Raw genomic sequence first — 72,089 nt, 5'->3', positions numbered from 1 at the left:
AGACAAAATCCTACAGTGGACAACCATATCCTTGTCAAGCCCCAGAGACTTTGTTCGAGGTGTACAGTTAGAGGGCATACCAGTGATTTGAGTTGTGGACATACCACTTTGCTGTGACCGGATAACTAATGAAAAAGCAGTTGAAGAAAAGAGGGGTCTGTTTTGGCTTACGTTTTAAGAAGGAATATAGGCTATCATAGCACAATAGTCTTAGCAGTGTAGAGCTGGTTGTATTCATGCATTAGGCCCATGGTCAAGAAACAGAGAGATGAATGCTGATACTCAGCTTACTTTTTCCTTTTTATTTCTCTAGGACTTCATCTCATGGGATGGTGCCACATTTAGGGTAAGTCTTCCTTGCTGAGTTAAGTCTTTCTGTAAATAACCTCATAAACAAACCCACAGGTATTGTTTTGTGGTGATGCCAGATCCTCTGAAGTTGGCAGTAAAGACTAACCATCACAGATAATTTTATCTAGACAAAGAAACTCAAAGCCACAAGTAGAAATAAGGCATGCAGGGTCAGCTTTTGCTCAAGATGAAATCACTTCCAGTAGACATTGATGTCCTAGCAAGAAATCTAGACTTCTCACTGGAGGATCTCAGTGAACCATGGATTTATTCCACTGACTGCCAAGCATATGCTATGCCTAACAAAGAAGACACATTCCCTGTCACCAGGTGTGTCTCTTGAATACGAGAAACAAATAAACTCTTGGAGAAAAACTGGAACTGTTAAATGTTGAAATAGCCAGCACAACTCAAATCTCAGTTGCTTGTTTCATGTAAATGTCAAATGCAGGAGGCCAAGCACCAACCACTGTGGCTTCTGGGACCTTCATCTCATTCTTAGGATTGAGCTGAAGGAACTAAGGACACAAGAAGAGCAAGGGAGCTGGGAGGAGTTTATGCCTTTGGATTTTCCTCAGGGATCTTGTCAGATCACTCTGTTGGCTGAAAGAGGTCACATAGCCAATGGCAGCATGAAGGATAGAGAAGCATACTCTCACCATAGGTGGAAAGGAGAATACTGCAGATCACACAGCAGTGGGCCAGTAAGTCCAACTCTCTATAGAGAAGGGTTCCTGGGAGGTAAAAAAAAAAAAAATCCTTTTTCTCACAAGTCAGATGTTTTCTATGGAAGCAATAGCTCTTTCGAAGAAATGTCCAAGAATATCATTCTTCCCAGTCTTGGCCTAATTATCCAGTTTGGGAAACCTCTGTTCACATATACAGAGTAATAGCATGCTTCACTGTGAACATCTATAAACTGGTTAGCTCTGGTCTATGGGGAACACTTTCCCTGCCTGGAAGAGAGATGGAGGACGTAAACTACTTGGGACGAGAAATATGGAGAAATTCAAATCTTATAAATGAAACCCAACAGCTGAGAAAGCATCACTAGGAAGAGCTAAATTAATCTGGGGATGGGGGAAGGGAATGGATGAAAAGAAAAATGGGAGAAGCTGAATTTAATTAAGGGGCCTTAAAAGAAAGTATTAGTAGCTAGTCTCCATAAGGAATAATAAATGAAAAGAGTCGAGTTAGGCAGCACAGACATAAATTGTGGAAACTCTTATGTTTCCTTCCCCCAAATTGAATTTATCTATCTGTGAAAATTTCATAGATGGTGGGAGAAAAAGCAGGCTGATTAAAGCTTATTTATCTGTTTTTTAAAAAGTCTTATTGTCTGGCCACCAGGAGTAAATCAATCCCAGTGGTGTAGAGAAGAAAAACTGCTCCTTGTTTCTTTCTTCAGTGTGCCCACAGTGCCAGGGGAAGCTGGGTGAGACAGAAGGGACATTTATTCTGAAATACTCCACTGTTCTCCTGAGCATCCTCTAATTTTAAAAAGATTTTATTTTGGTATTCAGAGGGCCATTTATTTGTTTGTTTGTTTTCTTTTTTCTGTTACCACTTTATTTAATCTCTCATAATGAAGGCTAGGGATGCAGCTTAGTTGGTAGAGTGTTGGCCTAACGTGCATAAAGCTCTAGGTTGAATACTTAGAATCATATAAACAGAGTACTGTAGTCCATGCTTCTAATTCCAACATGCAGGAGGCAGGCAGGGGGCAGAAGTTCAAGACCATTCTCAGCTACACTTTGATTTCAAAAGCATCATGGGCTGGGCTACGTGAGACCTTGTTTCGAAGAAGTGAAATAAAGCAAGTCCAAAACTACCCACATTACACATAGCTTATGAGAATACAAGCCACATTACACATAGCTTATGAGAATGCAAATTACCAGGAAGCTGTGTTTCAAAATCAACTTTCTAGCCTATAGGGAAAATATGTTTCAAAAATTGTAGTGTGGTAGTCAACTCAACATCGTTCACCTCTAAAGCTGGCATTGTGGCTCAGGGTAACATGGAGGTGGTGAAGGGGCAGAATTTCTAAATGTCTAGTCTTGATCTGGCCAATGGAAATTAGAAGGCTTAGATGGAGTCCTCTATCCCCATGGGAGCTCTCCAATCTTGGCTAATGCTATAAGCACTAAGCACTTACTTCATACTACATATGGCTTTCAGATTTTGCCTGTAGTGTCTCCTAAAGATATCTTATGATATAGGCATTATTTCTGTGCCCAGTTCACATATATGAAAACAGAGACAGAGTGGTAGACTTGCATACATTGAATTTATAGAAATTAATTATTTAAAAAATCAGTATGCCAGTTGTGGTGGCACGGATGTTTAACCCCAGCACTCAAGAGACAGAGGCAGGGGGGAACCTCTGCAAATTCAAGGCCAGCTTGGTCTAGAGAGCAAGTTCCAGACCAATTATGCCCTCAGTCAAGAGGGTGTCCAAAATTGAATGGATTGCTGTTACCAAGTCCTGGAAAAAGAACAGGGCAACATAATTGATGTAGCATGAGTAGATTCTGCTTCTTAGGAAGAAAGATCAGTCTTAACCACCAGGATGGGGTTTGTCCTGGTAGATAGCAGCCTCACTTGGCAGTTTCACCAATATACATGTTTGTCACTGTGCACCAAAGATTATGTAAGAGTGCTCTGAGAGGCAGAATTTATCAAAGTGCTAACTACCCAGAAACCACAGAAATGCCATCCACAGAAGGGCAGCTAAGAATACCCCTCACATTCAGCCCACGGCATTCAGCATTAAAAAAGGAACTATAGCCATGTGCAAAAACAGGTGAATTTTGTAAACAGTGGTGAACAGGACTGAGAGAAAGAAATAAAATATATGGTGGCATTTAAAACCATTTGCAAAACCCAGGCTAACTGAAGACTTTAGGGTTTTAATGAGGAAATGTTGATGAGGAAGAGACCTCCAGGGCCTCCTGGAATGACATCAGTGTTCCACACTTTGCCTGAGAGAAGAAAAGCTGTCTGTACCTTTGAAACATGTTTCTTGAATCCTGCTTCATGAATTGGGAGTGAGTGCTGGGGATTTGGCTCAGCGGTAGAGCAGCTGCCAAGCCTCCATGAGGGTCTGGGTTCAATTCCCAACGCCCAAATAAGGAACAATGATATATAGGAATGATAATGACTGGAGGTTGATCTACTGTTTGTCCTTCTTTAGATCTCCAAGTACTAGCATGCAGGTTGTTTAATTTATTGCCTTATGCAGTAAGTGTTGAAGCAATTGCGTTTGAAATGAAAATTTCTGCTCTAATTGTACCTGTGTCGAAGAAATCAGGAAACTACATAAGCAATCAATGTTATGTTTAATAAAGCTAGCCGTGAACTGCTTTAAATGTTAAAGACTTAACAATGACGAAGTACAACAGACCAAAGGCTGAATTTCCTTCTCAGCCAAGCCCTGCTTCCTCTCCAGTTTTCATCTGTGGGTTGCCTTTGGGTAGTCGAATTACTGCTGTTTTCTTCTTTATTATTTCTAATTTTCCCAATCACCTTTAATGTTTAAAAGAGAGTACTTTATAATGAACCAAATACAGAAACAAACCAACCATTGTGTTTAATTAAGTTTTGAAAGCAAAGATCTGGCGGTTAAAAACAATGCATAGTGCTCTGGGTGTTCTTCCCTCCCATGGCACCTGCTTCTGTCCCCATGTCAGCTCACAATATACTCACCAGAGAATGGTGTCATTTGAACATCCTCCCAAGATAGTAAGGCCATGCTTCATCTCCTTTGTGAGGACTACATTCTCTGACCAGCCAGAGGGAAACAGTACTCTGTAAACCTTACTGGTAAACTCAGAAGGATCAGGAGTTCATGCTTATCTTTAATTATATGGAGAGTTCTTGGACAGCCTAGACTACCTGCAACCCTGTCTCAAAAAAATCTTCTATTTTTTTAAGCTCTGACCTGCATTTTCAGCACTGGTACACTTTCTTATGATAGAGTTATGTTCATATCTTTACTGGTTAAATGATTTACTAATGCCTCAATTTTTTTATACAAGGCTACTTATTATTTTACACATAATATAATATTATTATCTATTATACAATGTGGAAGTCACAAGAAAAACATCTAAAATATGACTTCAAAGATTTTAAGAAATAATATATTGTAATTTACTGACCTTAAGCATTTTTTAATATTTTAATACTTGAGAAATTAAAATGTCTTATGACTGATAGCAGCTTACTCCTGCCACTGGCCAAGTGATCACATGGTGCCTGTGCCAAGGCTACTGCTGGTCCATACCTGCTCCCCTGTGGAAGGATGCTCCCCTATGGAAGGATGCACCACTCTGGAAGGATGCAATCCTGTGGGAGGATGCACTCCTGCAGAAGGGTGCACCCCTGCAAAATGATGCTCCTCTGTGGAAGGATATTCCCCTGTGAAAGGCTGCACCCCTGTGGAAGGATGCACCCCTGCAGAAGGATGCACTCCTGCAGAAGGCAGCCTCTCTATTGCTTTCCAGTGATTCCCAACTCCCAGTATTTGTGCTGCTAAGTAACTCGATCAGCGTGGGAATGGGCTGGATCTGGTGATTTGTCTCTAACCAACTGAAAATGGCAAATGCAAGAAAACACCTCAGAGACTCGGTTACAAACACACTATAGCACTTACCTTGGGTGCCTCTTTATTGTCACCTGCTCAGTCACGAAGCTGACTACGTTCTATGAACTGTCCTATAAAGACACCACATTATCAAGGAACTGAAGGAGGCCTCTGTAACAGCCATCAAAGAACTCAGCCCTCACACTAACATTCTGTCAAGACTCTTCTCAGTAGTCAACTTGGACATAGGTCCTCACCCACAGAGCCTCTGCAGCCATGGTCATATCTTGTGACTAGGATACTGGATACTGGAATTAAAAGAGCCAACCGAGATTCTGGACCTCACAAAAACCATGAGATATGGTTTTAGGACAAGACATTAAAACATTTGGTTTTAGGACAAGAACATTGGGGTTAATTCATCATGTAGTAATGTCTGCTATGTCTAACCAGTACGTGTATAGTAACATCAGTTCAATTTAGATACTGGCATGTTTTGAGATATAAATGTGAAATATAATCACTTGAATATCTTTAAAAAACACACAAAGATTTGACTTAACATAGAAAAGGCAGCCTATACGCAGAAATTAAAAGAAAATCAGAGGTAGAAATGAAGTACTTTAGGGCTCATGTCCTTAGATATAAGAGTGACCAGGGATTCTGTATTATTTTGTTAAGCCAAAACCAAATGCTTTGTGTGATTAGACTGAATAGTTTGCCTGCCCTAACAAGGGCCATAGACAAGATGACATAAACACAAGACATTTATTATCTTACAATTTTAGAAGCAAGGGCTTCTGAGGTCATGGTCTGAGCAGGTTGGCTCCTTCTGAGGACTGTGAGGGAGAAGGCCCTATGCTTCTGTCTTTGTCTTGTTGATAGCTCAGTTCTCCTTGTGTCTTTAAAGTTTATTCTGCTTCTAACTCTGTGCCCATATTTACTCTTTCCAAGGCTGCCATTTATATAGCATTTGGCCTGTTAACTGCAAGGTTCAGAAATGGAATCTATTCTCTCTGGGGGGGCTCATGACATCACCTTAAAATATATTTGCGGGGAGCCAGGCAGTGGTGGTGCACGCCTTTAATTATAGCATTCAAGAGGCAGAGGCAGGCAAATCTCTGGGTATGAGGCCAGCCTTATCTACAGAGAAAGTTCCAGGACAGCCAGGGCTACACAGAGAAACTCTCTCTCAAAAAAAAAAAAAAATAAAACCAATATATACACGTATATATATGTGGGGGGGGGGTGGAGTTCACTTCCTATTCCTAATTTTTTTTTTTTTTTTTTTTTTTAGACAGGGTTTTCTGTATAGCTTTGGTGCCTTTCCTGGAACTCACTCTGTAGCCCAGGCTGGCCTCGAACTCACAGAGATCTGCCTTGGCTCTGCCTCCCAAGTGCTGGCATTAAAGGCGTGCGCCACCACCGCCCTGCTCCTAATCTTTTCTAAATAGAAGCAGGTACTAAAGGACATGCACTATGAACAGAGTGGAACTATAGTACCTTGAGTACAGTCACAGGCCATGAACACAACTAGAGAGCTGGGTAGTGTTTAAGGGATGCAAATTGTGGGAGGTTAAAGATGGCACTGGGATCCGGAAATGAATTGAATCAAGGAAGTGCATCCGGGTTTTAGGAGGGCAAGGTGAGGGTATAAAGAGCCTCAGCAATAGCAGCACTTTCCTGTGCTGATGCTCCAAAGACTAAAACAGTTGAGAGCTAAGCTCACTCTTCTTCCTCGATGCAGCTTAAGCTGGTGAATGTTAGCACAGGATAGGCAAGCAGTCTGCTAGCTGACCCCACACCAGCCATACTTATGCTGGAAGAAAGCCCCCTGCCCCAGATCAGGCAGACCTCTCTCCTGCAGGAAAATATTCCTGAGTAACAGTCAGGAACCCTCGCCAGCTGGCCACTCCCTGAAGACACTTTGATCCCTAAAGAAGAAAGGATTGAACTGATGGAAGTATCTGCAGTGATCCTTTTCACATCTGTCAATAAATGCATTCCTCCATCCTCTTTGGCAGGCAGCACCCCTGCCAACTCAAAGTGGCTTCCAGGAAAAGGTGAAACCGTAGAGGCATGCCCTCACCAGAGAATGAACAGGAAGGAGCTGGAGAAGGGCCTTAAATCCTACGTACAATGGGCCAACACCTCTCTGATAAGTACCTCCCTGGGGACAAGGGTGTCACTGCTACTTCACCTGGGTACCACCATGGTCTACTATCCTCTATGCTGGGCTGAGTAGGCACAGCCTTTGACACAAATGCTGACAGAGCATCACATGAAATCAAGGACCTCAAAGAGAGCTAGGGTATGCCTGGGAACTTGGAGACCATAATAGCTTTTCTAGTTAAAGGCTGATTATATGTGGGAAGAGGAGCCCAATTACACAGAGAACTGAGCTCTTAAGCCTAGCATTTTCTTTTGTCAATTAGTTTATGCAATGCAATTACAACAATATCATGAATATTGCATTTAAATACTTTATGGAGAGTTACATTCCTGGAATGTAAGTACATTTTGAAGGCATGAGGAACTCAACTCTCTTTATTTGAGGAAATAATGTAGAATATACTACATTCGTCTCTCTGGATCTATGATACACACATGCAAGGGAAACAGAATGTCAGGTTTGCATTTGGTCTGCCTCTCCAGCCAGCATACTGTTCATACTGTTCGCAGCTGGAACATTCAACCTTCAATTCTGACTCTCCATGTTTATGTGTGAAATTGAGACATGTACAAAATATATTGAAATCTCCTAACATGGAGTTAAATAAATCATTTGTATTTTACCCACATGCTTTTCTTATTTTGTTTCATGTAGTCTAATTGACATTTCTAATTTCATATGGAATATCTATTTTTAATTTATTAAAAAAACTTACTTAATGATATTATGGCAAATATTGAAAGACATTTATTTTAAGTGTAAATTAACACTTTTTTCATTTAGGAACTAATTATATAAATTTCAAAAGCATGATATAATGTATGTATTACTATCACAAAAGTATAGACAATAGACAGATGATAGATAGATAAATGATAGGCAAGTAAATAGATTGATAATTGGCAGAGGGATAGAAAAAAGGATATACAGATGATAGGTAGGTAGATGATAGAAAGATGATATGTAGAAGATAGATACATGATAGGTAGATGGATAGATCAATGATAGATCAATGATAAACAGATAAATAGAATGATAATAGGTAGAGATGTAGACAGAGGGATATATAAATGATGGGCAGTTAGGTGGATGAAAGACCGATGATAGATTGGTATATAGATAAATGAATACTAGATAGATATATAGACAGATGATAGGTAGATGATAGACAGACAATATATTGGTATACAGATGGATGGATTTTAGAGAGATAATATACTGTGGTATTTTTAAGTGTAACTACAATTTATTTCATAAGAAATTTGTTCCCAAAGATGGCAAATAGAAACCTTATCAGTTTTAGGTACCTGAAGGGCCACATGGAGAGAGAGACCTTTATAGTGATCCCCAGAGAAGAGAGCACTGCTAAGCTTTCCATATGCTGCTTAATGCTGGCATTTGAAGGTGAGTTGGAAGGGCAGAGGACTCAGAGCTCCTTTTGGCTTCTTGGTACCCAAAGGGTCAGGAGCTTGGGAAACTCATAGTATACAACTATAGGTTTATGTTCATCCCATTCACATCTATGAGTTCCTTTAGTAATGGAATTGAATTTCATCTTCTCCATAAATCTCTGCCCACATGCCCAGCACAGAGCTGCTGCGGAGGAGCGAGTCTGGAAAAGTTGGTTTGACGAATGGACGGGGTTGTAAGGAGAGGGAAACCTTTTTAATTTTTATCTTTTTTAAATACAAGGTAATCCCCAGTAGTTTTGAGTAAGATCCAAAGGAGAAACATCATCAAGACCCTCAGAGGGCCAGCTAGCTTTGGTCCCAGGATACCTAAAATCAAAAGAAGTGCCATGTTTTTTTATTGCCTGAAGGTATTGCAGTTGAAGTAGAATCAAATAATGTGAACAAGGAGACCACTTAGCTCCTTCAATGTGGCAGTTTCTGTGTCACTAGTGTGTATAATTTGGGGCAAAGTTTGGCAGAAGATGACAAATGAAAGCAGTATGCTGTTTATAGCTGTTAGTCCAACCCAACAATGGGATTCTCAGCCATATGTGCAAAATACCCTTTAACAGCCACCCTTCATCCTCACCAGCTAAGCACCCCGGCTCCATGGTATCCTCTTCTGCACAGAGCCAACCTGGTCCTCAGCTGTCATTGGCTCAGTGCCTAGAGTTCAGAATGCATTGAGAGTCTAACTGTTTTACAACTGATGTTCAAGTCTGAAGAAAAGCAGATAGGAAGCTAAAGAAGACTTTTAAATAAACAAGAATAATGAAGTTATCTTTATACTAACAGCATCATAGAGTACAATTTTAATTCATGTGTCTTAGTCCATTTTTGTTGCCCTAACAAAAGAGTAGAGACAGTGCTACTTACAAAGTGAAGAAGCTGCAGTCACAACACAGTTCTGGAGACTAAAGCCCAAGCCTGTGGTACAGATTTCTTGTAAGGACTTCCCCTAGACTGTATCACCTGATGTGGGTTGCAGTGGCCAGAGCAAGGGCTAGGGCAATCCAGCTTAGCTCAAACTATGAAGTGACTGGATAGCCTTATGCTTTTTCTTTTTTCTTTTATTATTTTATTTGTGCGTGTGGGGTGTGTGTGTGTGTGTGTGTGTGTGTGTGTGCACGTGTGCCTGTGGATGGATGTGGTATATGCATGTGTGTGTGTGAAGATGTGCTTGCCTATGCCTAGGTGTGCTCATTTGGAACCAGAGAAAGATATCAGGTATCCTCCCCCATTGCTCTCCACCTTTCCCCCCCACCCCTTGGGACATGGACTCTCATTCAACCTTGAGCTTGCCATTTCTGCCAGACTGGCTGATCAGTGAGTGAGTCTATCTCTGCCACTCTCACTGCCCCATTCTGGCACTGGGGCTGCAGCCATGCCCAGCATTTATCTGAGTGACACAGCAAACTCAGACTTGTCCTCAAACTTTTGTGGGCTTACTGCCATTTTAACCACTCTCAGGAGAATGACTAAGCATTCACAGAGAAGTATCTTAACCCCTTTCATGGGCCCAACCTCAGTGGCCCAAAGACCTTCCTCTGGGCATCACCTATTAAAAACAACTTCCTGGCAGTGGCGCAGGCCTTTAATCCCAGCACTAAGGAGGCAGAGCCAGGAGGATCTCTATGAGTTCGAGGCCAGCCTGGTCTACAGAGTGGTATCCAGGACAGGCACCAAAACTACATGGAGAAACCCTGTCTCAAAAAACCACCACCAACAAAAACAAAACAAAACAAAAAACATCCCTTTTCTCCACATGAAGCCACCTTTGGGATTAAGCCTTTAAAAACGGGCAATTTGTGCTTGTGGTGGTGGGAAATCCAACCATTTTTAAATCCTAGCAGATGAAAATGAAGGGGCTTATAGAGTCAAAAGTCCAAATTTAGCCCTGTGATCACACAAGACAAGAAGAAATCAGGTCATATTTTCAGAGAAAAGAAAATCATCACATAACCTCTTAAATCGTAGAAGGGTGGATTGTTTGTACATGAGTGTAGACAGATTGGGATTTGGGATGGGCTGCAGGGTAGGCAAGTGATGGTCAGCTGAGTTGGAAGGACATCCCAGCCTTCATGTTTGTGGACATGACCCTGGCTTCCTCTTTCCTAAGCAGACAACTCTGGCTAATTAGCAAATCAAAAGAAACAGAAACAGTCTTAGACCCCAGCACAATCGAATTAGTGGAGTGATTTGAGGATGCCATTTCACACAGTGTAATCATGCTCTCTTTGTTGTGGTCCAAAGGAGTGAAAATTATCCTGCAACCCCAAAGCGTTCCCTGTAACCAACCGGCTCAAAGTACGGCTTCATTTCCTATCAGCTCGCTTCAATTTTAGATGATGGCTTTTGATGAAGACAGGAATACACAATGCACAATTAAGCAATATCCATCAAGCCTCTCCTACAAGGAGGACCTTTTAAAAATACATTTGACTTTTAGGGTGATTCAGCACAGAGAGCCATTAGCACACCATCTAAATCAGGACCTGGAAAGTTTATTAAAATTGGATTTTTAACCTGATCCCAATTTCTACTGCTTGTAAAGAATCCCACTGGACTCCTTAAAATTCAGGCTATTAACCTGAAAGACTCAAACATCCATTATGAGAAGAGAGGATATAGGGCAGCCCTTTAGGCAGGGATCGTAGGTAAGATTCCTCTGAGTTTGGTCAAATAGTGAGTGTGAATCCTCAGTCCTCAGAAGAAGCAGGTTCACTCTGTTCCATTCCTCCTCTCCCTGCTTCCTCTCCCCCTGATCTCCTCATCCATCACATAACTGAAAGACAGGAAAAGTATACCAACAATAAGAAACATAACTAAATCATTCAGTTATTGATAACACTGGACTATAAGTCTAGTTTTAACTGGAAGAGGAGCTGTCCAGATTAACTGCTTTACCTGGTGCACTAACTCACAATTGAAAAACAGAGAAGGTCTAATGATCCCTGGGAATGGCTAAGAGAAAAGTATTAGTGTGTCACCTTAAACAGGTTAACAGGTTCCTTTCTGTGTGGAATAAGTTATCCTACTTGTAAAGTAGGATTTTTTTGTTTCTAATAAGGTTGCTGTAAGAACAGCAGCAGATGCATGTTGGGAAGAGGGCTCAAAAAGTGAATTGCTTGCCCTGCAAGTGTAAGGATCCCCCAGTGCATCTGTGACTCCAATGCTGAGGATAGAAGGAGGAAGGCAGAACCTTGATGTGGTGGGGGAAGGTAGACACTGGCCAGTCCGTCTAGGGAAGTGGTAATTTTCAGGTTTAGTGAGAGAACATGTCTCAAAATATAAGGGGTCAAGATATAGAAAAGGTACCCAATCCAATCAACTTTTGGCCTTCATATATACTATAACAAGTAAACTTGCATATCACACACACACACACACACACACACACACACACACACACACACACACACACACAATGGCCACGCGTAGTGTACATAATTCATTCCGCACAGCACCTGGCTCAAGTCTTGGCTCTATCTTAAATGCTATTATTGCAGATTGTTGACCAAAGTCATAGGTCGCCAGCCTTTGTTTCCTTCTCGCGGCTTTAGCTTTGATCTGTGGACAGAGTTTAAAGTTTAGCCAGGATGAATGAGTCTCTGCAAAGGTGCCTTGTACACATAAGCCTTACTGCTCCTGGAGACAGTGACATCTTAATGTTCCATCTCTCTCTCATATCAAGTTTCCAGAAACTTTTATAACAGCTTGAATACTAGTGGTGTAGAAATCATCTGCAATACACTCTTGTTTTCTAGTTGGTGGGACTGGCTTGGGTCAAAGAACCATGAGTGACAGCTGGTTTTCTGAAGTTGGTTCCTAGCATGTCTCTTATGGGCCTCAATTCTCACACCCACCATACTGATATGGAAACCTGTCAGAACCAAATCAAACCATCTTTAAAGTATCAAATATGTAAATTTAAAAAAATTCATGTTTAATTTTAGGGGTGTGTGTGTGTGTGTGTGTGTGTGTGTGTGTGTGTTTGTATGTGCATACTTGTATGTAAGGAGAGCAGTGCCTGTTAGGTTAGAAAAGGGTGTTGGATGCACTAAAGTTACAGGTGATGTGAGCCCTCTGTCCTAAGAATAGAACACTGGTCCACTGCTGGAACAATGCTAGCTCTTAACTAGAAAGCCATATCTCCAGCCCTTACTGACTATTTTTATGTTTTTGTTTGTGTATTTGCTGTGGTTTTTGTGGATGTTGTTATTTGGGGTTTTGTTGGTTAGTTTGTTTTTGTTTCTTGTTTTATCCCTTAGGTTATATGTCAGACAACCTACAAAGGGTTGGTAAGAGATAATTATGCCATGGTTGCTCATGCCCAAGTCTCTTCTAATCAACTGGAGAAGCCAGATGCAAAAGCAGCTCTCTTCAATGCAGTATGAGAGATGATACAGCAGAGCTGAGATCTACACTGAGTGAGCAGAAGCCAGGCCCAGAAAACATCAAGGAGAGGGCTCAAAGTCTAAGCTCATACAGCCAAAGAACAGCCAAAACGTCTATTGGTATTTTTATTTACCTAAATCTAAGAATATTGATATTGATCAGTAAGTGTTTGAGGAAATTGTGGTGGGAGGGCAATTGTGATGCCTGTGCTTCAACTCTTATCACTTGAGGAAAATGCCTAGAGTCACTTCTGCAGAGGGAGGTAACTAAGGAAGACTCGGAGCCTAGGCCTGGGATTTTAGCTTCTTTTGAGGTTTTGTGGTAGGTAATCAAGAAAGCTGGTTAATTGGCCTCTGACTTCCAGGGTGTGGATAGAAGAATCCTTTCTAATCTCCCTTTGTGTCTCAGGGATGACTTGTGGAATTCATACCGTGTGTCAGGCACTGAAACACTTTGAACTCATAGGAAAAATGACCTTTACCAACTTAGGGCATCAATACCCCTCCCTATGTTTAAGGACTCCAGATCTTCACTGTGCTTGGCATCTGGTAGAAGCTTATGGAGAACATAATTGATAATGGGCTACCCTTTAATCTTAGCTCTCCGTTTGGCCACGACAGCCATTCATAGGATTTTACACAACTTGGTAAAATGTCTCTAAATCTAATGGAAATTTTACATGCTGAGACTTTTCAAGATGCATATTTAAAGCGACTTTTGTAAATGCACTTTTTTTTTTTTTTAACCTGAAATAGGCATGTCAGCTTTACATTTCCTCGGATTAATTGGCCATGGTCTCCAAGATGCTTCTGGCTTTATCCACAATATACTGTACTGGGCATTCCTTTGTTTTCTAAAAGGATCGAGGCTAACCTTTGCACCAGTTAAGTGGTCAATTTCCTAAAGAAAATTCCCCCCTCAGATGAGAGATATTGATTCTAGAAATGCAAATGATAAATGTTTATATTCTAAATTTTAAGATATGGAAGATATTAAAAGCTAAGGAAGTTGTTTTGATTTGTATCTTGTATTTGGCTCCCTCTTGAAGACTTCCTCCTTTTCACCCCCACCCTCTGCCCGCCCTTCTTTTTTCTTTTGGTAACATGCTTTGGAAGGCGACTTGCTTTGGCTGAAGCAGTTCAGTGTCTCCAAGGAGATTCCAGCTCCGCTGCCCTCCACTTCTTAAACTGAGTCACAATATGCAGGTTGGCTTTCACACAAAACCTCTCAGCTTTGGAACGCAGGAAGACCTTGATTAGTTTCAGAGGTGAAATTTGCCAACCTAGTTACTTTTGCTAAAGGAGAGCTGAATCCTCCGCGCTCGCCTTGTTAAGTTCCAATCATCTTTTTTTTTTTTTTTTTTTTTTTTGAGGCGAAACCGAAGGAGAGAGTGTGTTTTATCGCGGCACTGCACACTCTGAAGCCCGCTCTTCTAACGGCTTCTGTCCCCGCTGCAGCGCAAGATGGAGCGAAGGGCTCAGGAGACGTCCAGGTCTGTGCACCAAGCACAAGAAGCCTAAGGCGAGTCACCTGCTGGTAGGGAACGCTGATGTGAACACACGTGGGTACTGCGAGGGTCTTGGGGACCACGCCAAGTTTGCCAAAGGGGTAATGAACAGATGGCCCCCGGTTCAGAGCCAGCGGGGGTCAGAGAGCGCACTGGGATTCCAGGGTTTGCAAGGTTGATGAAGTCACTCAAGCCACACGTCCCACCTTCCAGGCTGCGCTAGTCTCTCCCCTTAAACTGAAATCCAAGGAGCCGCCGCACTGGGTGAGCAGCAGAGACGGCTCCTTCGGGACCGAAAAGCGGCAAAAGCCAGGTGCTAGGCTGGGTCGCTGGAAGTTGGCTGGCAGGGACACACAGGAGAGGCGGGACTCGGGGCAGCACCGGAGCCAAAGCGGCAGCAGTGGGCGCTAGCGATCCTCTTCTGCCCTCCGCGCTCTCCCCGAGCGTCGGCCTCCTCTGTCCCCTCCTCCGGCTTCTGCTCCTCCTCCTGCTCCTCCCATCTTCGGATCCCGGCACTAAAACGTCTGTCTGCAAGGTCCTCTGAGCGCTGCAGCCACGAGCTGCGGCCACCGCCGGGTCTCTCTCGGTGAGTGCTTGTGTTCCTTCCCGGCTCGTCCGCCCGGAGGTGACATTTGCTCCAAAGGGATCAGATGCTTGGAGGTGGTGCTGCCCATGGCCCGGCCGGAGAGAAGATTGAGGGCGCCTGACCGGCTGGACGGGTAAACGACTCAGGTGAGCGCTGCGCGCAAGGGGTAAAGGTGTCAGGCTGGGGAGTGGCCGGTGAGGGTTGCCTAGGCGCCTTCTTCTTCTGGCGTCCCGACTTAGGGCAAGTGTAAAGCCTAAGATGAGTGCAGGGTGAAGCAGTTAGAGTGGAGAGTACACGGAAGGAAGACTCGGGGTTTTCGAATCCTCCTGTCTCCTGCCCTGGAACTGCATCTCTAGAATTCACGAGATGGACTCTAAGGGACCGGAGTTTCTGACTCTTAAAAGACGGGGACTTGCGTCCCTACCTGACTCAGGAGGGTCGTCGTTGTCCGTTCCTCGGCGCCGCTGATTCTCTCTAGGACCCTGTGCAAGTGCAGCTGGGGCGCAGCGCTTGCCGAACCGGGGTACCACTAGGGGCGGAGAACTGGGCAGCGGGGACAGCTGACTGGAGTCACTCCGGGATGGGGCATCTGGGATGTGCAAGCCTTGGTCTGGTGTGCCTTTGCGTTCAGTAGCTGTAATGGGGAGACCGATCATCTCCCGGGGTAATCGAAGAGGAAGGCGGCAGGCAGGACTGTAAGTATTAAGAAAACCAGTTACAAACCGCAGTTAAATTTTCATGTTACTTTTTACTTTTTTTTTCCCCACCTGGGTATCTATTTCGGGAATCGCCGACGGAGGAGGTGGATGGGGGGATGTTAAAGGATGTCGGGACACGAACCAGGGGAGCCTGTATTTAGAACGAGCAGGGCTTACTCATAGCCCGACATCTTCAGGTGAACCCCCCCCCCCCCCCACACCCGCCTTTGCAGCAGTGAACTCCAAGGCTTCCCCCTCTGGAACCTGCCTTTCCTGGAACTGGAGGGCGAGCTCTCCGAACCTGGGGCTCGAGCCAGTGGTAGGATGAAGAAAGCAACGCTGAAGCCAGATGTGGGCCAAGGATTGGTGGGTTGTGCCAGACTCAGCAATTATTTGTGGATTCTTCAGATCATGTATTGGCACAACCTAAGCTAAGGGGGCACCTGATCTTATTTGCACAGGCAGGGCTCTCCTCCGGACCCGGAGGAGCACCCTTTCTCTCTAACTCCCACTATGCAGAAGCTGTGGTATCCTTGCTTTGCCTTGCTTTGCCTTGCCTTGCCTTGCCTTGCCTTGCCTTGCGCGAGACTTACTCCTCCTCTTCCCTCTGCGTTATGTTATCCTGGGCTATTTTTATCCATAACTATGCTAAGATGCTCTGGGGGGATCCCAAGGAGGCAACTATGGATCCACCGTCTTGAAACTGCTCTCCCAGAAGCAGTCTCTAGTAAGCCAGGAATTGGGCTGAGGAGACAAGAAAGTGGACAGGAGAAAAGGAGAGAGCGCATCCCTGTTTCAGTCTGAGCTCACCATTCTCAGGGAGAGCTCCACCAGCACCCAAGGCTGACCCAGCCCCTAGCCCCTGCCACCCCTGGGGAGCAGGCCCCAGCACAGTCCCCATGTGCCCCAGCCCTGGCTGGGTGTTTGACCAGCTGCTGGAGAGAGAACAAAGTCCTGTGGTCTCAGCTTTGCTCTCAAATAACAATGTATTTGTTGAAATTCAGTTACCAGCTTCCACCTAGGAGTTAATTCCAGGAAATCTATATTTAACTGTAGTTTTTAATAAAAGGAAATAGAGAGAGCTCCACTTCTGCACCCCTAACCCCTGAATTTCTAAAGTACTGATTCCTTTTGACCCTAGGAATTATTATTCTTGCTTTCTACTTTCCCAGCCACAGTTAGAATTAGCTGGACCTTCCAAAATTCCAGATGAACTCTTAAGCTTCAAATCGTTGTGCTGTTCCTTTTTCCAGCATGCTTAGATTTTTCCATTCACAGAACTGGAAAAATAATGTGGAAATGGACCATTGTGTTATGTAAGGTTACCCCCACCCCGAACACCACCCCTCTCTACAGCCAGGTATAAGAAGGTCAACTTTTCAAAGAGCCTCCATGGCGTCAGTTACCCATCTAACTCTTGTTCGACAGGGATGGACAACTTCCTGACTAAGCACTCTTAAGTCTCTGCAGTTAATTAGCCAGCAGCCAGAGAAGATGTCTTAGTGAGCAGGGCTGAGCTATGCTTCTGGGCTTCACATCCTATGCCAAGTTGCTGTGCATTGCACACCTTTAAGATGGGAAGTTTTGAACAGGGAAACTGGTGAGGAAGTGATACCTTGGTCTTGCAAAGGGAATTTTGGACACATTGAGGGCCCTTGCTTCTGGTGTAGGAGCAGAGGCGCTCTCTCCAGCGGATTATCCTCTTCCTACAGCTTGTTAAGCAGAGTAAGCTTTGCCTTACTCAAACTCCTTTATATAGCTGAGACTTGTGTTTTCATCCTCAAAAGAAATTCTCTGCCTTGAAAAATCCCAGGGATTCTCTGAAGGGAAAAGCTTCATGGGAGCTTTTCTTGTCTTAAGTAAAAATTCAGTGGCAATTTGAAAGCAGCTGGGAATGGGTTGGCTGGTAGGTGCTGCTTGACTTTGTGCTCTGCCTTTCTGAGACCAAGAACATACACTGGGTGGCACACAGCTACCAGCAGGACTGAGACATGTTCTCTCCTAGGTGATTAGATTTGGAGGCAGGGGTGGTCAAACATGTGGATGCTTTCATGAGTTTTAACCTGTGCCTGTCACGAGCGTCTAGACACCAGTTCTAGGGCCCGAGTTCCAAAGTGTAGAACTTTCCTGGCTGCTCTGTGACAAGTGTACTAGCTTCCTAGATGTTACCAAAGGTAGGGACTTTCCAGCTGAGGTTAGAAAAGACCAACACTGCTGTTCCCTAGTCACCAGCCTGGGCACGGGCCTTCTGCTTTCTGCCAGGCTGTCCTTCTGGAAAGAGAAAGCAAGAGACTGCAGATGGGGGTGAAGCCAACTTCTGGCCCTATGACCTTAACCTGACTGTTTTCTCTTTCTAAACCTCACAGTCTTTCCTGAAGATTAGTGACTGGAGGGTGATTAAGAGGAAGTGATAAAATACACATGAAAGATACTTCGCCGACAATAACCTACTACAATAACATTTGTGAAATTTTTTTATCTAAAATGCCTTTCTGGCATTTTTATTTTATATCTACTCAATGTTCATGTTATTTGTAATTGGGGTGTGCCCGAGTCCATCACAGGAACTAAACATTAAATGAGGGCAGATTTAAATAAGCTTCATCTTATGGGCTCTCTACATGAATTACATCAACACTGAGCCCTACTGTTTCTAAGAATTATAATTTTAATTTTCAGGATCAATATTCAGTTTTAGAGTTGCTTTTTCTTCTTTGTCTTTGTGAGACAGTCATATATCCTGGCCTTATCTCAAATTTGCTATGTAGCTAAAGATGACCTTGGACATCATCTGGCCCTCCTCTTCCCAGTACCAAGTGCTGGGGTTCTAGACATGAACTATAGCACCTGGTTATTGTGTAGGGCTAGAGTTCGAACTAGCATGCTAGGCAAGCACTCTACCAACTGACCTACATCCCTTGCCCTTTAAAGGTTTTTGCTGTAGTTTTGCTTTTAAGTTCAGTATGTACACGTGTCTTAAGGAAATGTATTTAAAGGGAGGGACATAATATCGCTTAATCAAAAACAGAGAAAAGTTAACAAGCAATGACTCAACTCGGGGAGAGTGAAGCATGACCAGTTTTGTGGGTATCCCTTTTCTAACTTGGTCATCTGCACAGAGTGCTTGCTTTTCTTCCTTTTTCTTCTTTCTTTTTTTCCAGAATTTGTCCCCAGAGCCTAGTTCAGTATCAAGCACTTAATAGGCAGTCCATAATGTGTTTGGAAAAGTGAATGAATGATTGAACAAAATCTTCACCGCCATTCAGGAGAGCAGATGGCATCATTTCTATTTTAACAATTGAGAATCTGCAGATTAGGAAACGTTGTCAGTTTTCTAAAGGTACAGCGGATTCCAGATTGGAATTCAGATCTATGTGTTCTCATTACAGCCTTCAATACTGCTTTGGGTGCCTCTCCCTGCATCACCACTTGACGCCCTAGTACATGGCTGGAAAGCATTCAGCAACCAAATCTCATCTTCTATAGAGAACCTCACTGTCTTGCTTCAGATAGATGCTCCTCATTGGAGGTGGAGTTTCTTTTCCTAGTTTGTACCTTGCAGCCCTGAACTCAGGTTCAGTTAAATGATCCCACCAGAGGATTGGAATCTGGAGGGAGCAGGTTAAGGACACAGGAACTGCTGAGTGTTTATCACCCACTTGGGTCATGGATCGAGTGGCTGGCGTCAGCAGCAGCAGCATCCAAGTCTCAAGATGTGCTCCCAGTGGAACTATTCCTCGGGCACCATCTTGACATCATCTCTGGAGTCTAGTTCCCTTCATTCCTTCTCATTTTCCAATCCTGGATTTTCAGCATCTCACTAGCTCCTAGAGGCAACACATAGTCTTCAAACAAATTCCTTTTTTTGTGTCTGAGTCAAGCAGCATTGTAAGAAGCTGATGCATACAGCCTCCACGATCCATCTTCAGGACTGCCTCTGGCACGAAGCCTTCTCAGCTCCCTCCACCCACAGGGAATTAAGTCCATAGCTTTTGCAGGCCGTTAGAATAATATTTACTGGGCCATAGTTTGTCAATAGTTATGTGCTACCAGGAGAGGACTAGAAAAATGAATACATTATTCTTCCAAGGAATGGCTTAAACATAACAGAAATAGATCCCAAAGGACATTTTTTTTCTTATTTTTTTCTCCTTCATGCTGCCTGCTTTTTGGTAGCTTTCCAGCAGGGGTCGCAAATGGCAATGCCTTCAGCTGCCAGGCAAGAAGCAGCCTGGGTAGAACACCAATGTGAGCTCAGATCCAACTTTGTTGCCAGTGAAACCTGTGTCCTAACCTCGCCAGGTTTTGTTTACTGCTTAAGATAAATTGCAGGTTCATAGTTTTACGTAAAATTTCCTGACATCAGGTTCTAGCAGCTAATTCAACATGTCTAAATAGTACATGTGGGCCCAACAGGGCATTTTTCTATGAAGGGACCCCAGAGTTCTCCCACAGGCCTGCAGTCTGTGGCTTCTGGTGCCTGGGATAGAATGGAATTTGGGTTGTAATGCGACACTGAAGATCTTACCTGTACAATCGCAATAGGAGTGTAGGGAAAGGGATAGAGACTGCTGTAATCACTTCCTTCCACGTGGATGAGGCATCTGCTTCAGTCACTTGGGGATGCCTCTGGTCCTTGTCTCAGTAAGCAGTTTCCGAATCCCATTTACACCTTTAAGTCATTTGCTGAGTTCCAGCCCGGCAACACTCCCTGTTCTTCCTACCAGTAACACAGCAGGGAATAAAACAGATGGAACCCCTCATCCCTGTGCACATCTTCTAGGGGAGGAGACAAAGGGAGAGAACTAATGAAAATCTCTCCTACTTAGATTGTCCTACACTGAGGATTTAAAAAGAAATCAGGGAAGTGCGATACAAAATGTAAGGGTATCTGGCAAGTCGGGAGGCCTTTGGCACGTAGTCTAGGTGCTAGTTCAATGTAATCAATATCAAGTTTCACTATCTGACACAAAACCATTTTCAGTATGGGAATATAGAGTCTTGATTGTATTTTGCAGTTTCAAATTAATCTCTGATATTTCTCTGAATATCTAACTTTTTTTTCAAAGTGATGTTGGTTGGTTTTTGGCTCTTTACTCTTTGAGGGGGCCTGACACCCAGTTCCTAAATAAATCACACATATGGAGGCTTATTATTATTTATAAATGACCAGCCTTAGCTTGGTTTATTTCTAGCCAGTTTTCCTTAAATTATCCTTTAATTTAGGATTTGGCCTCAAGGCTTTTATCTTTCTCTCTTCCTGTATACCTTTTCTTTCCTTCTTTCTCTGTGTTTGGCTATGTAGCTGGGTGGCTGGGTGGTTGGCCCCTGAAATCCTCCTCCTTCCTATCTCACTCCTTGATCTTTCTTTCCTCCCAGATTTCTCCTTCTATTTCTTCTCTCTGCCTGCCAGCCTCACCTATCCTTTCTCCTGCCTCACCATTGGCCGTTTAGCTCCTTATTAGACCATCAGGTGTTTTATACAGGTAAGGTAACACGGCTTCACAGAGTTAAACACATGCAGCATAAACAAAAGTAATATACCCTAAAACAATATTCCCCAACAAAGTGATGAGTGGGCATGTTTGTTGAGCATCTTCCTTTGACTGGACATTGCGTTAAATGTGATGATGGACTGCCAAACCAAGCAATGATGCTATAGACTAACATGGAAGACATCAATACAGGATCACAGCGATTGGGTCTCTGGAGCTATGGAGGGGAGTGGGGAAGATGTTCTTGTAGAGAGTCCATGCTGGGAACACTGGTGTTCAGTGCCTTTTTAATTGAGCAGTGAATATGTATATGTGCCAGAAATAGTTTACATGTGTGCTTTCCAATTTACTTTCCATTCCTAGATTCTATCCTTAGCGACGAGTTCTTTGGAGCTTTAATTTCTTTGTCTGGCACTGATTTGAAACAAATATTATTACAGAAATTAACTTTGTCTTTCAGGAACCAAGTATTTAATTTTTTTTTCTGAGTACAAAGTGCGCTTTTGACCTTGGATACTCTGACTTTCCATCTTCCAAATCTGCCCAAACTTTGTTGATAGGCAGTTGTCCAGGAGATGATGAAATGCTTTAGATTCCTGGTGAACTTACAGTTCAGGGAAGTCACATAAATTAGCAAGGTTGCGCACAAAAGGTGAGGAATGTACAGTTGTCTTTAGTGGCCTCATCTCAGAGATAGGTCTCTTTCGTCACCATTCCCTTTGCTCACATCAGTACTTTCTTAAGACAATTGTGTAGCTCTTGAATGGGCTTAGCTGTCATTATCCTGCTCCTTGCCTGACTCACTTGCTTACTATGTCACACTCCCCCACAAGGAGATACGCTCCATGAGAGCGAAGACCTGGAGGTGTCTGTTTGTTTCAGTTTCTGGAACTCCAGGTCTGCTCCCAAGTACTGGCTCAAAGAGCAACCCTGAAAGTCTTCATCTGGGGAAATTACAGAGGACTTCATGGGGGAAGAAATATTTAAGAAAAAAAAAAAGAGAAAGGTATTAGAGAGAAAAGAAAAAAAATGATCAAATATAGTCAAAATTGGTATAGATCCAGTTCTTGAGAACCCAACAAATTGTTTTAAGGTCTCCAAAGTATAAATTCAGCCAAGTAACTGACCCTGTAGCAGGGGCCCATTGCCGAGGCTACCATAGCCTTGCAAACCCCTCTGACTCAGAAAGAATGTAGAATGATAAGCCCTTGCTTTGGCAGCTGGTGATAATTCCACCTGCTTCCTTTCTCTCCCCTCTCAGTCCTGCAAACGTGGAAGGAAGAGCTCAGCTTCTTCGATTTATGCTTAAGGAAACTGAGGCCTGGAAATGAGTCACTTTTTTCTCCCTATTCCCTGCAAGAAGCTGGTAGGTGTGGGACCTGCAGCCAGAATCCTCTACCTGTGCCGAGCAGATAGCTTAAGATTATTCAACCCCTGGAGGACTAAATGAGTAACCCACACTCTGTAAGTGAAGAAATACACTTAGGCTGAAAACTGTTCACGTCTTCTTTTATCCATCAAGAACTTCCACTTCAGCATTTTTACGTCTTGTCGCCTTTCCCCTAGAATTCCTGCAGATTCAGTGCATGTAAGCCCTGCAGTAGGTTGTTTTATGTAAATGTCTTCATTCTTCATTTAGGAGAGTCAATCAAACTCCTATATCAGCAGTTAGAATACAGTGAGAGAAAGGTGATTGCAGATGAAGCTGAAATGAAAAGGCATGCTCGCCTCGCTGTGCTCAGAAAAATAACTGCTTCAGAGGCAGGGACCAGAGCAGGCTGGAAAACTGGTCTCCTCTACAAACCTGGTGTGCCCTTGATTCCCACAGACCCTCCCCAGGCTAGGGTGTCAGGGAAGATATCTTGAGATTCTATTTTGGAATTACTTTTATTTTGCTGGAAATAGACACTCCTGTTTGCTTTCAGTATAGGTGACTTTTCAAGACCTTAGTTTTTTCAACATTATCATGAAGAGAAAAGGATGTAAAAGTGCCTGGTGCCATGCTCAGAAAGTCATCTTGTATAAATTTGATAGACTTTGTAGATCGAAACGTAAGACAGCCATGTAAATTTGAATTTGAGATGAATAATAAAGAACAGTTTAGGTATATCCCAGATACTTAAGAATTCATTTAGTACCGTGAGGTGGTGGCACACGCCTTTAATCCTAGCACTCGGGAGGCAGAGCCAGGCGGATCTCTGTGAGTTTGAGGCCAGCCTGGGCTACCAAGTGAGTTCCAGGAAAGGCACAAAGCTACACAGAGAAACCATGTCTCAAAAAAACAAAACAAAACAAAACAAAAAAGAATTCATTTAGTATAGGCTGAGAGTGTAGGTCAGCAGTAGGGTGTGTGCTTAGTACCCCCAAGTCCTGGGATCCATCTGTGGTCATATGTGTCTTTGATTCTATGTCTTACAAAGTCTCACTAGGTTCTTGACTCTTCTTAGAAATTATTTTTCTGAAAATTCTGAATCATATGACACTAAGGAAAGTGTTACACTGTAATCTCAAAGGTGAAATGGTTTAGCCTGAGGGAATGGTCTAAGACGAAAAAGAAATGTTGTTTTCCCTGGTGAGCTAAGCAAGGAGCAGCCTAGCCTAGCCTATTTTAACTTAACTGTTAAAATAGGGAAACAGAACCTGGTATGTATTTAGTAACTGAGACACACATTCTCTCTGTAAGCCCATGGTATCATGAGCCATATCTTTCTCAGCAGTCTCTGGGAAGAAGAAATGTCAACCTGTGAGGCGACCAGAGGAGTACTGGGTCCACTAAAGCAGGGCCTTATTAAATGCAAACATGGCTCCCAGCTCATCTCTACAGACGTAGTATTAGAATCCCTAATTCTGTGTGTTTAGCTTGCAGTACCTGTAGAAGTCAGGAAACTAAAAAGAGGCCATTGGGAGGATAATGGTACAAAGGGCAGGAGGAGAGAAGAACACAGGCAATGGGGAGATAGAGCAGGGGGATATAGGAAAGATTTAAGTAAAAATGGGTGGGAAGATAGGAGAGGCAAGGTGGCAGGGAGGAGGGTGAACCCGATGAAGGGATATTAAAAAACTATATGGAAACCTACTATCCTGTAACCAAATTAAAACATATAATTTATTTTTTTAATAAACTGTTTGAAGGGAAATGCCCTGCATAGCTGGAAAAAGCTGCCCCTAGAAGTCATGGGTTATTAAAACAAAAGCCCTGTGCCAGGAGTGGGATACATCCTTGTGAGTTGGTGGTCAGGGAACCCCCAAACAGGACAAGCGCTTATCATTTTCTTTGTTGCCAGCCAGCACAAGATGGTGAGACAGGGTTGCTAAAGACACCATATTCCCTCGGATGCACAACAGCGACATTAAGCTGGAAGTGGAAACAGCCCATCTTTAAGCTGGTCCATCATAGTTCTAGAAGGGGCTGTACAGGCTGCGGGAGAAGTGTGAGGAGACGTCAATCAATAGTCTTAGACAGCTGTGAATCTTACTATCTATGAAACCAGCCTGCCAGGCAAGTGTATCTATCTTCTTATGTGACAGCAGTACTACTGTAATGTGTATGATCAACTGTTCTCTAGTTGGATTTGAGACCTGCCCCACCAGAGAGAATCCATGCCTGGTATTGTAAACTGGATAAAAAAACAAACAAACAAACAAAAAACATAGCAGGGGAGATAATGGGCCCTAGTGGGAACTGAATACCATTGCTTAACTAAATTGACAGGGTCAAGCTTTCTTCTAAATATTTATGTTTGTACGTGTAGATGTTAATCAGTGAATCCTCTTTCTAGTGAACGGCAGTGAATGCAAGGGGGCTCATACCTGTACAGGGTGCTGAGAATAAGTGATAGTTGAGTGCTTAGCCTGAAACAAATAATTTGTATCAGCTCCTCTGGGGCAAAAGGAACATTATGGAAGAAAGGGAGGAAAGAATCTACAAGCCAGGTAATAGGGAGTAGAACTGTGAAATGTTGTCTCCTCGGCAAGACAGCCATTGCAATCACAGCTGTGGCTTCAGAGCACCTGAAGACACAGGCACTGGTTGCCCAAGTCAAGCAGGCTTGGAGGAGGGACTCAGAGCTGCCTGTCTCTCACTGCTGAACTACTTGCTCCTGTCGATTTAGGGAGAGGAGGGAATTATTGCCTTTAGATACATCTCCAATGGTGACCCCATCAGGCTCCGGTGCATGGTTCCAAACCAGTGGCCACACTGATAACACTGGTTAAATCAAGTAAGTCACAAAATCAACCCAAATCTGTGAATCTGAGAAAGCGACTGAAGGGGATGGTGGCTAGTGTTCTATAGAGATGGGAGGGAGATAAGGGGCTGTGAGCAATTGCAATACTTTATATACATATAGGACTTTGTCAAAAAAACAGAACTAATAATGAAGGGAAGCTTAGGTCCCCACAGGACTCCACTAGGGCCAGTGTCAAGCTGGCCTTTGCAAGCTCATCCCTGAAATTACTCTTCCATCAGATGACTACAAAGTTCATCAGTCCATTAGATGGCCTTTCCAATGTACTGGGCCTGGTGTGCTAGACTGGGATTAGGAACTGAATGGCGATCTCCCTAGGATTCTTGGAACATGTTGTGAGGATGGGTGTGAGCATGTCTAATCAGGCATGATAGGGAATCAAATTAGCAAGGAGTTTGTTGCTTGTATAGTTTCTAATGTGTTTTTATAGCTTCCTCAATGGTAAAATATTGCTTAAGATAAAACAATACATTTCTGTTACATATAATATTAGTACCTGTGTAACATAAACTTTGTACTAGCAGTGTGTTTCTATAGAATATTATCTAGAAAAATATGGGCACAATGCCATTCAGTTAGCCAGCCAGTTGGGTTTGTTTGGAATTTGCTTTACTATGTATGAGCCATACCATAAAAGGTAAGTTGTGGTTAAACCTCAGTCTTCACATCTGGGAAATGGGCATGCTTGAATTTATAACAGGAGGTTGTTTAATGCTCAGCTAAACAAATAAACTATGTCAAGAGATATAAGGTGCCTGATGGACAGTGTCACATAAAGCTCACAACAGAAAGTGATAATGACCCTGGATAAGAAATTGAATACGGTGTCATGGGGCCCAAGAACTAAAGCTCATACATCACATTTATAGGACAGGGTCTCAGTATTTTGCTTTTCAAACCTTAATTTATCTTTCCCTTGTGAAACAGCAATGAAGAAATGGTATAGGATGAAGGCAGGAGAAGGCCCAGAGTGCATGTTGTGCGAGAGAAGAATGGAGACAGGGAGGAGCAGAGGGTAGAAGAAGAAAAGAGAAGAGAAGGTGGGACAACAGAAAACCCATGAAGAGCAGACAAACACAATTCAGGGGCAGGGAGTCTAGTCATATATGACAGAAATGTCCTCAGCAAGCCCTGCTTCTATCTTCATGCAGGCACTTAGGTTAACGCCACCTCCATACTGTGTCCCAAAGCTCAGGTTCCCAAAGTAATGCTCTTAATATGGAAGGAAAGAAATAAAAAGCTCAAATTGTCAAGCTGGAGAGAAGCTGGGGGGATCCCTGTGCAGTGTAAAATCTGTTTCCTTACAGATGAAAAGACAAGGGCATGGAGTGCCACCTTGTGGAGGGACCAGCCACTGTGCCCCTGCTGGTCCTCTGGGGAGGTGGGGCTCCTCCTTGGTTGGGCTTTACATCTGCATTGTTTAAATAAACTCTTGGAGAAGCCTTTCAGAGTGTCATCCTGTCTGCTCTGTGCTCCATGGGAATGACTCTTCGGGGAGAATCCCCCCCCCCCGCCCCCCCGGCCACTCTCAGCTCCATCTGCACACCTTGTGTGAATGATCCATTCATGGGGCTAATAGAGCCATCCTTTATCACCCTCCTGGGAAGTAAGACCACACGTAGAGCTAGCGCTCTGTTCCGAGAGTAGTTTTGAGTTCACAGTGACTCTGGGCACATGAAAATATCCCCGACCAGGAAAGAAGTGTTTTTCCATTGTATTTCACATTTTGAAAGTGAGTTTGCATTTTAAAAACCTTCATTGTTTTATCTGTAAAATGTCTTTCTATTTGATGAGGAATTTTATTTGTAATGTATGTAGAGCATCCATTAGAAAGCCTGGCACAAAGCCAGTATCAACATGGTGGCACCCAATACTCATTATTAATTTCTCTCTCTGGAAAGGCAGATTTTGGCTGAAAATCAGATCAAGAGTACCATCCTGAGTATAGATGATTACCCCATCCCAGAGTGATGAAAGATCACAGTGTCCCTCACACAGGTGATCTCATCACTTGGCTCTAAAGCAGGAAGAGATGGACTTGGGGGACCTCACTTGTCCTTTAAGCAGGAAGGGAAACTTCAAATACCTCTCGATTTTCCCAGTAGTCCCTAGCAGCCAGAAATTAGCCCAAAGGTAAATAAGGGTGTGTGTGTGTGTGTGTGTGTGTGTGTGTGTGTGTGTGTGTGTGTGCAAATATAAAGGAAACTGAGGCACAGAAACATTTGAAGCAATGAGAGGAGAAAATTAATTGACTATGGCAACCCTGAATCGATCTCTCCTACTTTGAGCAACTATTACAGCTGTGTTTGTCCACGGCAGCCGGTGATTGATCAGGCTGAGCCTCATAACTTCTTTTTTATTGCTATGTTCAGCTGAAATACAGATCTTTTATCCTCCTGCTTTGCTCTCTTTTCCTGCTCTGGCTCCATAACATTTGCAATCATTTGCAGTCTGCAGCATCTCTCCCTGTTAGTCTCTCCCTATGTCCTGAGTAATCTTTGCAAAACTCAGGGATAAAGGGAACCCTCCATGTCCTCCGGGTGCAATGGAGAACTCCGGGAATTGTGTTGGACTCTTAGACATAGATGCGATCTCATCCCACATAAGGTTTCAGTGCAAAGGTCACCTTGGGCAAGTAAATAATTTCACTCTTCCTTAGGTATTCACTCATAATTTTAATCACACAGTTCTCTTTGCTCATTTATTTAATATTAAATCTATTTCAAGAGGTGAGGTTATAGAGTTCGGGGAATTTGTCTAGAGACTCCCACCCCCAAGGCCAGCAGACGGTTGTTGGGAACTGTTGAATGAAAACACAAGAGACCCTGCCACCCTCCTTTTAAGTCTTCAAGATTAAGTGCAATGATGCATTTAATGGTGATTTAATGACAGTTCATTTAATTAGTTGGAGCATATAATGCATATAGTAGGTGTGTAAAAGCTTTCTTTTCTTATAATGTTTTACTTTTAAAAAGTGGAAGTATTAATGAACTTCCAAGTTGGGCAGCTGGTGTGCCCACTGAAGTCCTTTACCACTCTATTCTCTGGAATCTGATGATGGGACCCCGTGATTTCAGTGATGTGAGTATCCCCACATTTGGTGCACACTGCTTCCTGTGCGGAGATTCTATGTCTTCTTTTTCTCATCAGGTTCACACTGGGTCATTCTTTATGTTCTCTCTGGATTTTCTTCTAATGGTGTCTGTATCCCTTGGCAAATTATTTCCCATATGGAGAACTGCAGAGATCTCTGTTCTAGGAGGACAATGGATAGATCCCCTGTCCTGTAAATTTAGGAGCCATTTTGTGTTTGCTGCATTGGGGTGTGTTTGCTTTCTCTTCAGGCTGGTGACATGCTCTGCTTGAAACAGTGACTGCTTTCTTCCAGGATCCCTGAAAGACTTGAGTGTGCAGAAGCTTGCCACCAACCTGCACGAGACAAGAAATTCATGGAGGAGATGCTGAGAAGTAGGCACTCCTCTCAAGCTTAAGCACCTTGAATAAGTATGGATACTTCTCCTGTGCTGAGACAGCACTGCTCGTCCAGGTGACATGGTTATGACCACTGTTGACTTGGCTGTATCTCTGAGGACTTGGGTCCCAGACAATGGGACAAACAATTCTGCATGCTTCTTGATGCCTTGCACTGAGTCCAGGTACAACAATGCAATGTATTGTATGAAATGAGAGAATGAAATGTATGTAGATGGATTTGTTGAACAAGGTTCAAGAGAGGGATGTGGCCCTTGCAGTTGGGAAGTGAAAGTACTATTATTATAAATTCAAAGCTCATTTGTTATAAATAGAAACACCAGCTTTGAGAGCAAGTACATGTATTAGTTTAGACTTCCTGAGTTCAGATGCGCAGCTGCCTTTTGTCTCCTAAGCAACTTGACACAGCCTGTGCAGATGTTCATTGTGTGGTCAAGGTCATTCCTCCCTGTGCTCTCTTTGGCTGGACTCACTCACCAGAGCGTTTCAGTGAAGCAGATCTCCCAGGGCTCAAAGGCTTCTGATCCCAGAACACCATTGCTTTTTCAGTCTTGCGGGTTGAGCCTGCTCATCCTGATCCCGGTCTTCAGTCTCAACTTCATCACACACATTTCAAAGGAAGCTACAGAAGGGTCCTGGGTTTACATCAGGCCAGGGAATCTGGTTGTATGGCCTCCTAGGGTTGGGTCTGGCTGGCTCAGGCAAACCAGTGTGTGAGATTATCACCACCTACTTTCTTTCCTTACCTGGGTAGCTTTTAAGATTTTCCTATAATGACTAATGGTCTTCTAATAGCTGTCCTTCATAAATACCAGGCTAAGAACAGTTGTGTTCTGTCTTTTGCTTTTTGTCTGTTACTGTTTCCTTTGTAACTAAAAGTATGCAACATTTTTGTATTTTGAGAAGAAAAAAACCTTTTTTTCTGTCAAAGTGTTAGTGTTTAGAGTGCTTCAACTCCCTGCTATACTTAGGAAAATTATTTAAGGAGACAAAAAAAAATAGTTCTTTAAACCCCAAGTTATTATCACTATTATCCTTTGATTTTTTTCTCAAGTGTCACCGGCTTATGAAAGATCATATATCACAGAGTTCCTGTTTATTGAAAATCTACCTTGTATCAGGAAAGTTAGCATGATTCTTAGAATAGTTCATTTAGTTCTTATATCTTAGGACATCAGGGTGCCCTTTCTCACTTTCTAGATGGAAAACTGAGGCCCTGAAGGAGAAGAAGAACCTCCAGGGAGACAGACCTGAGCCAGGACTTAAATTCGAGGTATCTCAAGCACATCTCTCTATTTATACATTTCCCCACCCCTGTGCTGTAGTCTGGACATCACTCGAATGTGTTGACCTTTGCTCTTATTCTCATTAGACTCCCAAGTGGTCTCCAGTGTCTTCTCCAAGAAGCATACTGCAAACTTCTTTCAGTTGCTAAATTCTTATCAACTCTAGTCTTTTGCCTCTCATTGTTGAAGCTGTTGTTTCACTGTCCACAGTTTTCTGGCACAGTGGGCTCTTGGGGAGGGAGAGTCAAATCACAACCTGTCCACTGTCAGGATCATACTATGGCATTGTATCTTACTTTATTCTTGCAATAACTAAGCATTTCTTATAGACTATTCTTTAGTCTATTTGATCTATCTACTACCAGATGTTTGTTTCATTAATATTCATTAAAAAAGTGTTAGCTGTGATCTGAAGACAGTAGATTTACCTACTAAAAACAGTGTTATTCCCCTTCTTCTCCTCATCAAGAACACCTTAGCAGCTCAGAAATTTGCTAAGTGTTGCTACATTTAACCTGTGACTGTCAGGCTGATAGTGGGTTAAGTGATAAGGCTTTATGACTAACTCAACAAGAATCATCCTGTTTGGAATTTGGTAATTACTAAGACGTATGACTATGTCTTAATTTTCTGAGTATTTATCTTTTTAGGTGTGTGTTAAATAGTTAGAACCTGTGTCCTAATTATTTTCCTGCTCAAATGAGGTCTAGAATGTCCCCAAATATTGGGCAAGGTCACAAAGAAGTCAAAACACAATGCTGGACTGGATCCCAGCTCCTGACAGTAGCTTAACAGGGATCCATTCCCATGCAATGGCCTTTTCAAGCAAGGGAGCTTTTGTGGAGACCTGTTGTATGTGGCTGAGATTATCTAGGTTAGTTACTTAGACTACCTGAATAGAGCCTTTATCAGCTACAGTGGAGGACAGAAGTCAGTGAGTGACAATGGCTGACATTTCATGAGGATTTTCTCTCTGCCAGGCCCTCTCTTTAGCCTCTTCTGTACTAACACTTTCTTTGGTTCTCATTACAATCACACAAAGTCAGTACTGTTGCAATCTTCACATCTCAGATAAGAAAACGAGGCACACAGATCACAGGATTTGATCTGGGTTACACAGGGGAATGTCTGTGCAGCTGGGATTCAAAGCTAAACTCTTAGCTCTCCAAACCTTCACATTGTGAGTGCCAGGATTCATCTAGTTGATTATAGAAATCTTCCTGTTGATACCAACATGTTTCAAATGCTTTATCTAAGTAAAAATAAATAATATTTTAAAGGTACAAAATATAAGTCAATCATTTTGTATTCACATTCTGAAAGAATGAAAGATGAGACTCATAATGATCTCTCTTTACAAATGTCATCATATTTGAACTGAAGATATTGAAATTATAGTAAGAAATAATAAGAGAACTTCAAAAGGGTTATGTCAAGGGCACCATATATAGATAGATGACATGACTTTTAGATGAGCAGTAAAACAAAATAGATGTCCTTTGTTTACAGTAGATTCATTATGGATAAATTGAAGTTCGAGTCAGAAAAATTGAGGCAGTCATTAATTTTGCAGCACCAAGGGTGAACATATCAAAGAAATGTTGAACTCAAGTAGCATTTAAATGTGGTTGTTTTTGTAAAGTATAATTCACCATGGTTTGTGTGTGTTTATGAGTGTGTGTGTTTATAATAGGGGGGGTCAAAGAACGTTGTTTCATAAATGGCTACGGGTTTATTCAGAAAAATACATGGTCTTTATGAAATCACTGCCTACTATGATGCCAGGTTTTGATTATTTCCATTCCACCTTCCCTCCTGAGTTCCTCATGGGCATGGTTTTGTCTTTTTAAAAAAATCTCTGTGTGTGCATCTATGTCTATGATATGTATTTATATGATGTGTGTATATCTTTGTCTATGATATGTCTGTATATGATGTCTCTGTGTATGTCCATCTATGTCTATGATGCATATGTGTATGTCTGTATATGTGTGTATGTGAATCTATGTCTGATATGTGTTTATATGATCTGTGTGTGTGTGTGTGTGTGTGTGTGTGTGTGTGTGTGTGAATGTGTGTGTGTGTGTGTGCCGTTGTACACATACCAACACATGCATGTTGAGATAAGAGTACCACGTAAGGTGTAGAATCCCACCTTCCACCTTGTTCGAGACAGGGTGCCTCCTGTTTTGTTCATAGCTGTGCACTGCCAGATCAGCTGGCCTTTGATCATCTAGGGATTCTCTTATCTACACCTCCCATCTCACCGTTGGAACACTGGTATTCAAGTTACCATGCTGAGCTTTACATGGGTTCTAGGGATTCAACCTCAGGTGCACTTGCATGACAAGTGTTTTATACACAGAGACTCTCCCCAGACTGTGACTGTGTCTGTGGCATTGTCCTGTCTCTGCTTCATTCATGGTACTCAGCGGTACAGTTAAGATGTGATATTAACATAGGACTTTTCAACTTTGATGAGAAAGTAATATACATCCAGAAGAAATTGTATTTTCATTTTAAATTTGGAGTTGTTCTTGAGCCGGCAATGTTTAGATCCATCCTCTCTTGGGATGTTGGGTAGCTCTCTGCTGCACCTCCAAGTCAGGTGTGAGATCACCACGGAAACCACCAACGCTCTGTGGTGCACCTTGCTGCTCAGCTGGGATGTTCGATAGGATATATGTATTCAACATGCATTTCACAGGGTTGTGCCAGGGCAACTCCCCTGTCAGTGCAGAAGCATGTATACACAATGCTAGGTTTTCATTTTATTTTGGTTTTGAGGCAGGATCTCATTATGCAGCCCAGTCTTTCTCCTTTGCGTACTAAGCATTAGGATTGCAAGTGTATGTCACCATGCCTGACCTAAACACTTGCTTTTAAATGTCCATGGTAAACCAAGCACACATGTAAACAAAATCTCTGGGCAGAAATTTTCCAGAATTTCCAGTAATTTTCCCCAAGTTGGAATCTATCCAATGAAGTGGTCTTGCAGGAATTCAAACTCAGAACGTTGTGTTCATTCTCCTATTGGACTTCCACATCATGGAGTCCCCAAGCTCCTGAAACTTCATCTCTGTCAACACTCACCAACAGCATGTGAGCCCCATAGCAAATGCTAGGTTAGAGGTTACACACACATACTCCTATTTCCTGTTCCAAAACTCTAGAATGAATGCTCTGTTAAGGGACCTGTAAAGCAAGCCCTATGTGTCCTTCATGATTGTGCTCAGGTATCACCTCTCCTGTGGCCTCTTTTTAGGTACACCCTGCTTTTCTTCAATTTTCTACAATTTAAACCTCTTATTTACATGTCTTTCTTCACATTCACTCAGAAACTTTGCAATTAGCTCCTTTATGTGTGTCTTCCACATTAGAGAGAATTCTTGAAGACAATTCAGTAGATTGTTTATGTATCTCCAGAATGCTATGCAAGCTCAGAAACCTTGCAGAAGCCACTGAGGAACAGTGAGTGCTCCCCTGCAGGAGAAAGGGAGATCCCGGTATCAGAAATTGCAGATTTGGTTTGCTCTCCATTTTTTTCTTACTTTCTCCTTATTCTCAAGAAATATCCACGTATTACATTAACAAAAAACAATATTTCTCACATTAATATCCATAGTCGAATCCAGAAAAACCAGAGTATCCGATCATTCCAGTCCTTGTACTTGAATGACATCTGCCAGAGTGGACAGCAGCTGCCTCTTTAGACAGATCATGTGCACAGCTTGCTTGCCACAGCCCATGATAATCACCTAACTTGATACATGATGTCACCTGCCTGGATCCAGCAGGCAGTCCTGTGCTTACACAGCAGAAGGGCTTCGAGCAAAGAGCTTAGTTCTGCTGTTATGTCCCTGAGGACTTTGTGCTAGTGGAGCTGTTCTACGCAGATACTAGGGATAGGAGCTTAAAAGGCAAGCATTCATTGCTCATAGTCCTAGAGGATGAGAACTCAAAATCAAGGTGTTGAGAAACTCACTTCTTCATATAGTTTTCTTCCTGGTCCATAGACAGGTTCTTCCTTCTTCCTTATCTTCACACATGTTGGACACATAAAAAATTCATTTTATTTTTGTCTCCTTAGAAGGATATCTGACCTTTCAGATAAGGACCCACTCTGCATGACCTCACCAAAATCACTTCTCAATGACTCTGATTTGCAAATACAATCGTATTTGGGCATCAGTGCTTCAAAGCACAAATGTTGAAAAGACACAGATGTTCATTCCTTTAAAGTGTCCTAAGAAATGAGACAAATCCCTCTCCTGAGTTTGCATAAGAGGAAGAATTTGCTTTGCTTTGCACGTATTTGTTTACAACTGTAAATTGTTCTGGTATCCCTTGCCCAACACACTAATAGCATAGATCCAACGTGTAGCTTGTGTCCATAAGCATGGGGTCAGGACACTATGCTTTCCTACTCTGTGTAGCACCTCTGTGCATGACTTTGGGGTTCTTGCTCTCTGCCTATATCAGTTTCTCTTTCTGTGAAATGTTCCCATAATATGACAGCTAAAGATGCTGGTACATGGCCTTTGTGCCTCTCATATCTCTTGTATCTTTGCATTTCTGGGAAAATACACAGAACTCATGAATGTGGCATGATGGATGTCTCTCTGCCCTACCCAGGAAGGCCCTGCAGCTAAAATTGCACCTGTCAAATGTTGAGCAGCACTACAGTCATGAACGTAAGAGTCTGCAGCACCCAACTCCTGCCTCCTATCTCCTGGCAGGGTCTTATTTCCACTCAGGTACGCAGTAATACAAGAGGCTTCCTATCACGGAGCTCTGCAGTGTGCTTCCTATGCCAGTGTGTTTCTGTGTGCAATGAAGGATTTATTTAGGTCATTGCTTCCTTCTGTGCCCAACAACGACGCATGAAGCACATTGAGAAGGAACACTTCCTCCTCCCTTCTCTGGAACTGAGGCTACTTGTACCTGCTGTTCCGCTTTTGTCTAGGGGACGGGTCTCTTATCAAGACCCTGCTCTGTGCTGTCTTCAAACAGAGATCCTGATCCTGTCTGTGTGTCACTGTCCTTTCTTCCTTGAGCTTCTGTCTGGTTGAGTCAGTGCAGCAGTTTGGCTCATGAACAAATGCATTTGACTAATTATCATCCCTAGATCCTATTTCTACCATGCAGCATTTTTAGGGATAAAATTAGCTATCATGACTTGAAGTGTTGCCATATGAACTACGCAATAGCACAATGTCCTAAGTGCCCTGTATATACCATTTTATTTAATCTTTACAATAAAAACACAGGGTCAAAACTCTTGAGCGTTTCAGGGCTTTCCTGCAGGTTTTAAATTGCTGAGCTGAGATAGGAACCTGGGCTTTGACTGGAAATCCTGTTAATTCCAAATTCTTGTTATCCTCTTCCTCGAATAGCTCCACCTCTGTAGCCAGACTGATCCTTCTCTTTGTTGTCTACCAGGATTGTTCTTAATCCTGGGTTTAAAAGCAAGTTATGTCCATCCAGTGAAAAACAAATGGGAAACAAAGAACAGTCCTTCCACAGGCTAAAGCAGTGAGTATTGTAGTGGGTATTGAGGTTTCAGGCCTGCTCCACAGGCTGGTCAGTAGACCAGCACCCCTGAGAACATAGGATTGCAGAAAGTCACACCTGTCCCTGGACTTTGAGAGGACCATCTTCCTCTTTAACAAGACCCTAAACAGTTGCTGTGTAGATCCCCACTTGGACAGCTGTAATTCTTTAAATCATGAGGTAGCCTGGACTGCTGGGTGAAGAAGCTGGATTCACTTCCTTCTAACACCTCCTCAGGGTTCTTGGGTTCTAATTTTGTACGTGAAGGGGAGGACACTACTGGGTTGCTTGACTTTTAGTTACCCTGTGGGGGAGATAGGATTCTCTGATCCTGCAAGGGCACCTTCTTGTCCTTGCCAAGGTACCCCCTCCCCAACTCAATCCTACCCAGGTAACCTTTTATGGATTTGGAACCTTTCGACATTGTGGAGAACTTCAAGGAACTCTGAAGGCTTGGAGGAACTGCATTCCAAGAGTATGAATCACTTTGAAGGGAACTTGGGCCCACTTTTACTTGTTTTCTTCAGATAGCAAATGTGCTCCAAGAACACTTATTAACATTATGTGAGCTGCCCTTTGGTCCTTTCTACCCTGCATCCTTCCCAGCCCATCCTACCACACAGCAATTATCATAACTCCAAATAAAGCCGAATGTCAATGTTGGCTGAGGAGTGTCATGTATAGGCAATTTCAAGAAAATAAATATTTATGGAGGTCTTGAAATACCCATGTCCTTTCACAGACTGACAGGCACAGACTGAATCTGTTTCCTATTCCTTGCTTTCCAAGATGCCCTGCCAAGGATGGAAATTTGACACCACAGCAACAGACTCTTAAATCATTGTGCCAAGATGAAAGCAAACACATTTTTGACTCCTCAGGATGAACAAATAACCTGATGCTTTCTATGGCCCAGTTTAGTTGCATTTAAAAAAATGACAGTTCTGTTGTCCAAACTGTCTCTACTCGGGTTTCAGTACATTTCAGAAAATTAAACCACTCATCACCATGGGAGACTTGAAAGAAGTAGATTTGCACAGCAGTTTATTAGAGCAGGTGCCTTCTGCCATTTTCTCTGGCTTTTTCAGGAGTTTCCGCCTCTGCCTGGAATGCACTTGTTGTGTCTGCAGAGAAGTTGCCCATCCAATGTAGGAGAAGGCAAAGCGAGGTCCTTAGAGAAGAACCCTGCTGTTTAGTTTTGATGATTCCCAGTTCTGTGTCCTTTAAGAGGCTCTTTAACCTTAATAATATGCTTCCATAACATCCATGGGGATAAAAGCAGGACACTGGTGTTTATTGAGGACCTACTGTGCTAGACACTCACTGTTGTGTATTTAGCATGAGTAATGACGTTCGTTATACTGATTGCCCACATAAGCTGTAGGCTTAGACCCACTTCATAGAATTTGTACAGGCATGGCTCTGAGTCTCAGGGTCACTTACTGAAGTGTTCCAGATCCTGTGTCCAAGGACAAAGAATTAGATGTGGGACATGAGGCTCATGACTCTTTATCAATCTGCCACATAGTACCTGCCTCTGTCATGTTTGTGAAGATCCAGCTTCTCTCAGACATGTTCCGTTTAGTCCATCTGTACCAGGTCAAGAAGTATTCCCAGCCCTTTCCTGCAAACTGTTTTCTTGCTCATGTTGATCTTGATGCTGCTGTCTCCAGGCCCCACTCTCTTGACACAGCACCCCACCCTGACAGCTGTGGTTCCATACATTTTTCTGGAGAACACAGGGGATGGCACACTGATTCCTTAAGAGGTGATATACTTACATAGTATCACTTAGCTCTAAGAATTCCCATTTTGATCTGTCTGATTCCCAGAGCTTCCTTACTTTTTCATCATTCTCTACCACCTTTTCATTGTTTAATAATATGAAATAAAGGGAGAACACCCACTCTTGCTGGTAATGGTGGTGTAGGTCTTAGAGGAGACCTTTTCTTGGGTGCCTACTGTCTGGCACACAGTGGTTGCTCAGAAAATAACCTCTTCCTTTCTATTTCTTTTGTTAAATCTCAAAGTCCTTTACCCTAGAGAACATACTTGCTTGAGCAAGCTGTGTTCTCACATTATTAGGTGGAGGGGCTGTGACAGTATCTTGAAGACAGAGGCACACGAACATCACTGTTTCTCTCGTGCACTATTCGGCTTATTTCCTCTGATGGTGAATATGTTGATGATCAGACTGGTGGGACTGTGAGGGTATATTAAAGTTAATTACATTTGGAGTCTGAGTCATAGTGTGAATTATGTAATAAGGAGACTTATGAAGGAAATTTAAATATTTTTGAAGGGTTATTTAATAGATTCCCTTCCTTTTTAATTAAGATGTTTTCTAGACTCCTGGGTGAGCTTGTCCAATCACTGAGCAATATGAAGCCCCCTTTCAACATCTGGCTTCTTCTTAACTCTCTTGGAATATAAGAGATGTTGAATTCTGGCAGGCTTTTCAGTGCATAGACTGTTATGCTTCACTTTTTGTTAAATTAAAAATCTGTTCTCAGTAACTTACAGCCATTGGCCTTACTGGCCCCTGCACTTGACAAGTTCATGGAGGAAATAGGTCCCTGCCCTCTACGATGTGCCAGGAATCATGACATACCCTGGAACTGGCATCTCAGGAAGATAAGACACTGCCAGGAGACTCAGTGGCATGCATGACTGAGTGGAGAGGTGGATGGCAGATGTGATTTGGAACAATGGATGGGGACTTTAAAATGGGATAATGTAAAAACTGTTGAGAGAAAACTGACATTTGAAATAAAACCTGAATAGCAAGAAAGAGACAGCTTTTCAAAGCCTGGGGCACCACATTCTGGAAATAGGGAGCTGAGAATGCCAAGTCCAAAGCTGAGATGAATATGGTGGACTATGAAGGATTGAGAAACAAGTGTGACTTGAGCTCAGCAAAAGGAAGAAACTGAAGCCTGAGAGGCATGCAGGTCCCATCCTAAGGGTCTCCGCAGCCTGCACAGTGTGGATTGAATTCAAAGGATAACAAAGGAGCCTACACACTCTGTTTCCTTTACCTGGTATTCAGTATTGTCATAGTGAGGCCTAGGATCTCTGCAACCTTCTGATTCTTAATTCTTAATCCAGCACGCAGGAAACAGTCTCTTTGATTAAAGGAGCAGGGATGTGGATGACTTCCCTCTTAGACCTAGTAATCCATCTATAAAAGAAGAGGGTTAATTTTGTCAACCTAGCCAGTCTGAGTCTTCACAGAAATTTTGTCTCCCGTTTGAGGTATATCTATCTACACAGTGGGACTTAAAACCAAAGATTGTTAGATACATAGGGTTTGGTTAAGATTCCAACAAAGGAGTTGGAGAGATGTCTCAGTGACTCAGAGCACTTCCTGCTCTTCTTGAGGACCCAGGTTTGATTTCCAGGACCCACACTAATTCAGGCACTGTGAGGGGGTGAGAGGCACAGTAAGGCCCCGGGTCTATTTGCTCAGATTTCATTTGGGGGCTAGCTCTCGCCACTCTTTCTTGACAGACTTCTGATACCTTTGAGTCCAGCTTTCCAGTATCAATGCTTGTTGTCTTGAGGGCTCATTTTCAAGACTGCAGGATGCTGTGTGTGAAGCTGCCAGTCCAAAGCCTAGTGCCAATGGCAGCTGGGGCTGCTGTCACTGTTCTTGCCAGGGTGCCTGGCCTCAGGTCTGGGTGCTGTGGCATCTTCTGTCTGTGCCCTTGGCAACTCGAAGCTTTCAAATAGCCCTCTGTGTTCAAGGTCACCTGTTTTATTTCCTGTGGGAAAATAATGAAGTTATCAACAGATAGAATATGGATGTATTTATGTCACCTGCAAGTTAAGCCTTGCCTTCCTTGTCCTTTTCCTGCACAGGAACTTCTTCTCTGAGACTGGGGAGGGGACCTCTCTATGAAAGTGTCAGGTGAGGAATTATAGCTTCCTAGCCCTCTGTCCTTACCCACCTCAGTCACCCAGGCCCACAGGGCCCTGCAGTGGACTGCTGTTCTCAGAGAGAGACACACACTGAATAATCAAGTCTTACTACAAAATACTGAAAAATTGCTCATTAATTTTATAACACGATTTTATTCTGGAACAATGACATTGTGTATACATTGAGGGTTTTTTTGTTGTTTGTGGTTTATAAAACGTATTTCTCTCAATGTATACACAATGCCATTGTTCCAGAATAAGATCATGCTGTAAATGTGAATGAAGAAGTGTGTACCAGAGAGAATTACCTAACAGAAACAAGCCACATTTGTGCTTTAAATTTTCTGTTAGGTAATTCTCTCTGGTACACACATCTTCATTCATGCTTCAAAACAATCATTTGGGGTGGACTGAAACACACTTATTTCACAGTTGATCAGACTGAGGCTTAGAGACAAAGTCACTTGTACAAAACTCAAAACTAGAGATAGACTCCTGGCTCCATAGGCTGTAAAGATCTTGTTGCTCATCTACTGCCTAAAAGCAATAAATGGATTTAATACTGTGCCAAATGTACTCTACATATATTTGACTTCTAGAATTGGGAGCTGAGGGATTGTCATAGCTGAGTCTATTACATCAGTTCTTTCTTTTTAACCCTCCCCCCATCACTATCATTGTTATATATCATGATCACCTGCTTGGGACACAGTTATGATAACACCCAGACCACTAGACTGGAACTCAGGAGACAAAAGTTTCAGACTCAGAGTTTCCCTGTGGCTATAACCCAGTCATCTCAGAATCTCCTCATGTGTGAAATGAAAGGCAAAGACTAAAAGACTCTCTTCTTTGTTATTTGGAAATCCATTGTCAAGGTCAGGATGGCCCAGAGACTGTTTGCAGGTTCATGTGAGCTTGGAGATGTTTTTCTTTCCTGTGAGTAAAAGACCAAGTAATTCTGGTTGTATCACCAGGAGTCTGAATTATCAAAGCACAAGAAACATAAGGCTACTGTATGCCTATATATTATACACATAAATGTGTTCATATAGTAACATGTATATTCTATGTTTACATATATAATATGCATAAATATACATGCACATATCTTTGATAAATCCATGGCATTTGTACAGCATATAGGTAGCTATAAATATATGTACTCTATATATTTGTACATGTGTGTCTATATACATATACCATATGTGTGTGTGTGTGTGTGTGTGTGTGTGTGTGTGTGTGTGTGTGTGTGTATGTATATCTTGTTCAATCTGTATAATGTCACTTGTATGTTTGTTTTCAGGGCTGACCAACTGGTATTGTATAACCAATTGGACTATTTTTTCCCACTCTTAGCACTCCAGACAAACTATATTTAGTGTCTTCTCTGCTGTCTGCTGGGAATTCCCAGTTAGGGAGAAGTCTCAGGTGTATGCTGTGCTGACCAAATTGCTTCAAGTTAAAGTGGAGAAAGCATGAGCAGACAGATAATACAGATGGTAGTTGTAGTCTGTCCATTTGTCACGTGAGTGCTGAATGCTGTGAATCATTGGTTGTTCCCAAGTCCTGAGTTCAAAGGCAGAACGCTATGAACATGACAGTAGTGCCACCACACAGGGCGAGGCACTCCAGCATGTCCGAGTTAGTGCCACCTATGCTTCACCTGGACTTCATTCTTCCAGCCTGACATTCTGTGTCCTCCACCCTCAAATGTGTAAAAAGTAGGTATAAATGGCTCATTGGCTTCACCCATTTGAATAGTGGAGAAGGAAATGAAATTTGGGTAAAGCTTCCTGAATCCTTTCACTGAGGAAAGCAGTCCTGTCACACTGAGGTCACCCCCTTCACAAAACCAACCCAACCCACACTGAGTAGTCACACCTCCCATGAACACCTTTCCCCCAAGGGCTTCCTCAGTGATCTCAAGTTCTGTCTTGCAATGTTACATGGTCCATAAGGCCATTTTTCTGTGTGATTGGCTCTCTCTAAAGGCTTCTGTCTGGTTCAGTGCTCAAGATTTTTGCTTTGTTTTATTTATACTTTTATTGTTATCCTTAGTAGTAGTAGTAGTAGTAGTAGTAGTAGTAGTAGTAGTAGTAGTAGTAGTAGCAGTTGTATTTTAGTTTTATTTCATGTGTATGAGTGCTTTATCTTCATGTATGTATGTATACCACTTGTGTGTCTGATGACTGTGGTGGTCAGAAGAGGGTATCAGTTCCCCTGGAAGTGGATTTATAGCCAGTAGTGAGGCATCATGTGTATACTGAATTGAAACTGGGTCCCTCTGGAAAAGCAGCAAGTACTTTTAACTGCCAAGCCATCCTCCAGTTCGGTGGTCATGTTTTCAACCTATGTTTTTCAGACTACATAACCTAGTGTCTGAGGGAAACAGATCAACTAGTATGGCCACTATTTTGGAAGTCCTAGATTTGCTCTTTGTCCATAAATTCTAGCAAGTAAACCATAAGCTTGATACAAAGAAGAGGAAAACATTTCCTGAGTGTAAAAACCCTACAATCCCCATGCTGGGACTTTTCCAACCATTTGGGGATGACCAACACAAATTGGTACCTCTACTTCTTTGTGGGAGAATGAAGAACATGGGTCCTTGTGTGTCCACTCTTCAGAGTGGCACCCATGGCTTGTCTTCTGCATGAGTCCCTGCATCTAGGCTAACAGTTAATGTCCTGGAAGAACTTTATCCCAACAAGTGATACAGTTCAGACAAGTGGTGAGAGGAAGTTTGTAAGCATAAAGGTCTTCATTTATAGCTTCTAATTTGGTTCCTGAGTTTTGAAATGAATTATGACATTTTTATGTCCTTACATAAGACCATCATCAATAAACTGGTGATGATTTTCTTTGGTAGCCTTGATTTTCTTTGTCACACTGTGTGGTTGTGGTGACAATGAACTCTGCCAGTTATGAGTCACTTTATAAGTAGTAAAACTTTGTGCCTAAGAAAGCTTTGTGCTCTTCTGGGTAATGTTGCCTTTCTAATACCATTAGGCACCCTTCAGTGTCTTCCTCTGTTATGAAGACTTTGCAATTGCTTGGGCAAATGAGTAAACATCTTTCCATATAATATAATCCTAACCAACCCCAACCTGTGTCAGTCAGTCATCCTGCTGCCTACTGCCCACAGTCAGTGCACACACATTGACCTTTGCCAAATTCAGCAAACCATCTCCAAACCCAGGGACTAAATCATAGCCATTGATTCTTGCTCATGAGCAAGGGTGGATGCCCTTCCTCCCATCAGACCTGTAGCTGACCAGATCTGCTCTTATTGCAAGAGGTAGCTTCAGATACGGATTCAGCATATTGTTATATCTGCCTTTGGTCAAACCCAAAGCTGCAAAGCATAGTGCCCATGATGAGGCAGCAGCCAGAGTCTGATGCTAGGTGAAGCATTCATTCATTCACATCTCCACATAGGCTTATCTACCCCATTGGAATAGAACCCCCTGGTGCCTCTGCCAAAGGCTGACAGGAGGGATATTTCTTAGATGCTTTCTGGAGTCTGAAGGATGTTTCTAGTCCTTTTCTTTATACGAGGGATTAGCAAACTATGGCTAATAGGGAAAGCCCTTTTTGGTACATCTATATGTCTGGTTAAACATATAGATTATTTCAAGAATAATAATTAATATTGAAGAGGTTTAGAAGATGGCCCTGCGGTTAAGAGCACATAATGCTCTTACAAAGGACCTGAGTTCACTTCCTAACACTCACTTCCAGATGGTTCACAACTAACTGCCTGTAACTTCAACCTGGAGGGAATCCTAGGCCTCTTGCCTCTGCTGCTACCTGCACTCATTCGAAAAGACCCGTAAATACATACACACACACACACACACACACACACACACACACACACACACACACCTAAAACTGAAATAAATCTTAAAACGGAGAGTAATACTTAATACCACATGATAATTATTTGGCATTCACACTTTTGTGTCCATAAACAAAGTTTTATTGAAACACAGCCACACCCCCGCTCTGTCTATTGTCTCTGGTTTCTTCAGATCTATAAAAGCAGTTGGAATTGGAGTTGCCATGGAAACCTTATGTCCCACAAAGCCTAAAATATTTACTCTCTAGCCCTTTACAGAAAATGTCTGCCACTCCTACTTTATAGAATAAAGAGAATTTGGGAAAGGTAAGGGCAGAGCTCACGACTATAGATGTTTGTTGGATTACTTCCATGTTTACTTGGAGTTAATAGTTTCTTCCTTTCCTTCCTAGTAATTGGCAACTGGAGACACTCATGTGCTAGTAATCAAGAGGCATCCCTGCCGCCACTTCATGATCCAGGGGCGTGTGGCCCTGTGAAGTTCCCGAGGTGTACAGCATGTCCTTGCTGCTCCTGGGTGCGGTGCTGCTGGTGGCCCAGCCCCAGCTAGTGCCTTCCCATCCAGCTGTTTCCGGCCCGGGTCCCAGGCAGCAAGAGCTTCTGCGGAAGGTGGGTACCCTCCTGGAGGACACTCAAGAAGGTGCAGCAGCCAATGGTTCCACACAGCAGCTCCCACAGACCATTATCATTGGGGTGCGCAAGGGTGGCACCCGGGCATTGCTGGAGATGCTCAGCCTGCACCCAGACGTGGCGGCAGCTGAGAACGAGGTCCATTTCTTTGACTGGGAGGAGCATTACAGCCAAGGCCTGGGCTGGTACCTCACCCAGATGCCTTTCTCCTCTCCGAACCAGCTCACCGTGGAGAAGACGCCGGCCTACTTCACTTCGCCCAAAGTGCCTGAGAGAATCCACAGCATGAACCCTGCCATCCGCCTGCTGCTCATCCTGAGGGACCCTTCAGAGCGAGTGCTGTCTGACTACACCCAGGTGTTGTACAACCACCTTCAGAAGCGCAAGCCCTACCCACCCATCGAGGACCTCCTGGTGCGGGACGGCCGGCTCAACATGGACTACAAGGCTCTCAACCGCAGCCTGTACCACGCACACATGCTGAACTGGCTGCGTTTCTTCCCACTGGGCCACATCCATATTGTGGATGGCGACCGCCTCATCAGAGACCCTTTCCCTGAGATCCAGAAGGTCGAAAGGTTCCTGAAGCTGTCACCGCAGATCAACGCCTCGAACTTCTACTTTAACAAAACCAAGGGCTTCTACTGCCTACGGGACAGCGGCAAGGACCGCTGCTTACATGAGTCCAAAGGCCGGGCGCACCCCCAAGTGGATCCCAAACTACTGGATAAACTACACGAATATTTTCATGAGCCAAATAAGAAATTCTTCGAGCTCGTGGGCAGAACATTCGACTGGCACTGATTTGCCTTCAGTTAGGCTCGGAACTTTTCCTGTTGTAACTTCTGGTGTACATCTGAGGGTGGGGGGGAAAGAAATTTTAAAAAGGCATTTAAGCTATAATTTATTTGTAAAACCCACAAATGACTTCTGTACAGTATTAGATTCACAGTTGCCATATATAGTAGTTATATTTTTCTACTTGTTAAACGGAGGGCGTTTTGTATTGTTTTTCATGGTTGTTAACATTGTGTATATGTCTCTATAATATGAAGGAACTTAACTATTGCACTGAAAAAAAAACCGATTTTTCTGGAGACGTCTTTTTTTTTTTAAATATAATTAACTTGCCTCCAATTCAAATAGCTCTCTGTTTGCACCCTCCTTGTCAAATCTATATTCTTTTTCTGCTTAAAAATTTTTTATTGGCACTATGGACTTCTATTCTTTCTGAATTTGTTCTTTTAATTTTTAATGTCTCCCTGTGGTGATCAGATTAAGTTTTTACGTGCACTTTAAATTTCCTCTTCACGGTGAGTCACTATTATTTTTGGAAGTGGCAGTTCTATCCATGCATACATGTTTAACCCCTGTAGCCTGTATATGGATTCAACCCCTGTAGCCTGCATAGGGTTTTAACCCCTGTAGCCTGCATAGGGGTTTAACTTCTATAGACTGCATATGGGTTTAACCCCTGTTAGCCTGCCTGTAGGTTTAATCTTTGCGAGCCTGCATGTAGATTTAACTCATATAAATTTCAAGGGCAGAAAACAGTGCTGAGGAAGGACCCCCAGATAGTAACTGGCAAGAGGTTCCCTAAGATTCACTTTTGTCTCAGAGGATATCTGCATATACCTCTGATCTCAGCAATGGGAATGGGCAAAACCCGTAATAAACAAGATTACACCCTTGGATTTCAGAATGATCTTGGGGCTGTAAACTCTGCCTTTTGGAGCAACTGACCTCTGAAAAGCTACTTAGCAGACAGAAGGAAACATGCAAGGTCTCTTTGTGTCTGTCCATTCTGTAACTTTCATGAGGAGCAGGAGTGAGCCTTTTCTCACTCTGGAATTTGTTTCCTGAAAGATCAGTATGCACTTATGATCCTCTATTTTATACCCATAGACATATAAACATATATGCTTCAAAATAAGCTCCAACTTTAAAGTCCTGGAGAGAAAAGAAAATTAAAACTCCAGGGTTGAAGTTAAGACATGAAAAAGTCACAACACAAAGCCTGTGCGTGCGCCTGCACACTTAAGTGGGAGTTTCACTTCTAGAACAGCCACTTAGCAGAGACTGGTCACAAAAGCCAGTTCTAAGCTCCTGGATTGGCACGCATCCCTGTCAATCAGCCTTTTACAATTAGACAGACTAGACGATTTCCATTAGAAAGTATCATGTTATTACAGTAGGAGAGAACAGCAGTACAAAACCATTTCCTGACAGTTTGTTAGGAAGAAGTGAAACACAAATAGGCATCACTGAGTGTCTTCTCTATCCAAGAACTCTCTGAACCTACCTCCAAGCAAACTCAAGATGGAGGGGTTACTCTGACAAGTTCAGAGAACAGAGAATAGGCCCCTAAGCACGAGGGACTTGCTGAAGGTCACACTGTCAGGCTTAGAGCCCAGTGGTAGCCAATGCATGAGTAACCTGTTCCCCATTTATTTCCCTCTACCCTGCTCTATCTGGACTCTAAAGAAATCACTCAAACTCAGAGGCAATGTTTTCCTGACTTGACCTGACATGTCTTTCCTGGTGCCGAAAGTCTTCCGCCCTAAGAGTTGTGTTTGAGCTAGAGGAAGAGCAAAGGGGAAACAAAATTTTTCTCAGCAGTCTTCTGAGGGAAATGAATCACCTTGGTTGTTTTGGCAGTCCCTGCCTGACTGACCTTAGTCTGGCCCACACCCCATTCCTGGCGAGGCCCTGACAGCAAAGAGGATGCCCTCCCCTGCAGAACCCATTAGGGTTGTCATTCAACCACTGTCTCCCCAGAAAGAGGAACAGGACTGTTTATAGCAGATTTCTGTAGACTTTGTGATATGCAGGGTGCTTCCCTCTGCAACAGCATATCTGTGGGTCTTTTATGCCATTTAACCTGAAGAATGAGAAGACCCAGAAAGGTTACATCCGTTTTCCAAAGCTGACCAGGAATGTGCTGGCTGAAAGAAAGCTCCAATGGGAATCCCTGGTGCCCAAAAAGATGCCCAGGTGGAGAGAGTATGGTTGGAGCCTGGTTTCTTGCAACCAGTGGCGCTGGTTAGGAATGAAGAAAGTCAGAACTGGCACCAGGGGTAAGCTCCAGCTGTTAGAACTGGCATGGCTAATGGCATGGGGTAACACAGTATAAGTGATTGGCAGATGTACATTCAATTAATTGCTTTACTGGGGGCACAGAGTATTGATTTGGGGAATCGTATTCCTGCATATCAAGGAAGATACCAGGAGTTCCAATGACAGCCTATATTCATTCTTTTTTTTTTTTTTTTTTTTTAAATCTATAAAACTCCAGTCGGTCATCAGTACGTTCTAAGGAGCAAAAAACCATCACTTCCTACTTTGCCCCAGGTATTTCAACTCATCCAAGCCCTGTTACTTTCAGAGGATGCTGCAATGGACCCATGGTCATTCTTGTCAAAATGCATCGAGGCAGGAATCAAATGGTATTTGGTTCTTTCTAACCATGCTGAATGACAATCCTGTTAACAAAGACGGTATCCTGATGGGAGGTGTAGGTTCCTACCCCAGCCAGGTCACAACCACCTGAGAGTTCTAGAGAAGCAGCTGAAATTTGCTGAGCCAAGCACCACCTCTGGGGTTGAACTCACACCTCATTTGTTGTTCCAGAGTAAGAATAGCACCGATTTTCCTTCCTCCAGGAATCAGGCAGTGTTCAAATCCTCTTAATATTATGTGACTATTAGTTAAAAGCCTGGAAATTGGTTAATTTAGGAAAAACCATGAGAGGCCTCTGAACTCAGGCTGCCTTGCTCTTTCTACCCTCAGCAGAAGATACATGAAGGGTAGAAGAGGCCAGTGCCCATCATGTCTGTTGCTTAGAGATGTGGAGACAAAGGTCATTATATTCATTAGAATGACCTTTTTTTTGAGTTCCTATTATGTAGTAAGTGTGGTGCTAATTCTTCAAGAATATAAAATGAAAAGCCACAGGAAATAATAGTCATGAACTGTATAGGGTATTAATAAGAAGCAAAGAAGTGAGGCCAGGTGGTGGTGGCGCACGCCTTTAATCCCAGCACTCGGGAGGCAGAGCCAGGCGGATCTCTGTGAGTTCAAGGCTAGCCTGGACTACCAAGTGAGTTCCAGGAAAGGCGCAAAGCTACACAGAGAAACCCTGTCTCGAAAAACCAAATTAAAAAAAAAAAAAAAAGAAGCAAAGAAGTGCTAAGAAGGCAAGAGAAGTGGCCTTGAGTTGTGTACAGGCTGGACAGGACAATATGTTCCATAGTTTGGCATCAATTCAGCCACATCCCCAGAAGGAGTCAACTAGCCCATATTAAGAGGATGAGTGAAGAATGAAAATGAGGTATGAAGTTTTCCTGATTGCCAATCCTTTGCTTTATTTTTTTCTTAGAAGAAAGAAAGGAATATTACCTAAAGGTTGCACTAGAGCTATGATCAAAGCCACTTAACTCAAGGGTCACCAAGACCTGGCTCTTTTATAGGCAGGCTTTGTGGAGGAATTGCCCTGGAGCCAGAAAATGGAAGTCATTGATGTTACCAAAGGGAAACATCCTGCATAAGGACATGTCTTGAATCAGCAAGTGGTGATGAGGAATCGAAAGGAGGTAGGAGAAGCACAGGAAAAGTCTTGTCTAACAAGTGTGTAGCTTGGATTAAACACATTAAACAACAAAGATGTATCAGCCACTTATAGCCTTGGAAGACGGTTTCCAAGATGAACGTGCTGAAAGACTCACAGCCCTCCACATGTCTGACTCCTGTGCAAGTTTATTGATTACATAAGAATAACCATCATTATTACATACCCACTATCTGCTTGGTATCTTAAATACATTGATTCAAACCTATATACAAACTCTGAGAGATAGGAAACAGTGCCTTGGTTCACAAAAGAAGAAACTCAAGATCAGAAATTAAAGGGTTTTTCTGTGATGACAAAGAAAGTCATTTATTTCATTTGCAAGTTTTTTCTAGTGTCTTGAATCTGGCCAATTTCCATCCATCCCATCGTGAGTAAAGGGAAGAAGTAACCCATAGATCTCTATCAAGAGGCAACATATAACACAGAGGTTATAGGGTATGAGGTTGGACACAGGAGGATCTTGGAAAGTCACCTCCCATAGAATTACATATGTAGGATGTCCTAAGGTGTGTTGCAACTGGCAGAGGTTAAAAGAAAAAAAATATCACTGAGCATGAGATAAAGGTCTGACCAAGTATCCCCCAATGGCATTGAATAAGCAGAGGACCCATAGCCCATCATCTCATTCAGTTGCTTGATTGAAGTACACTCACATATGAAGTAGCCCTGGATCTTCAGACCACGCTTGTGTCAAGGTAGCTCCATTTTCCTCAAATTTTACAGTTAGGTAAAAAGAAAGAAAAAGCAATTATAGTCAGGAGACCTGGGTATAAATCCAATTTTGGCCATGTGGCCTTCAGCTCAAATTCTCAGAGCCTTAATTTTCTTTTTTTTTTTTTCTTGGTAAAAATGGGCTGATACTTCACTCAGTTTTGGGGAAAAGTCAATGAGATGACAATGAAATGAACTGCCAAGCCCATCAAGTTGGTGCACACATATGGCTTAACTGTGAACAGGGTTTAGGGATTTAGGAGACAGACAGGAACTGATTTTAAAATAGCCAGCAAAACCTCACTGTCTTTGTTCACTCACCCAGTGCCCAGCTATGTGACTATAGGTGTTGCTGTTAGTGGCCCAGGCAGATCCTATTTTCTAAAACTTCTCCGTCTTCCATCTCCCATAAAGGCGGACTGCTAACAGCTATACAAAAATGTGTTCCTGAAGTTTTATATTAGCAATAGTCATGTCACCTAGAGATGGCTGCACCCCCTTTCTGCTGGGAGCAAGTCACTAATGTTTGACTGATGTGGTGAGGAGGTGGGGGGACTAGATGGTGAGGGGAACTGCTCAGCTTCTTTGCCTCTGCACAGGTGACTTTGTAGTACAATGTCTGTTCATAGTTCCTCCTGAAATCAGCCTAGATCCAGACTTCTAAAAAAATATGCTTGTTTGTTTCTCCCCATACTTTTCTGCTCCCCTTATTGTGGTCATTTTTTGTCACCCTATCATCAGTAAATGAATCCCAGCTCAACTTTTGCTTCTAAGACACCTAGCATCAGAGAGTTAAACATGCATTTATGTCTCGTTCTATGTGTATAACATAGTTAATGCAACCAACCTATAGACATCATTTTTTTCCAGTTAAATAAGGAGTGGTAAACAAGTCTATTTTATTGACTAGCACATAGAAGGATTAAATACAATAGATGAAATTGTTACCAAGTAACTCTTTTCCTTGGATTATTAGATTATCATTAAAATACTATCAATGCAGCTAGGCATGTTGGCACATGCCTGCAATCCAGCACTTGTGAGTTTGAGGCAAGAGGATCACTAGTTCAAAGCCAGCAGGAGCTACATAGGAAGACCCCAATCTCAGGAAAGAAAAAAAAAAAAAGTGTCCATACATCGTTATAAAACTTCAGGTTCCAGTTCATGAAACATTTCTAGATTCCGTTGATAAAACTGCATTGTTCTGATTTACCTCTGTTCCACAGTACAGTATTTCTCTTCATTTGCAGTGCTCTTCTCAGGGTCAGTACAGGGTGAGTCTTCCTCTTGACGGCAGCGTTGCGGTGCTGAGCATTGTGCCTGCCTAGGTAAGAGGTAGACAGAATGGACTTGTTTGTGGGTTGGATTCTGAATCTTATCTAGTTGTCGATCCAATGTGAAAATTCTACCCATCGCATCCCAGCCGCACAGTGTGGCCTCCCTTTGGGAGTCCTTTATTTGGTCCAGGAACTGCTAGGCACTTAACAATATGGTGTTTTATTCAGTTCTCAGGAAACCCTGGGGAAATAACCAAACCAAGTTCTGTGTGTTTGCTTATTAATATATTGCCAGCAAATAGTACAACGCTTGATGTTGGAGTTGCAAATGTTTATTAACTAAACAAATCCTCCTGCTGCCCAGCCTTCTTCTACTCTGTTATACTCTGCTGCCTCTTGAATATTCAACTAGTTGATAATTCAGTATTCTCCTAGGCAACCCATTATGTCTTCAAACCGACTATTGACATTCATATTTCCTAGACTTATGTTCTCTAGCTTCACCCCATGGATCCATGAATGAATATTCCAGGTATCCCAAATACCTGGATTCAGAATTTAATATTTATTTATTTATTTATGCATTTTCTTATTCATTTATTGTGTGAGTATGCAATGTTACAGTTCCTATTTGGAGGTCAGAAGACAACTTGTGGGACTCAGCTCTCTCCTTCCACCATGTGGATTCTGGGAACTCAGATCCTCATGCTTGGGGGCAAACACCCTTAACCATGAGCCATCTCATCAGCCCAAATTTAAAGATTTAGAGCAGCCTTGTTCACAGCTATGTGAACTTCAACAAATTCCTTAATTTCTCTGAATTTCTAGCAGGACAAACAATACCTTGCCCAAAATATCTATGCATAATACATAAATAATAGACAATTGAACACTTTTGAAGTAATAATTCCATAATCATTAGGTAAGTAAATACGAAGTCTTCATGTCAGCTGACAAGCCTTTGCTACCATTAATCTTGTTTATGCATGAGGAAACCAGAGGACAATGATAGCATTCCTAGACTCCTGTCAAATAAAAAAAGAGCCAGAACTCTCCCCTGGGTAGTCTCTAGTATGTGTGGGCTCCAGAACTCTCCTCTGGGCAGTCACTAGCACATTTGATCTCCAGAATTCTTCCCTTGGTAGTCTCTAGCACACTTCACCTCCAAAACTCTCCCATGGGTAATCTCTTGGCCTCCAGAATTCTCCCCTTGGTGGTCTGTGGCACATTTGATCTCCAGAACCCTCCCTGGGTGGTCTTTTGGCCTCCAGAACTCTTTCTTGGGTAGTCTCTAGCACACTTGGCCTCCAGAACTCTCCCCTGGGTGCTCTCCAGCACACTTGATCTCCAGGCCACACTCTGTTTCAAAGAAGAAGAGAGATTCTTGGCCAGTGGCAAAAGTAAGTGCTAAGAAGTCATAGAAAGAGGTGAGGACCTCAGGACAAACACCTCCTGAAAGTCTCTTGCAGAAGGAATTCTAAAATGGCCCAATGATGCACAACCCCTTTGGTGTATATACCTTGTTTAGTAACCTCCCCTCACATTTGAGTAATATTGGAAAAGATGTGCAATTTATTATCTTAATCAGACTGCTCTGTATGGAAAAGTATGTGATTTAATAGACCAGTTCAGAAAGAGAGAGAAGAGATAAAGGATGGGGAGACAGATACTCCTGGCTTTGCCTGTTATGTATGACAGGACTCTAAGAAATGGCAAAATAAAGGACTATTGTGAATACTAGTAGCTAAGAGTATTTCTAGAAACATCCAGCAGGAATGTTGGCAAAAATCTCATTTTTCCAACAAAGGTGATCAGGGAACAAGACAGTGATTAGAAAATGATCTGGCTGTAACCTTGTTTGTTCTGGGGTGAACCCCCCAGGGCAGACTTGGACTCCTGAGTCACCTACACTGAGCTAATACATGTGTCTTGGTTTAACCTGCTGGTAATGTGCTTGCCTTTATGCCAATACAAAGACTTGAGTCCATTTTTTTTAGTCTACTCAAATGGCTTGTGTTCATTTTTTATGTATCCTTCTTCAAAACAAACAAAACCCATGGGTTTTTTGTTGTTGTTACCAAATAAATACATGTACATTGTATAATAACCAGAGTCTTCATTTATGAGCACTCAGAAACAATTATTTGCCAACATTTGTGTTTATATCCTTCCAAATTATTTTCATCCTGAAACCCACACCACCATGCTTTGTATCTATATGTTTTTGATCTTATCACTCACTACCTAGTAAAGGCCTGTGACTCCCTGCACTGCCTATGGAAGCTCATATCTCATCCATGTCTCTACATAGAGCAGGAGCTCAGCTAGAAATTTCCAGTTAAAGTTGTGCTGCTTGGAATCAAGGGAGTATCATTCAGACCTGGTTATTCACCTCTCTGTAACAATATACCCCACCATTGCTGGGTCAATGACATATGGATAATCTCATAGACCCTGGAGGTTAGCTGGGCAAGTCTGACCTGGCAGAGCCTCAAGTGTAATCAGATGTTGGCTGTGAAAGAAAACACTGGAGGGCTGACCTGGATAAATATCCAATATGATGTCTTGAATCATATCTCTGAATCCTAAGTTGGGATGAATGTAGCACCATCCTCTCCCCCAACTCTTTCTCCCTTCCTTCTCCCCTCTTTCCCCAAAATTGCTCACGTGGGGGTGTTCATAGCATGACAGAGCTAGGATAATAGGTAGACATTTCATATGGTTGTCTTATTCTAGAGGGTTCCAAATGAGAAAGCAAAAGTTATCAGGTAATAAAGTAAAAGTGTGGTCACATTCTGCTGTTCCAAAAATACCAGCTGGGAAATTCCTGTGGGAAAGGACCACATAAGGGGCTAAATAATAGGAGGTGTAATTCATGGGGGTCCATTTATAGAGACTATCTACTTATCTGCCTACTATATATTCTTTAATAAAAATGGACAGCACACTTGCTTAATGGATCATTGGCCATACTTTAAGGGGGATTAATATAGGTTTTAGCTTTTATGATACCAAAGTCCATTACACTAATGCATGTTACTATAAGTCCTTGTGCCTCCTATGTAATTTCAGCTATTTTGACCTCAGTTGTTTGACTCTTTTCAACCCAATTCTTTGATGATATTGATGGTGATTAAGTGATTTTACATAAATCCATTTGCAACACAAGTAGAATACAGGATTGTTGCTGTGCTGCCTCTTCTGAATTTTGCTGTGTGATTCTATCAAACCATTTAAAGAACAGACACACTTAAAACAAATTACAGGTTGAAAGCCACTCAGGAAACTGTGCTATATGGAAGCACACAATCTGGCAGACCTACCACACTTCTTAGACAATTTGTCAAGCACTAAAAAGTGTTGCTGAGACTCTTAACACTGGCTATTAAAAGCTATGTATGGCATTCAAAAAACGAATGCATGGCAGGTTCTATTTCCAGCTTCCCAATTTGGAAGTTCTATCTTTAGCACCAATTTACATTTTTCGCACAATTAAAGACTACCTAATTCTGATTTGCTCTTCAAGTATACAATTCATCTGTAATTTACATTTTTCTTTTATTTATCTGTTAATCTCCTCAGAAACAACCAACCACAAAAAATCCTAGGTTTTAAATGTTGGTATAATGACTTAAAATCTGAGGGATACTAGGAAAGTTGGACTAAGCATTTCAGAGGGTCAGTCTGCTGGTATGTTGAATGGGGATTAGGAATGGCTATAACCCTTAAAGCCTATGAGCATATCTAGGCACACAGGTACACCCAATATTTATACATTTAATAGTCTTTTAATATGGAAACTTTCAAATGGTCTTTAAGTAGCAATTTACAAGTGGCAATACAACATTCCTTTAGCCATAACTGAAACACTCTAAATACCAACACCAATACATCTAAATTTTTATTTTTTTAAATGCACTATGCCTATAAATATGAATATCCACAGAGATTAAACTGAGGTCCTGGATAGTTGTGATATAGTCAGAAAATACATACTGTATTTTGGTCTCACCTCATTCTCGACTAATAGTTTCTAAACTGTTGGATTTCCTACATATTAACAATAATAAAGGAGAAGTCTTTGGTTATTCATAACAAATCATACTTTAGTGTGTATTAATGAAAAGCCTTTGCACTGAACATTGATAGGATGGAAGACAGTTGCAGGAGGGGCCAGCTTTGTCACTAGAAGTTTTGAATTTCCTCCCACTACCCTGCCTTTGGTCTTCTAGGGTACAGACAGCAGGCAATGAGGGCTGAATAATAATCTATATTCAGCAATTTAATTAACTGAGCCTGCTAAGCAAAACTTCTATAGCATTCACAAAAATTGACCCAAACAAACAGATTCTAGAGAGGTCCTGGGCTCGTGGAGATGGGGAAGCCATGGGTGGGACTTGCTGAAATTACATGGAAACTTCTTGACCCTTATGTCATTACTTTCTTTGCCCGTTCCTGAACTGTATCCTTTGTAATAACCTGTTAACCAAACAAGGAAGCTATTAAATTCTATTAGCTGTTTTAGAAAATGATGAAATCCAAAGAGAAGATTTAGGAACATTTAATTTGTAGCAAATGAGTTAGAAATGCAATGGGCTTTATGGATGTTTGTTACCATCTGCAACAGGGATGGATTTATGGAACTCAGATCTTTACCTGTGCAATCAAAGGTACCTCAGGAGATTGTTAGAATTAAAATAAATACCAGGACACAGGTAGTATCTGCCAAGAACTGGAGAATTGCTTGTTGTGAGAAAAACCTCCATGTATTTAATGACCAGCAGAAAAGAAACAGTGGGTAAGTTGATTCAGAATATAGACAAATACATCTTGTTTTTACTGTGCTATCAACAAATGCAATTTTTAGAGCCAACTATCTGAACAATAAGGGTCATTTTGTTTCCATATAATATTCAAATAGTGAAAAAGTAAGAGTAGGATAATCTCTGTTTTTTCTCTAACTAATACAGATAGGACATTATTTTTTTAAGTACTGCAACTAAGCCATTTGGAAATTTATTTTTATCCCTTTGAAAAGTAGAGGTTGTTAACTATTCCACAAACATACATTGCTTTTTTTAGCAGTTTATTTTTTAATCTTGTCACAGTTATTCCTTGAAAATTAAGCTATTCTTTTCTATAAATGTACAGCAACATATTTAATTTTCTTTTACCTCCCTTGGGAGAGAGGATGACAATGTGAAAAAGTACCCTGAAAGAGGTTTAAAGTGCAGCAGTATCATAGCCTCAACATCTCCATATACAGTCAAAGTGCAATTTTATTTACAGCCAAGAGGAAGAAACAGTCAATTGTATTAGCTACTTTTCTAATGCTGGTCAAGGCAACTCATGAAAGAAAGGGTTTATTTGGAGCTTACAGTTACATAGTGTTAGAGTCCATTATAGTGGAGTAGAGGTAACAGGTGGAAGGTGGTTGCAACAGCAGCTGAGAGCTCTCAACTTGGACCACAAATAAAAAGCAGAGGGAGTAAACTCAAAATGCTGGAAGCCTTTTGAAACTTCAAAGTTCATACCGCCTAAACTTCCCCATACAGTCACCAACTGGGGACCAAGTGTTCAAGTGCTAGAAACTTAATGTGGGGCATCTCTTTCAAATTACAACACCAAGTGTCCTCAGTAAATGACTGAATAAATAAAATGTGATGTATCCATGTGATACTATATTGATCCTGTACTAAAATTAACAATGTTTTTAATATGCATGGATGGATTTACCTTGAGCCCATTCCAAAAAGACAAATATGGTTCCCCATACAAAATACCTGGAATAGGAAAATTCACAGAAATAGAAAGTAGACTATGTTACCAGCAAGTAGGAGGAAGAACATGAAGAGTTATGGCTGTGGAGACATAAAGTTTGTTCTTGGGACATGAAATGTTTTGGAAACAATAGTGTTAAATGCACAGTATTTTGACTAATTAATTTCTGTAAATTATAGCTGAAAATGAACAAAATGGCTAATTTTGTATAATATAAATTACTGCAATTGTATAAATATGTATTATACATTCACTGTATGTATGCATGTATATGTCTTGTACATCTTTACATCTCTCAAAGGGGGAGATATATAGACTAATCTTGATTCACTTGCAGTATATATGAAAAGATTCCCATACAAACACTAAATCCATATCTTTTCTATAGGACAATTTCATTCCATTTGATACATTATTAATCAGTTATGTAGATTAGAAATTGCCATGATGTCTCGTGTGAAGCAGACCTACACCACTTAACTCATGCCTACCTCATGACTTATCTTAAAATGAAATAAAATCATTTTACATTCATTATTTAAACTATTGATAGAGTTCTACTTTACCATATCAGGAACTGCGTTCTTGTCTCTGTAAAGTATGTTCTTTCCAAGCTACTCATGAAACGTTCAATATAACAACTTTAAGGATAGAGGACCATCAGTCACCTCTTTCCAGGATGGAAGTTAGCCTTTGCCCTGTCAATTCTATTGGATAAAGATTTCTGGTCTTGGATTGAGCACCACTAACTGAGTTCTTTAAAGTGATCACCAAATGTCGAGCTAAATAATAAATAAAAACAGATGAATATTGAGTGTTAAAAGTTAACAAAAGAGCCGGGCGGTGGTGGCGCACGCCTTTAATCCCAGCACTCGGGAGGCAGAGCCAGGCGGATCTCTGTGAGTTCGAGGCCAGCCTGGTCTCCAAAGCGAGTTCCAGGAAAGGCGCAAAGCTACACAGAGAAACCCTGCCTCGAAAAACCAAAAAAAAAAAAAAAAAAAAAAAAAAAGTTAACAAAAGAATGAATTTACAAGGGGGTGTTGAACAACTCCACAAGATCTGGAATCACCTAGGAGACATAGCCTCTGGACATTTCTGTAATTTTCTAGAATGGGTTAATTAAAAAGGACAGACCCTCCCCTAAATGTGGTTGACACTGTTCCATGAGTTAGAATCCCAGACTAAATGGAAAAGAGAAAGTGAGCTGAGTAAGTGTTCCTTTCTCTCTGTTTCCTAACTGTGGTTGCATTATGATCAGCTGTGTTGTGTGAAGTTCTGCAACCATCATGATGAACTATTCCCTCAAACTGTGAGCCATGATAAACCCTTCCTTCCTCAAGTTGTTTTTGTCAGAACAGGAAGAAAAATAACTATTAGAAGGGGGAAAGAGATCCCAACTTTTCTTTGTTTTATTCATATCTACTGGGCACATGATTTGATCAAGCAGATAGCAGCGCATTTCATTCCTAACTCCCTCTAGATATCAAGTGAAACCTGTGACAGCCTTAAAAACTAGACTAACCCTCTATACTTAACATTTACAAATATGTGTGGTCTTATGGAGAGATACTAAATCTTCCTCTTCCCCAAACTCTTAAGTTGGAAACTTAAACCCTAAATTCAAACTTTCACATAGTTGGAAGGAGGACATCAGTGAGGTAATTAGATTAAATGAGGTTTTTATTGAGTCCTCTGTGCCAAGCCACTGCCATCTAGAGATGTTTGGCTATACCTACTGCAAAAGGAATAACCCAAATGGGCTTATTGAATGTTTATACCACTTCATGGAGGGCTTGCCTGAGTATCCAGGCACTTCCTACATCCTATTTTATGAGACCCCTACCTTAATTGCATATGGCCTTGGGGAGGGGTTAGAGTATAGAGACCCAAGAGGAAGAGAACCCACATGCCTATAAGAAACCCCTCACTTAAGCTCTGTAAGGGAGCCTAATAAACTCACTACTTCTCCAGAGTGAATTTCAACAGAATCATGCCTTGGTTTGTGTTGGGACCTTAGATAAAGGGATGGATGTTGCTTATATCTACTCCTGGGAAGGAATTTTAGTAATATAAAATTACTAGTGGAGTCTCGGGGGATGTAGGGGCACACACACATCAAACAAACAAAAATACCTAAAGGTTGAAGCATGAATCAAGCTTTACTAGCTGATGCAAGTCTTCAGGGCATCAGATAATCATGGAGTATAGGACTTAAATCAAGAGGACCACCATCGGGAAAAGTGGATGACTCTCAGAAGGAGGGTATGAGAGAGGTTTTGGTATGTCCAGATATACCACTGAGCAACAGGAGAAGGAGGTCTCCCAGCTGGAGTTCTGGTCATGTAACTTTGGGGTCCTACCCTGTTTTACAGTTGATTGACTCGGTTTCCTGGGAAGTACAAAGACAACAAGCTTGAAGTGGCTTCCTTGAGATACTTAAAGAACATTTAAAATAGTTAAAATCTTGAGTTTCAAGATGGTGTCTTTCTTTCTTTTGACTTCCAAATCTTTGTTATTTACAAATTAAATGTATCTTTTTAACACAATGCTTTGTTATTTATATGACCTCTAAATGATAATGTACAATGAATACTTTTTTTTTTGAAAACCCAACCAAGAATTACAATTTCATCAGTGAATATTCTCAACAGTTGCAAAAAGTTAGGGAGGTTTGAGAAGGTTGCAAATGAAGAGACAAGAAGGGGTCAGCATGCAGAGGCCACACTTACCTCAATGGGGAAGATCATGGATGCCTCAGTTGGGAGCAGGTCTACCTCTACTAGGCAGGTCCCATGCCAGAAGGTCACCACAAAGCTTGGTTGATTTTTTTTAAACAACTGTACCTGGTTACCACACAGATAGCATCCTACAAGACAGAAATTTTTCTCATTATTCTGAAGTTTAATCAAATATTTATGAGCTAGAATCACACTGCTGTCAGGAATCTATTTTTCCTGGTGGCTCCTGGGGAACATCCGTTCCTTGGAATCCCAAGTCAGTGTTATCACAGAAATATTTGCACTTTAGCTATTCACAAGAGCTAAACTACAATCTCAACTTAAGTGTCCAACAGCAGAGGAATGAACAAAGAAAATGCAGTGAATATATGTGTGTGTTTAGATAGTGTATACATATCCAGGTACAGCAAATATCCATATTAATGCAGTTTTATAAAGAAAACTGTCCACCCTATGTCAATAACCTTTGTTTAGTGTCTGCCTTTTGATTGCTTTCATAGTGCCCTAGAGACAATTCAGAACAGGCTCTCACCTCAAGATTCTTAACCCCCTGCACAAATTCCCTTCCCATATAAAGTAAATTAGTCACAGAATGTCATATATTAGGACATGGATATCTCCAGTTCTTTATCCTGCCTCTTGGCAATCTCCAGGACAGAGTTCTGATATGCCTCAAGGTATAGACTCAAGGTAAGCAGCCTCAGGTTGAAGACACAGACAGTAAGAAGACTTACTCCAAGGAAGGCTCCTCTGCTCATCTCAGGAGCCCAGTTCTCCAAGGGAGCCCAACTGTTAATTTAAGAGATTTGGGTTTATAGTTTTGATAATTAACTCTCATAGCCCAAGGCTGATTTCTGACTCTAGGCCTGGTCCATACTGAGAAGTGAAGCCAATATACTCTGGCTTATCTTGTCTTGGTTCTTCTGACCTCAGACCACATTTGGCACCTTTTTGTCTGAATTCCAAAATGCAAGTTAAGGGCAAGTATCTCAGATGCTTCCTCAGTCCTAGAGGTGACCATGGCCCAGTAAAGGGGGCAGAAATGTAAATGGAGACTTTATTTCCTTCTGACCACCTGGTAAAGCCTTTGCTGCTGCTAATGTCTTGATTATAACTATGATCTGGCCAACTCCCCTCAAAGTGAAAAGTGGAGTTGGAGTGACTGCTACCAGGGGATAGCCCATTTCTACCATACTTGAGAAATGCCCTAGAAGTAGATTGCAGTATTCAGCCTTATACTGTGCACAACTGTCTGTTACCCAGGCCCAAGTTTTTCATTCTACCAGCTGATCATAAGGTAATTCTCGTGAGGCCACAGGCATAGAGTGAGAGAGTGAAGGGAATGGAGTAGATTTGTAAGTAGCTTACAATGGTTTTTAGGACCTGTCCATTCTAATAATTCTGGTAATTACAACACACACATTCTGATGATGCAGTATAATGCAATTAGTTATGTCAGAACTAAATAGTCTTAATATACTGAAAAATTCAAGAAACTGCTTCCATAATCAGTGACAATTCCCTGAGATTGCTACTGTACCTGTGTGTACCTTCCTCCTCAGATAATATCTACTGATCAAAGGTCTAGGAAATACAACCTCTCCTTATAATAAGTACACACACACACACACACACACACACACACATATACACGCACACACGCACACACACACATGTATTTGTGTACATAACACACACATATATATATATATATTAGTTTCAATGATGGCAAATGAAGTTCAGGTTTAAAAATATATATATATGTACTATATTATAGCATACTATATATACATTATGTAACACACATATAGTATGATGTATACATAGTATGATATGTGTATTATAATAGTATAGTATAATATATATACATAGTACATACTTATATTCACAAATGTAATCTGTTTCTATTTATTCAGCCTTGTTTTAATTTCTGTTGCAAATAGTACTCAATTCTCAAGGTATTAACTGAGCGTTTATAGATACTGTCTAGACTTTCCTGACAGGAGCTTGCCTTTGTAAGAATAGAGACATTGTATTCCTGGTCATCAGTGACCTCACAGACCCTAGAAAAGCCAAGGCCTATAAATTTGAAAAGTTACAGGTGAATGAATGGTCTTTTTACCTAGCACAGTAATTGTCTCCAGGGAATAAAGAACACATGTTGAAGATCTACAGAAGGAGAGCATTGTGATGGGCTCTCGTGGATTTGTGTGGTTTGTGTCTTTTCTCTGTATGAAAAGTGAGACTTGGACTCAAAAACACATAGACAGTGATAGAGTTGGAATTATAACACAGGTGTATCATACCATCTCCTCTGCTACTCAATGCATCTGAGCAGCACAGACTAGTTGTGTTAGTAATATGGATCTGTAAAGGGTCTATTACAACCATAGTAAAATGAGACCCTCCTTAAACCTTAGACAGAGGTACAAAGTGTTCACAAAGACCATAGGAACATGAGGCCCTTCTTACATGTTATGTATCCCACACTGTCTCAAACAGATGCTGCAGGCTTTTGAACATTCAAGTTTGAGATATGTGAAAAAAAATCAATCCCCTTTGTGGAAGAAATGAAGAAAGAAGGGAGGAGAAAGACTGGAAGACACAGAAGAGAATGAGGGAATAACCAGATGAAACATTTCATTGACTTTTTATTCACATCTTCACATTGATATTTCATCCTTGGCCAAGGGTTATGCACTTGAGGTTGTTTACCTTCCGAGAGGGATTTCTTTTCTTTCTTTCCTTCTTTTTTTTTTTTTTTTTTTTTTTTGGTTTTTCGAGACAGGGTTTCTCTGTGTAGCTTTGCGCCATTCCTGGAACTCACTTGGTAGCCCAGGCTGGCCTTGAACTCACAGAGATCCACCTGGCTCTGCCTCCCGAGTGCTGGGATTAAAGGTGTGCACCATCACCGCCCGGCTTTTCTAGGGGATTTCTTCATTAGTTTCTTGGGAAGGCATCCTTTGCACTTGCCAAGGGAGAGTACAGAAGCCCCTCTCTGCTGGGAGACTCCTTTAACTAACTTCACACTAAGCTAGCTAAGTCCCAGGCTGCCCCTTCCCTGGGAACAGGGATCAGTGAGCTCTCAGCATGGGGGCAAAGCACCTTTGTACACACAGTATCAGACTGTGTTCCTTAGACAGGCACGGGAAGGAAGTGGCCTTCCTCTCTTTGAGCTTTTGTTTATCTACATATCTAGATGACAGAACACAGGAAGTGATATATCTAGTCTCAGCTTATTTACCAGCTCTGGGATTTTTTTGGACAAGGATCTTCACAAAGCCTCAAATCTCCTCTAAAAACTGTCTTAAGAGTGGATGATATGCAAGGTCTGTGCAGCTTCAAATATGTTATGGACTCTTCTAGATAAGAAAAAGAGAAGTTAGAGGAAAGGCTTAGTGGTTAAGGGAGCATTTTGCTCTTGCAGGGGAACTGAGTTTGATTCCCAGCACCCCCATCCACCTGTAACTCCTGCTTGAGGGGATCAGATGCCACAGGCTTTCCCCAGAGACTTGTACATATACCACCCCCACATACACATAGACAACACCACACACACACACACACACACACACACACACACACACACACACCCTACATCCTTTTAAAAGAGCATTCTGCATGCTATTATATTATTTTCAGAGGTGGACCAGGGTTGTGACATTTACCTTTTCACACCTGCATAAAAGTGAAAGGACAATGGAGATCGGCATTCATGGGAGATACCACTCGATTCCCCAGAGGAAGTGGGATTTTCTTGGAGTCCACCAAAACTTTAACTCTTAGTATGAATGACATCTGGTATTCACATCCCCAACTATGTAGAAATCATGCACTAGTGGCATGTTAGCGGGCACTAGTACTAGTGCCACCTGATCTCTCAGGAGATCCAATGGCTCAAAGCAGTTTTGTGTGTAAAGCCTGTGATATTTGGAGGTGTTCCTGTCATAAGGCAGTCATACCTTATCCAGACTAAACAACCCACATGGCAAAGACATACCTTTGACCAAGGATGAGCACAAAAGGCTTTGTTGTTGTGGGAATAAAAGTATGCAATGGCATGGACAGGGAGCTGAGACCCTGAAACTGAGCCCAGAGCACTCAGCAGCACAGGGACTTGGAGAAGACCATGGGTATGAACTTTCTTGGGAATGGAGCTTATATCTTTAAGGTGTTCCATATCTTTAAACCTGAACAGTCTTTCCTTAGACGAGAGGAAAACACACTGTGCCTTAAGCTTGACTGTCTTTAACAATGTTCACTCAGCCAACAGCACTGAGTCTCTTTTCTACATGCTCTGTTCCCTGGGCTTGCAAAACTTTAATGCACATGTAATCATGTCATGCTATGTGTTTTTACTACACTAGAAACAATGGGTTTTTCCTATGGAAGACCTTGACACAGTCATAGCTGAAACAGCAACAATGACTGGTTAAAATACTCTAGAATTGGTTGCTCTGTCTGTGAAAACTATTTGCACCTTGACAGCTTGTGAGCTCTTTCTCTGCAGCGGTGGGAATGTAGGAACAGATAGAATGACAAGACTGTCAAACATGGAAGAGGTCCTGTTTCCATGACTGATGAACCTCTATTTCAAAAATACTTTACATGTTTAAATGTCACATTTGAAATGTGCTATAGATAGTCATTAATAAATATCAGTAGGCATCTGAGGTCCAGAAACATGGCAGTAATAAAGATATAAGAACCTCAATGTAGAAATTAGGTGCCTGAGATGGAACTCTCTCTTTTCGCTGAGTGGCTTTCACTCAGACTGAAGGTGGGTCCTTTGGCCATGACTATCCTAGCTAGCAGGAGCATTGCAAGTTTTCTGAAATCATGCAGATTAAATCCAAAGCCATAGCTAATGGCATTGAGAGGGCAGAAAATGAATCTGGGAGTGGAGTGGTCTTTGGAAAACAAATAAAATTAGGTAAGCTTGGGTAAGAGTACCCACGATTAAATCCTGGTGACTTGATATAACACACAGACAGACAGACAGACACAGACACAGACACACACACACACACACACACACACACACACACACACACACACACTCCAGACTTGCCAAATGATAGCAGGTAACATCATTAAACTCTGACAGTAAGGAGGTCATCATCAGCCCTAAGCTTGTAATTGCACTAAACCCTTGAATACTCCAAACTGAGCTAAAGAAAACAATCTCTTTTTTTTAATTACTATGTGAACTTATCTCAACTATTTCATTATGGTAACAAAAATCTGACTAGAGGATGGTTCATTTCATTTCCTGTATTAACTTAATAAGTTAGACAATTAAATATTGGAGATGCTGCTGAACTTGGAGTCACACAACTACCCCATGGCCATATATGAGTTAAAATTTTGTACACTTTCTTGAATAACAAGCATATACCAAACAATGTATAAGTTCTTCTCATAGAGTATGCCCTTTCTCTACAGGCCTATATGTTAGTGACAAAAAATGAAGTGGAAGAGCTTAGTTAAACTTTCATAGAGATATTCTAGAGAAAAGTCTTTCTCCACTATGTAACTTATATTGTCTCAAGATGTATGTTTTTTAAAATATGCAAACCCATTTCTACAAAGTACTTTTGGGGACTCTCATAGATTCATGTTAGATTTGACTTGTGTCTTTTAAGTGCCCTACAGATAACCAGCACATGGACTACACTTCACAGCCATCACAACTCCAAGCATCCAGGTCACTAGTCACTCGTGAAACTGATTCAGAAAGAGCTATGTTTCTGAACACACACATTGGGTATGACACACTTTAAGAACTACCTGCCACCTGCCATTTCTTCTTGTACTCTTTGTCTGCTTGGATTTGGAGAGTAGAAAAGTGAGAAGCTGTGGAAGCACTTTAGTAGGAGATCAGTGCAGACAGTGTGGAGACATTCCATTCAGTCACTGAGCTATGAGTAGGAGGGAAGCATGTAAATGCTGTATGGTAAAGTGAGCAAAAATAGAGATAACTGCTCAGTTGCTCTAGCATTATTTCAAAGGTAATGGTAACAAAATTAAGTGACTTCTACCTATCAACTTGTCAAATACACAGGTAGTTTATAAACATGAAATGCTCAACACTGGTAAGGATCTGTTAATTGGGATGTTCTCCTACAACAGTCTCAAATTTAAATGTTAAAAAATCCTCCAGGAAGCCATGGAGAATCATGCATTAAGGTCCCTAAGGATAGACATATTCTTCTGTTAAACAACTCTGTTTCCAGAAAACTCTGAAAAGGAGCCACCAATAGCTCAGCAAAGACTTTGGAGTAAAGATTACTGCCGCCGTGATCATGTAAAAGTGATATTGAAAGCAATTGAAACATATATTGGAAACGTGTGCTGAGCTGGGGAGATGGCTCAGAAGTTGAGAGAACTTGCTGTTTTTTTGGAAGAGCAGGACTTGACTGTCAGCACCCACAAAGCTGATTACAGCAATCTAGAACTGTAGTTCCAGGGGAACTGCCCTCTTACATCTGTATGTACTTCATGTATGTGGTACACTTCTGTACACCCAGGCTAAACATGCATAAACATAAAATAAATAAATATTTAAAAAACATGTGTATGCCCTCACACACACACAAAGGATGAATAACTCACAATCATCATGATCCCTTGGCATAATATCAAGAGCAAGTCTTTGTCCATAGAAGAAACGACATCATAATGGCTAATAATTTGTGTCTCATTGTCAGAATCTCACGAATCATTTGTGTAATTGATAGGGCATCAGTCAAGAGCTCAAACAATGCCAGCAGTACTGGAAGTGTGGCATTAAGGAAGTCTGCACTAATGATAGTATCTTGCTGGCCAAGATGTGGTTACATAGAAATTCTTCCACATCTCATGGTGCTGGAGATTAATGACAGCTTCAGTGTTTCACTCTGTAGAGGTAATTCTGAGAGTGAAGTGTAAGGGAGAAAGTAAAAACAAAGAACAATAACAGAAACTCTTGCTTCAAAGATATCCATTCCAACATTTATAGTAGTTCAGGTTTAATAATTAAAACAATAATCAAGTAACAACATGTGTCAAATGATCAGAAGAGGTTAAGCAGCTTGTAGTACAGAAACAACATGGTATGCTATACAGACTTTTTCCCCTATTGCTTTGAAAGCAACAGAAAAATGTGTTTATAATGTTAGTTGGAAATAAATGACAAACTTTAGCATAGGAATAGAGTATGTGAAAATATTCTACACACGAAAAAGACAAAATACTGAGAAAATGATTAACTGGGCAGGATTAAGTGGATTTGTATGGCAGCTCTAGATTCCATGTCTTTCTATTTTTATTATTCATTAATTTATTTATTCATTTATTTTGGAGGTACTGAGGGTGGAATCAAGTGTATCATACATGCTAATCAAACATTCTGTCCCTGAGTTACACAAACACACAGATTATAGATAGACAGACAGACAGATAGATAGATAGATGACAGGTAGATAGTCTGAGTCTCACTCAGTTTCCCAAGTGACTTAAATTTGTGATTCTCATGCTTCAATCTTCCAAGTAGGTGGGGTTAGAGGCCTGTATTACCATTACCAGACCCAGCTTGCCTGTTCATTCTGCTCTTTCTTGATTTTACTACCCCACTTGCTTTCTCTCTACACACACACACACACACACACACACACACACACACAAAGATTCTCTATGTCCTGTTAGCCATTCCCAAATAACCATACAGAGACTTATTATTAATTATAAATGCTTGACCAATAGCTTAGGCTTGTTTTTAGCTAGCTCTTATAACTTAAATTAACCCATTTCTATTAATTTATGTGCTGCCTCAGGCTCATTTACCACATGTGCATGCTTCCCATCCTGCTTGCTCTATGTCTCATGGGTATCCTTTGACTCTGCCCTTCTTGCCAGCATTCTCTCTTTCCCCAAAATTCTGCCTAGCCATCAGCCAATCAGCTTTTTATTAACAATGACAGCAACATATCTTCACAGTGTGTAGAAGGGTTATTCCACAGCATCTCTCTCTCTCTCTCTCCCTTCTCCCTTTCTCCTCTCTCCCTTCTTTCTCTTTCCCAACTCCTAACATCATCTTTTTCTTTTTTCTCCATTTTTAAAAAGCCATTTAAGATGAAACTATTTGCTCTGGCTAGAACTTCACGTACTATATTGAATAAGTATGGGAAGAGCAGACAGCCTTGTCTTGTTCCTGATTTTAGTGGAATCACTTTGAGTTTCTCTCCATTTAATTTGATGTTGGCTATTGGCTTGCTGTAAATTGCCTTTATTATGTTTAGGTCTGTTCCCTCTACTCCTGATCTCTCCAAGACCTTTATCATGAAGGAGTGTTGGATTTTGTCAAAGGCCTTTTCAGCATCTAGTGAGAAGATCATGTGTTTTTTTTTTCTTTCAGTTTGTTTATATGGTGTATTACATGGACAGACTTTCATATGTTGAACCACCCTTGCATCCCTGGGATGAAGCCTACTTGATCATGGTGGATAATTTTTTTGATGTGTTCTTGGAGTCGATTTGCCAGTATTTTATTGAGTATTTTTGCATCAATGTTCATGAGGGAGATTGGTCTGTAGTTCTCTTTCTTTATTGCATCTTTGTTTGGCTTGGGAATCAGGGTAATTGTAACCTCAAAGAAGGAGTTTGGTAACATTCCTTCTGTTTCTATTATGTGGAACAAGAGATACATGATAAATGAAGACCCCATGGGAATAGGAAGAAGCAAAGTGTTAGAGAGGTCCCCAGAAATCCACAAAGATACCTCCACAATAGACTACTGACAATGGTAGAGAGAAAGCCCAAGCTGACCTACTCTGGTGATCTGATGGCCGAACACCCTAACTGTCATGATAGAATTCTCATCCAGTGACTGATGGAAGCAGATACAGAGATCCACGGCCAAGCCCCAAATGGAGCTCCAGGAATTCAATTGACAAGAAAGAGGAGGGATCATATGAGCAAGAGATATTGAGACCATGATTGGAAAAAGCACAGGGACAAATAGCCAAACTAGTGGAAACATATGAACTACGAACCAATAGCTGAGGCACCCCCATGGAACTGGATCAGGACCTCTGGATAAGTGAGACAGTTGATTAGCTTGAACTATTTAGGAGGCCCCCAGGCAGTGGGATCAGGACCTGTCCTTAGTGCATGAGCTGGCTTTCTGGAACCTAGGGCCTATGCTGAGACACTTTACTCAGCCTTGGTGTAGGGAAGAGGGGACTGAACCTGGCTCAACTGAATCTACCAGGCCGAGATGAATCCCCAGGAGAGACCTTGCCTTGGAGGAGGTGGGAATGGGGGAAGGGTTGAGGGGAAGCCTGGGGGTTGGGAGGTGGGAGGAGGAAAGATAGGGGAATCCGTGGCTGATATGTAAAATTAAACTAATTATAAAATTTAAAAAAAGATTAAACTAAATATATTAAGGGTATATTTACATCTCCACATAAGATAAGCAGGATCAATTCAGGACAAGCTAAAAGCTATCAATGCTTTATTGGTACATTACTCAGGAAACTCTTGGGGAATCCCAGTCATGCCAAAAGAATGTGCAAAGGATGTGTGTTTTCCTCAAAGATAGTAAGGAAAACCATTTCAGATTGTTAAAAGATTGAAAAAATTTAGAATGGAAAGTGTATGCAAAATTGCTGAATTTAGGTAGGATATTGGGTGTAAACTTTTTCAGTGGAAACCATTTTTGGAATATGTTTGGAATTTAATTTTTCAAAATCTTTGTTACAGAAGCTTCATATTGATGGTGGCAGTATTGAGACAGTCAATTCTGGATTAAACTTGAAGGGCTATCATTTGGAAAGATGGCTGAGATTCTTCATGTATGACTCACAGGGATCAACGCCTTTGCTTCTATTAACTTAAAACACTCTGTTAGTGAGAATGGTGAGAAGAAAAACAGGAAACTCAAATTAGGACTATTTAAAGTGAGTTTATTGGTTAAATTAACTCCAAAAATGTGGGTAGGCTACAGAAGAGCCACAGAAGATAAGGTGAAAATTGGGGTTAATTAAAACAATGGTGGGGATGCTGTTTCAGCATCCTCTGGCTTAGTAAGAGTACTGTTTTTAATCATGGCTCTGGGTGGTGCACAGGGAAGTAAGCAGCCACAGGATGCTCCTTCCACATGTTTAAGCACACTCATTGTTGGGGAAATCCACTGGTTACACAGAATAAGAAATAAAAACAGAGCCCCAAAATGTCTATCCCTTGTAGATATCGCAGAGCAGTAAAAACATGGATCTAGAGCCTCAGGCAGCCTGAGCACCACACCCCTTGAAAGGACCAACCTCATAAGACAGTGACTGGCTGAGGGGCACCAGGAAGGATAAGCAGAGCATGGCATTGGAACCAAGGACTTAAACCTCACAGTTTGATTCAGAGTCTTTGTAAGTCTAAAGTCCATCTACTCTGTTAGACACAAATAAATAACTAGAAAACTACAGTTGCACATGATGGTCAGCAACTTCAAGTGAGGAGAATTGAGCTCTTTATCCATTTTATGGAGCAATAACCTTTCCTAGCACTCACACTGATTATCTTTGGAAGTTTTTTATGAAGCAGTAAAACCAATGGTATATTTAATTGAAGTATGAGTGTTGACAATGAATGGCAAAAACCTGGGATGAATATGGAATGAGAGCTCTGCTCCCATGTCATCCAAGACCAGCATGGGCAGTACATTTTAATAAGTGCTAATATATTCAGTGTCCTGTGTGCCAGACACTGAGCCGGTACTGTGATGTAACTTACAGACACTTGCCTAGAGCACTTTAATCTGTGCCCTTTGGTTGTCATGTCCTTTTCAATGCAGGAGAACAGCCAGAGAAATACACTACCAGAATCTCTGCTGTAAACTGATTTGCTTTTGATGGATCTCTGCTACAGACTGGTGATTTGCTTCTGACCCTAGCCTTGAACCCCAGAATCTATTACCATGTTTACTGAAACTTCACTTCCTGTACAGGCTTGATGGCTGAGCCCTGAAGCCACTCCCCTCCCCTCCAGGGAAGTGAGATTCCTCTTAATGGATGACTTGTTCAAGAGTACCCATCAATGTATCAAAGTTCCTTTCTACTCAGACCCCCTGTGTCTCTCCAACTCACTTTAATTTTTCCTCCCTCTTTGTTGTGCATTAAATTATATCCCATTACCCCAAATTGATACTCCTTACTGCTACTCTGTAGGGTGTTAGAGTTTGAATGTCCTCAAAAGTTCATAGCTGGGACTTAATCCCTAAGTTTATATGCTAAGAGTACTTGAATGTGGTGTGATTATTGGGGACATACACAAGGTCATGAGTCTATTAGTGACTTTATAAAAAGTCAAGTCCTGGTCTTGCACACTAACTGTCTTACCATGTGATATTCTTCAGAACCACAAGCTAAATCACCATTCCATTCTTCCTTAAGTTACCAGATCTCACTAGTTTTGGTATAGCCACAAAAATACACTGAAACAAGGAGGTAATTAAGTAACTAAGTTTAAATTGGACCATAATTCTATACTACTGTGCCCTTGGGGAAGACAGAGAGGGAGAGAGAGAGAGAGAGAGAGAGAGAGAGAGAGAGAGAGAGAGAGAGAGAGAGAGAGAGAGAGAGAGAGAGGAGGGAGGAGAGAGAATGGGAGGACTTGTTTGTTTCTTCATCAAGACATAATGAGAAGGGAATTCAAGCCAATGAGATGGCCCTCACAGACAACTGCATTGAATCGGATCCTTATTTTAGACTTCTCAGACTCTAAAACTATGAGAAGATAAGTTATTTTATTCAAACCACTCTGTATATGGTACTTTATTAGGGCAGCCTTCATGCATTGCCACACTCTCTCAATAAATGTCTAACTCCATTTTTCCATTGGCTCTCATTGGACACTTAAGCTATTGCATGTGTCATGCCACAGGAGGTCCCATGTACTTACTTGAGATCACAGACCTGGAGAGTGGTCAATCTGAGGTAGACACCAAACAGTTGGATGCACACTTTCCCATTGCATGCTCAGTGGGATGCATGGCTTTTGAGTCACAGAGCAGCTTTGTCTGCCTAGAAGTAGTCTTTGAAATACTCAAGAGCTTCTTTCCTACTACAAATAAAACTGAATTTTTTACATTTTGGCTAACTTGAGGTTCCTGTGCTGTTGGGTCTCAAACCTTCCCATTCCAAGAAAACACCTCTGATTCTTTTTTTCATTCTTCTTACCAGTTCAATTCTAAGTGCTTTCTTTCTTTCACTCTCCTGGACAGGCAAGTTGGTCAGATGTGAGTGTGAATAGGTTCCAGCACTGGCTAGCTGTGATCATTCAGATCCATCAACTGCCATAAGCCTTTGTTGAATGGAGTCAAAGTAAGAATGTCCAATTCTGACTCATGAGTCAGAGCACTGAGTTAGTATTCACAGCCTGAGGAGAACAGCTGGTACATGAGATATGTAGCAATACACACCACCACTGTTTAGATATACCTTTTGAGTTGTTTCTCTTTCCTGCTCATAAATATGTCATCCAAAAGTGAACACAATATCCTCATAATGACAACCTTTTTACCCTGTCTATTATAAGATATCCAATGAGCAGATTTTGGAACACCATCCAGAACCTTTGCCTTAACTTAGCATTTCTTCATAAGTTTCTGAGGACCAAGAAAAAGAAACTGTTTTGTCAACTTCTTTGATCTCACTCCCAGAATTGCTCTTGAACTTGACC

The 72,089-nt window shown here is 41.8% G+C and overlaps 1 protein-coding gene across 7 annotated transcripts; it reads left to right on the top strand.

Moving 5' to 3' along the window:
* Positions 1–14,439: 14,439 nt before the first annotated feature.
* On the top strand, positions 14,440–45,459 carry Hs3st1 (heparan sulfate-glucosamine 3-sulfotransferase 1). 7 transcript variants are annotated; one of them, XM_052734822.1, is made up of 4 exons: positions 14,440–15,200; positions 28,883–29,150; positions 30,187–30,259; positions 44,004–45,459. In XM_052734822.1, exon 4 carries the CDS (start codon positions 44,110–44,112, stop codon positions 45,043–45,045), a length of 936 nt encoding a protein of 311 aa, XP_052590782.1. In that variant the 5' UTR covers positions 14,440–15,200; positions 28,883–29,150; positions 30,187–30,259; positions 44,004–44,109; the 3' UTR covers positions 45,046–45,459. The 7 variants fall into 7 exon arrangements, with proteins under 7 accessions (XP_052590782.1, XP_052590786.1, XP_052590781.1 ...); XM_052734826.1 differs by lacking the exons at positions 28,883–29,150; positions 30,187–30,259 and adding an exon at positions 39,687–39,735; XM_052734821.1 differs by lacking the exon at positions 30,187–30,259.
* Positions 45,460–72,089: the final 26,630 nt, after the last annotated feature.

Source organism: Peromyscus californicus, unplaced genomic scaffold (genome assembly GCF_007827085.1).
Source record: "Peromyscus californicus insignis strain IS unplaced genomic scaffold, ASM782708v3 Scaffold_13__1_contigs__length_99412109, whole genome shotgun sequence".
Taxonomy (NCBI): domain Eukaryota; kingdom Metazoa; phylum Chordata; class Mammalia; order Rodentia; family Cricetidae; genus Peromyscus; species Peromyscus californicus.
This window is presented reverse-complemented; position numbering and strand designations above follow the sequence as displayed.

What these genes read in the sequence shown, in the direction of transcription:
- Hs3st1 (XM_052734826.1), top strand. Translation starts at nt 44,110, where the DNA reads ATGTCCTTGCTGCTCCTGGGTGCGGTGCTGCTGGTGGCCCAGCCCCAG.